The 65,943-nt window shown below is 40.3% G+C and overlaps 1 protein-coding gene across 1 annotated transcript; it reads left to right on the forward strand.

Moving 5' to 3' along the window:
- Positions 1 to 13,437: 13,437 nt before the first annotated feature.
- On the forward strand, positions 13,438 to 58,459 carry LOC106091339 (uncharacterized). Its single transcript, XM_059364946.1, has 6 exons — positions 13,438 to 14,468; positions 21,794 to 22,213; positions 28,046 to 28,306; positions 32,347 to 33,033; positions 35,611 to 35,912; positions 58,191 to 58,459. The coding sequence occupies exons 1-6, from the start codon at positions 13,467 to 13,469 to the stop codon at positions 58,417 to 58,419; spliced, it is 2,901 nt and encodes a 966-aa protein (XP_059220929.1). The 5' UTR covers positions 13,438 to 13,466; the 3' UTR covers positions 58,420 to 58,459.
- The last annotated feature ends 7,484 nt before the right edge of the window (positions 58,460 to 65,943 follow it).

Consider the following 65,943-nt stretch of genomic DNA (forward strand, 5'->3'; position numbering starts at 1 on the left):
ACAACTCTGGGGAAAATATGTAATTAAAATTTTTATGACGAATAACGCAGGTCCTCGGCCGAGTACCAGAGTTAGCATAGAATAACTGGTAGTTCATATGGTGCAGTTCAGAAACTTTGTTCCGGATCGTCCATGGCTCCTGAATTAAGGCAATATGAATCTTGCCCTTGTTGATATTCTCCATCAGAACGTGTGTAGCAGTCTCGCTCCGGTGGAGGTTTATCTGGATTACCTCAATCATTGGTTCTCCAGTAAATGGGCATCCTGGGAGTCGGCGATGATCTAATCATCTGCTCTCTGTTCCTTAGACTGCATTGACTTTCCTGTCACTGCACTGCCACTGATGTCATCGTTTTTGGTTCTTTGCCTAGTCTAGTCTTCCGAATTTTTATAAAGTCGGTAATGGTTCCATCGTCGGGTCCCTGTTCGTTAAGCTTTATTGGGTTTCCATTCCCTGTGGATTTTAAAGATTAAGATTATTAACCTAATCATAATCCTAATTGGATCGTTATCAGGGTTTAAGGAGGGTTGCACTAAAACTATCACAAAATATTGGGTTGCCCATAAAGTAATTGCGGATTTTTCATATAGTCGGCGTTGACAAATTTTTTCACAGCTTGTGGCTCTGTAATTGCATTCTTTCTTCTGTCAGTTATTAGCTGTTACTTTTAGCTTGATTTGATTAAAGTTCATTATAAGTTTAATTAAAAATGCATTTACTTTCTTTTAAAAAATCCGCAATTACTTTTTGGGCAATCCAATCCTTTTTGTCATAAAAATAATTTTTGCTTAATGTCATCTTACTTGATTTAAAAATTATTCAATTTCAATTACCTCAGTTCTACCCACCTCTGTTGAGGTTTAAAAGTTAAATTTCTCAGAACATATTTCTCTTCATACCTATACACAAAATATTTTTTATTTTTTTTTTAACATTAAAAACATTCGCTTAATAAATATACGATGACATACAAACACATAAATATGACACATTTAAAGATTTATGTTAATGTCGTTAATATTCGTTGGGGTGTTACTACTGCTGTCGTTTGGCATAAAAAGATATACCGCTATTATATATCACGCTACCAAAAAGATCGCAAATAATTTATGATTTAAAATATTTTTATTTACTTAAAGGTGGCATGTTTTATGCGTTTTAAAAAGAAGAAAAAAACAAATAAAAAGGCATTAAGTTCGACCGGGCCGAACTTTGGATACCCACCACCATCCCCTTTTATTATTACTCAACTATATCCATATCAATGCCCAAATATGCGCCATTCTTAATTATAATTGGTTCAAGTGCCCCGAAGCTTGGTACAAGTAACTGCTCAAAATGTCAAAGAAATTAGGTAATAAATGCGGCTTTTATGGGACTAAAACCCTAAATCGGCAGATCGGTCTATATGGCAGCTATATCTAAATACTATCTGATGTTGACCATATTCGGGCCACATGTCGAGGGTCTTGATACAACTCACTGTTCCAATTTTAAGCGAAGTCGGTTTATAAATGCGCCTATTATAGATCCAAAATCGGCAAATCGGTCTATATGGCAGCTATATCAAAATTTATTCCGATCTAGACCATACTTGATTGGGATATCGACAGGCTTAACAAAACTCGGGTAATAAATAAGATCCCTGATAGGCTGTTTGGTCTATATGACAGCTATATGTAAATGCGGTCCGATATAAACCATATTCGGGGTGGATGTCGATGGGGCTAATAAAGCTTACCGTTCATAATTTCTGCGAAATCGGGTAATAAATTCGCCTGTTACGATCTCAAGACCCTTAATCGGCATATCGGTCAATATGGCAGCTATGTGTACGGTCTGACATAGACCATAATAGGGTTAGATGTTGGAGCCCTTAGTACAACTCACTGTTTCAAAGTTCCGGGAAATCGGACAAAAAATGTGATTTTTATGGATCAAAGACACTGAATTGCCTGATCAGTCTATACGGCGGACATTGGCAAATTCAGTCCAGCTTCCTCAGGAGGGAGCTAAAACCCTTTGAATACCAATTAAATTAGTAAATTTAGTCCAAAAATTCTTTTTTAAATTCTGGTGTGGAGACTAAAACTTTTCTGGGGGTGCTTAGAGCATCACCAAGAGGCCATTCAACGCTTATGATGACAGACACACCACTACCGTGGTACAGGGTATTATAACTTAGTGAATTAGTTTGTAACAGCAAAAAGGAATACAGATAGACCCATTGATAAATATACCGATCGACTCAGAATCACTTTCTGATTCGATTTAGCTATGTCCGTCTGTCTGTCTGTCCGTCTGTCTGTCCGTCTGTCTGTCTGTTCATCTGTCTGTCTCTCTATCGGTCTGTTTGACCGTCTGTATGTCCATCTGTCCGTCCATCTGTCTGTCTGCCTGTCCGTCTGTCTCTCCGTCTGTCTGTCTGTCTGTCCGTCTGTCTGTCTGTCCGTCTGTCTGTCTGTCCGTCTGTCTGTCTGTCTGTCTGTCCGTCTGTCTGTCTGTCCGTCTGTCTGTCTGTCCGTCTGTCTGTCTGTCCATGTTAATTTGTGTACAAACTACAGTTCGCAATTTTCGTCAGATCGTCTTCAAAATTTGGTATGGGCATGTTTTTCGACCTAGAGACGAAGCCTATTGAAATTGGAAAGAATCGGTTTAGATTTGGATATATGTCCCATATATATGTTTGTCCGATTTGCAGTAATACTGCAATAAAATGGTTATTTATTAACCGATTCTCTTGAAATTTGGCAGGAAGAATTTTTTTTTATGATTTTCGACATAAGGAATGATTTTCATAGATATCGGTTCAGATTTGGATATAGCTCCCATATATATGTTTGACCGATTTCCAATAATAATGCAATAAAATGGCCTTTTGTTAACCGATTCTCTTGAAATTTGGCAGGAAGGATTTTCTCTTGACTGTCGAGGTTACTGGTGAATTTCATGGAAATCGGTTCAAATTTAGATATAGCTCTCACATATATATATCGCCCGATTTTCACTCCTAGAGCCACTGCAAGCTCATTTATTGAACAATCTTCCCAAAACTTCCATCAACGATTACCTCGACGACTTCCACAATGTCTGCACAATTTGCTCAAAATAGGTTCAGATTTAGATATAGCTCCCATATATATGTTCGTCCGATTTGCAGTAATATTGCAAGAAAATGGTCTTTTGTTAACCAATTCTCTCGAAATTTGGCAGGAAGGATTTTCTCTTGACTCTCGACATTACTGGGGAATTTCATGGAAATCGGTACAGATTAAGATAGAGTTCTCATATATATATATATATCGCCCAATTTTAAATTCTAGAGTCACAGCAATTGCATTTATTGACCCATCTTGGCAACATTTTGCAAAACGCTTTTCTCATTTCTTCTTATTTTCGTTTGCAATTCAAGTGATAGGAAACCAACGACAGTATCGTTACTATCGATATTTATTATCTGAAATATCAAAAATATCAACTGCTGCTATTATCGATAGTTTACCGGCTTCATCTACATATCCATTTAGATAACTATTATCGGGGTGGGCGACCAATTGACTGGCCTGTGAAACATTCCCAAATCGCCTCTCAAAAAGTGCATTGTTACGCTTGCTGTGTGGTCTTGTTGAATCCACATGTCATGCAAGTTAAGCTCTTGCATTTTGGGCAAAAAAGATGGATATCATCTCACGATACCACTCACCATTTACAGTTACGTTACGATTCGCATTGAAGAAGTACGGTCCAATGATGCCACCAGCCCATAAACCGCACAAAACTGTGACTTTTTCTGGATGTATTGGTAGCTCTTGCAATACTTCTGGCTGATCTTCACTCCAAAATCGATAATTCTGCTTACTTACGTACCCATTGATCCAAAAATGACCGTCGTCGGTGAACACAATTTCAGCGCGATGAACTTTCTTTGCAAAAGTTGTTCATTTGTACGACGATTCATGGTTAAATTATAAACCAAACTGAATTTGTTTGGCAGTATACCAAAACACGATATGGACGTGAGCTGTTTAAACCAGTGCTGCCAAAAAGATAATAGTTAAAAATCACCCTTTATAACAAATTCGTATTTTTTGACTACCAATAGATGGCAAACAAAATTTCACTTAAATCGGTGCACATATCCAAAATCCAGTGTTTCTCATGAAACTGATTTTGAATATTTTAATGCCAATCTCTCGATAAGAATGCTAGAGTCCATGAATGCTGCATATATTAATCGATTTTAATGAAATTTGGAACAGCAAGTTGAATTAGACTCCAACACATTGCCAATTTGCCCATGAACTTTCTCTTAAGGAATATGAATCCTTCACATCTTTCGCTAAAATGGTGCAGTTCGGATCATATTGGTATACAGCTGCCATATAGACCAAGAGTGGAGCCCATAAAAGGCGCCCAGTGAGTTGTCTTAGAGCCCTCGACTTGCTCATATGGTGTATGGTGCAGATTGTAATGATCTCTCAATTCGAGGTCTTGGGCCCACAAAAGGCTCATTTATTTGGGACTGTGGATTCCAAAGGACAACAAGACGTCCCAGACAAATTCATTCCGGATCAGATCATATTTCAATGTATCTGCTTATATTCCATAGCTTCATTTTTGATGACTGCAGTGTATTTCCTATATAGCCAACCAGAGGGATATACTCCTCTCCTAAACATTTCTCACTTAGCTTTGCTAACTTACACACTGATGGCACTGAAGCTAAAATTTTTTCCTTCCTTTGGGTATTCCATTCTGTCATTCTTGATTAAATTGTGAAAGGATTTTCTTTTTCATTCTGCTCACAAAGATTGTTCAAACATAAGCCTATTTCAACAAACGAAGTCAACTATGTAAAGTAACACTTCACTCAATTTAGTATTCAAACAGCAGCGCAACATATTTTACAACACCTGTCTCCGTAGTAAAAGTTTATACGCTGTTCTATTAACTAAACTTCTTTAAATACAGCTTTTCGCAGCTCTTTATGTCAATGAACATGAACAAATTGTGGGGGGCAGAAATGATTTCGCCTGCAATAAAGTTAGCGAAAATGAAAACATTTACCATTGAAGACATTCAAGCGTAACAAACATATGGTGACAATTCTGTAAGCTATTATAACAGTTAGCATTTGAATTAAAAGTGCGAGCAGCAGGAGCATATCCAATGAGCATCAAAATAGTGTCAACACTTGTGAAGTTTTTGGCTTTTTGAAGTTTATTGCAAGAATATTTGCAATAATATTCAAAATACATATTTCCCTATGCTAAAACAAATAAAAAAAGCTTTAAGTTCTGCTGGGCCAAACTTTGGATACCCACCACCTCCGATATATTGTGACCCCTTTTCGTCTTGTACGGCGAAAAATTCTTTATATCGGGAGATTGGTATATGTATATGATAGATATATCCAAATATAGACCGACTAAACCAACAAAAAAACACGAATGTCGGGGAGCTTCAAAGAGCCCAATGTGTTAAATTTCAGTGAACTCGAGCAACAAATGTGCTTTTATTGTCCCAAGAACTTAAATCGTGAGATCGGTTGTGCCTAATTTCAGCCTGGCGACCACCCTGCTGGAACATTGAGGTCCGATCTGTGTGTTGTTCATTGCTGTTACGAGAAACTTAGCTGCGAGTTACCGGGTGCGTTCACAGGTTGCCGATAGTAGAATGCTCAGCGGTATCGAGCGGATAGTCTCAATGAGAGGCCGGGCTGCCCCCACTTCTTTCACAAATACTAAGTGCCTATGATTCTTGATATGACAACGCGAGTTATTGGCGCCTTTAAATAACCAATGGTCACCCAGTACCCGCGGCGATCTTGCTTGCTCACCTACAGGAGCTTCACAAGGATTGCCACCTCCACATAAAAATGTGGCTACAACAATCACAACAACCTAATTTCAGCTTTGAATCGGGTTATCGGTATATATGGCAGCTATATCCATATCTGGACCAATCTGAGCCGTATTAAGCAGGGATATCGAGGGGCTTAACACAACTCACTATACCAAAATTCTGTGAAATCGCCTTTTTTGGGCCCAAGACTTTAAATCGATAAATGAGTCTATATGGCAGCTATATCAAGATATTGTCCGATATAACCCATCTTCGAACTTAACCTGCCTAGGAACAAACAAATAATCTGTGCAAAGTTTCGACTCAATATCCCTGTTTTAAAAAACTGTAGGGTGATTTCAACAGACAGACGGACGGATAGGCGGATGGACATGGATAGCAAAATCAGAGAATAAATGCACCTTTTATGGTCTTTAGACCCTAAAGCTAAAGATTGGTCTCTATGGCAGCAATATCTAACTATAGTTGGGAGACTTTAATCAACTCACTGTTCCAAATTTCAGCGAATTCGGGTAATAAATGCGTCTGTTGTAAGCCTAAGGCCCAAAATCAACAGATCGGTCTATAAGACAGCTATATCCAAATATGTTCCGCTTTGGACCATTTTAGGCTCGGATTTCGTCAGCCCTAATAAAACTCCCTGTTCTGAATTTCAGCGTAATTCGGTAAAAAATGCGCCTGTTATAGCCTTAAAACTCCAAATCGCCAGATCGGTCTATATAGCAGCTATATCTAAATATAGTCCATTCAAGAACATTCGAAACGAAAACGTTCAGCCTATACCCAAGAAGGGTGACAAAACAACCCTCCTAATTACCAACAAATTGCGATATGCAGGGCTTTCTCCAAGGTAATGGAGAGCATGGTTATTACTTCACCATCTTGTGAAGTATTTGGAGTCTCGTGGCCTTCTTAGATACCAACAGTATGGATTCTGCAGAAATCGCTCTACGGGCGACCTCATGGCATTGAAGGTCACCGTAGCGCAGAGGTTATCATGTCCGCCTATGACACCGAACGCCTGGGTTCGAATCCTGGCAGGAACATCAGAAATGCTGGCGACATTATTTCGATCTTTCTTAGAGATCGCACCATACGAGTCGTTATAGATCGGTTCTCATCCAATGAGCACAAATTGACCGCAGGTGTACCCCAGGGCTCTGTCCTTTCTGCTTTTCTTTTTCTTATTTTCGTAAACGATCTGTTGAGTCAGACATCGAATACGATCTATTCACTTGCAGATGACGGTTGCCTCTGTCATTTGTACTCATTCGACCAAAGGCCGAGTGTTTGAGAGATTGAGGACAAGAGACAGGTATGGACAATACACTATGCCCGGATTAGCTGGCTAGTGATGCTTGTTGTCACACAAACGATTCGCTGACCCATAACGAACATCTTTGTCTATAAACGGTATAGATGTTGAACAATCAGAAATTCTTAATGTTCCGGGCATGAAAATACAAAGCGATGTCCGTTGGGCTAAACATGCATTTGAAGTGTCGAAAGAAGCATTCAAGTGTTTAGGCTTCCTTAAACGATGTAAGAATTACCTCACTTCTTCTAATCTTCTTAACATCTCACATATATGTGATGAAGCTTCAAAATCATCCCTGGAACTACTGGACCATGTACCAGGAGAGCAATGGCGTTGATTGCCAACCTTGAACATCGTCGCAATGTGGGTTGTTTGGCACTGTTCTATCGGTACTTTCATGGCGTGTGTTCATCTAATATTCGTCGTCATTGGTTGGCCCAGCGGATGAGACAATGCATTATAGGGAGAATTCTTATTTTGCCCGAACTGTTCGCATGTGGAATCGACTTCCGGCTAATGTTTTTCCCACCCACTATGGCATCCAGTGATTTTAGACAGATGTCAGTAACCACTTAATCCTATGACTTTAAAATTTCAGTGAAATCGGATTATAAGCGCGCCTTTTATGAGGCCAAGACTTTAAATTGAGATATCGTTCTATATGGCAGCTATATCCAAATCGGGACCGATTTGGGCCAAGCTACAGGAAAATGTTAAAGAGCCTAATACAACTGTCTGTCCCAAATTTCGGCAACATCGGACTATAAATGCGACTTTATGGGCCCAAAGCCTTAAATCGAGAGATCGATCTATATGGCAGCTATATTCAAAACTGGATCGATCTGAGACAAATTGAAGAAGTATGTCGAACGGCCTAACACAACTCACTGTTTCGGCGACATCGGACAATAAATGGGTCTTTTATGGGCTCTAGACCTTAAATAGAGAGATCGATCTATATGGCAGTTATATCCAAATCTGGACCGATCTAGGTCAAATTAAAGAAGGATGTCGAAGGTCCTAACACAACTCACTGTTCTAAATTTCAGCAAAATCGGATAATACAATAAATGTGGCTTTTATGTGCCTAAGACTATAAATCGGCGGATCCTGTCTATATGGCAGCTGTATCCAAATCTGGACCGATCTATGCCATATTGCAGAAGCATATCGAGATGCTTAACTAAACTCACTGTCACAAATTTCGGCGACATAGGACAATAAATGCGTCTTTTATAGGCCCAAAACCTTAAAACGAAAGATCGGTCTATATGGCAGCTATATCCAAATCTAGACCGATCTGGGCCAAATTGTGGCAAAATCAGAAAATAAATGAAAATAAATCTGGACCGATCTGGGTCAAATCGATGAAGGATTTTGAAAGGGCCTAACACAACTCACAGTATCAAATTTTGGCAAAATCGGACAATAAATGCGACTTTTATGGCCCCAAAACCTTAAATCGAGAGATCGGTCTATATGGCAGCTATATCCAAATCTGGATCGATCTGAATCAAACTAAAGAAGAATGTCGAAGGGCCTAACACAACTCACTGTCCCAAATTTTAGCAAAATTGGATTATAAATGTTGCTTTTATGAGCCTAAGACCCTAAATGGGAGAATCGGTCTATATGACAGTTCTATTCAAATGTGGACCGATCTGAATCAAACTAAGGAAGAATGTCGAAGGACCCAACACAACTCACTGTCCCGAATTTCAGAAAAATCGGATAATAAATGTGGTTTTTATGGGCCTAAGATCCTAAGTCGGCGGATCGATCTAGATGGCAGCTATAACCAAATCTAGACCTATCTGTGCCATATTGCAGAGGTATATCGATATGCTTAACTTAACTCACTGTCCCAACTTTCGGCGACATCGGCCTTTATGGGCCCAAAACCATAAATCGAGAGATCGGTCTATATGGCAGCTATATCCATATTTGGATCGATCTGGGTCAAATTGACGAAGGATTTTGAAAGGGCCTAACACAACGCACAGTATCAAATTTTGGCAAAATCGGACAATAAATGTGCCTTTTATAGCCCCAAAACCTTAAATCGAGAGATCGGTCTATATGGCAGCTATAACCAAATATGGACCGATCTGAATCAAACTAAAGAAGAATGTCGAAGGGCCTAACAAAACTCACGGTTCCAAATTTCAGCAAAATAGGATAATAAATGTGGATTTTATGAGCCTAAGGCCCGAAATCGGCGGATCGGTTTTTGTTCGATTCTATCCCACTGTACATTGGCAATGCGTTATATTTTCAACAAATACATATGCATTTAATCTCTAGTTTTAATAGGGCCAACTATTAGCCATTTACAAAATTATTAAACAATCTTGGAATTCGATTTCAAAGGGTAATTTAATGAAAAAATCAACCAAATTGAATAAAAAGGTCGATTTTAAAATAATCGCTATATCATGTGCATAATCAAGTTAATCAATCAGTTGAATTTTACCGAACAATTAAAAGTATTCCGTATAAGAAACATATTCATACCTATGAATATTTGTTGCCTTTAAATTGGTGCTGTTGAAAAAAAAACCCTTCCCAATAAAAAGCCAATTTGCTATGAAATTAATCAATAAAACAGACGACAAAAAAAACCGATTATTTAAAAATGAATGCATGGCAAATAACCAACCGTTTTGTATTTCATTAAATATGGATTGTATGAATAAAACTGGAAAAACATTTAAAATAAGTGCAGTGCTTTTTAAATATTTAATGCCCGCACTCGACGAACAGCAAATATGCAAAACTGTGTAGGTTAAAGTGTGCGGGTATGTGTGTGTGTGTGTGTGCGAGGCAGTACAATCACAAAAGTGTTATGGCTAAACAAAAACATAGAGAAGAGTGTCAACAACCACTACAACAATGAGAAAATGCAACAGAATTTTAAATGCGGCGCTTTAAAAAAAAGTCTACAAAATTGAGGTACTTCAAAGAGCGTTATTTTTTTTCTTGGAGAAAAAAAAACAAGCATACTTTAATTATACAAAAAATGTATATGTCCCAAACATGTGTTAATGAGAGCATTACAGAAATTTAAAAATTCTACCGAAATCGTGTAAACACCAGCAGCAACAACAGCAACACCAACTGCAAATCTTCAACAACCATCTCGACAGCCATCAGTGACAAAAAATAATTGCAAGTACCAGGCTAGGATTGCCAGCATCAGGCATTACCACCAGCAGCATTGACTTCGACCTCAAATATAACCAGCACAAGGAGGATTCCAGCAGCTACCATCAGAGTTGCCAATGGTGTCGAACCACTATTTGGGAAAAGCTGGCAATATCTTTTCTTTAGATGTGAAATTGTCCTTTGTGTGTACCGAAAAGCACAAAGATATGAATTTTAGAAAACAAGTAAAAGGGCATTAAGTTCGGCCGGGCCGAACTTTGAATACCCACCACCTCGAGTATATATGTAAACTCCATTTCGTCACAATCCGGTGAAAATTGGATAACTTAAGCACCCAAATTCGGCACGGACATTGAGTGGTCTAATATATATGTCACAATTCAATTTTGTAGAACAAAATATTACTCTTTTTGGCAGACATATCCAATTATAAACCGATCTGAACCATATCAAGGTCGGATATAGTGAGACCCAGAAAAACTCACTCTTTCAAATTTCAGCAAAAACGGGTAAAAAATAAAGTTTTTAAGGGCTTCAGACCCCTTATCGGCAGACCGGTCTATATGGCAGCTATATCTAAATATATTCCGATATGAACCATATTTGGGTCGAGCGTCAGGAGGCTACAAATAACTCACTGTTTCAAATTTTAGCGAAATCAGATAAAAACTATAGCTTTTATGGACTGCAGACCCTTTATCGGAAGATCGGTCTATATGACAGCTATATCTAAATGTAGTCCAATCTGAACCATATTTAGGTCAGATGTCGGGAGGCTTAAAATAACCCAATGTTGCGAATTTCAGCGAAATCGGATAATATTTAAATCTTTTATAGGCTTCAGACCCTTTATCGGCAGATCGGTCTATATGGCAGCTATATCTAAATAAAGACCGATCTAATCCATATTTAAGTCAGATGTCAGAAGGCTTAAAATAACCCACTGTTTCAAATTTTAGCGAAATCGGTTAAAAAATAAAGCTTTAATGGCCTTCAAACCCCTTACCGGCAAATCGGTCTATATGGCAGCTATATCTAAATATAGTCCGATCTGTACCATATTTAGACCAGATGTTGAGAGGCTTAAAACTGCGCACTATTCCAAATTTCAGCGAAATCGGATAAAAAATACAGCTTTTGTGGGCTTCAGACCCTTTATCGGCAACGGATTTGATTTCTTTAGCCCCTGAAGCCTCAATTTGCATCCGATTTGTCTGAAATTTAGAAAAAAGATTTGAGTAATGACTTGCAACATCAATGCCAAAAATGATCCGAATCGGCTTATAAACAGATATTGCCGCCATATAAACCTATCCCCATATTGGAATTATTGAGCCCTTAGATGCTTAAATTTTCATCCGATTTGGCTGCAATTTGAAACAAAGACTTCAGCTATAACTTTCAACAGCCATGCCAAGTATGATTAGAGTCAGTCTTTAAACAAATATAGCCCCATATAAACCGATTCCCGGATTTGACTTCTTCAGCCCTTACATGCCTCAATTTTTATCCAATTTGACTGGGTACTTGAACCGAAATTTTAATGCCATATTCGTGTCTTGATCTCCAATACCTTTCATTTCACACCCTTATTGTGCCCATCGGACCACTTTCGGATATGGGTGCCGTTTTTGCTGTAAAGAGGAGTATCCGGTCCGCCTCCACCCGATATCTAAAAATTATATGGCCTATGTTTCCTTCCAGACAAACGTACACAATCTATGAAAATTTGAAGAAAATCGGTCCAGCCAAGTATCAAATAGTCATAATGGGTCTAATGGTGTTCTTGAGGGTTAATGTGACCCCCTATACTTCGATCTGATTTCGTATGCCCGATTCGAAATCTACTCCCGAATACCTTTCATTTGAGCCCCATATTGAAATGAATGTTTGGGACAGTTTTGGGGTTGGAGCGATCAGCCCGATGGGTACTTGGACTCAAATTTCAATACCATATTCGTAGTCTACTCTCCAATACATTTCATTTGATACCTATATTGTCCCGATGGGTCCACTTATGATTTTGGGTGGTGTTTTGGCATAAGGGGGAGGGTCCGTCCCCCTTCCGATACCGAAAAATTATATAGCCTATGATTCCTTTCAGACCAACCTACACATTATGCGAAAATTTCGAGAAAATCGGTTCTGTCGTTTTTCAGTCTATACAAAACAAACAAACCGAGTCCCATATAACCGCGATTGGCTAATGTGCCCATTTTGGGGCGTTTTTGTGGGGGTGGGGTGACTCCCTATACTTCGACATGAATTTGTATGCCAGATTCGTTTTATTATATTCGCCTACTTTTCATTTGGTACCCATATTGTCCTTATCGGTCCGCATTTGATTTTGGGTGGTGTTTTTGGGGTAACGGTGGAGGGTCCGCCCCCTTCCGTTATCAATAAATTCTAAAGCCAAGCCTATTCCTCCAACCTGACCATATTCGTAATCTACTTCCGAATACTTTTCATTTGAGTCCCATATTGTCATGATCGTCAAATAAACCTATTTTAAGGGGTTTTGGGGCCGGGGCGGCCCCCAGGTACTTGGACGCAACTTTTTTTATGAAGTTTGAACTCTACTCTTGAATACCTTTCATTTGAATCCCATATTGTTCCGATTGGTCCACTTTTATTTTTGGGTAGTACTTTTGGTCTAAGGGGGAGGGTCCGCCCCCTCCCGATATCAAAAAATTATATAGCCTATGTTTCCTTTCAGACCAAGACCAAGAAAGTGATTCTGAGTCGATCGGAATACTTATCAATGGGTCCATCCCTCTTCCTTCTGGGTGTTACAAACAAATGCACTAAGTTATAATACCCTGTAGTGGTGTAGGGTATAAGTAAGGCGTTTAGTTTATAACAAATTACATTTTTTTTAATAAATTACAGGATAACTTTGATCCTGAAAACAGCAAACTAAAACAAATCATTTTCATTTTAGTAATTTATATAACAAAAATAAAGTGTGATAAATTAAAATGCCATCACCAAATAACTACAACACACCAATTAGACAAAATGTAAGGCAACCTTAAAGTGTAACACAACTCTCAACAATCTGCCAATCTAAAATAAACCCAAAACAGTTCCGAAAAAAACGGCAACACTGGCCACGTCATGTCAAAGACAAAACAGAAACGATGGCGTTGGCAACATACCCGCCATTTGCAGCACTACCTCTACATGGTAATTATGGCAACGGCAATTATTGTCCCAATTAACATGACAAGGTGTAATAACATCCAAGCCAAGACAGTGACAGCAACAGCGACAGTAATAGCAGCAACGACAACTACAACAACAACAACAACAACACCAACAGCATTTCCGCCATCCACAAGGACGTCTGTGGCATTTAAAATGACACCCAGCGCCGCCAAAAACATTTTAACATCCTCCTTGTCCTCGTCATCCACGTCTTCGACGCCCAAAATGCAGCACCAGTTAATGTCAATTATTTTCAATGAGGAAGCTCAACCACCCACCAGCAACAGCACAGACATCAAGAAAAAAACCAACCGTCCTGTAAATATTGCAAATTTACAAAATGATAACGCCACTGCAACGTACACAGAGGAGGCACAAAGTGAGAGTAAATCCCTAACACTGCTCACACACTCGAATATGAAAATCAATGAAAAGCCCTTAACACCCGCTTCCTCTGCAACACCAAGCACAAAGACAAGGCCAAAGGCAATCACAGCAAAGCTTCCATCTTTATTGGCAAACAGACATCGACGCTTTTCCAAACTGAAAACCCATAGAAATGTTTCCGTTTCCAATAACTCAAACCCCACCAAACTCCAAACTCCACCTCCTGTGCATTTCGCCAACACTCAGTCAACCCTGCCTGTCTCCATGAGTTTGTGGCAACAACATCAACAACAATATCTCAAAGTAAATCAAGTCTTCGAACAGGAACGTGCCCTAACTCGCTCCAATCTGCAACATAATCGCGGCAAAATTGTTTTGCTCGGCCTCTTTGAACTGTCGACCAAATCCGGACCACGACCGGAAGGATTAAGCGAATTGATTGCCGCCCAAATGGCTGTGGAGCACATAAATCGCAAACAGTTATTGCCCGGCTACACCATTGAGCTGCTGACAAATGATACGCAGGTAAGTGTATGCCAGCTACAAAAAGAGATTAGAAACAAAAATAAAAACCTTAAATGTCTTGAAATTTATTGAGAAAAAAAAAATTAAAATTGAAAATTTATGTTTGCCACGTAAGCAGAAGATTTCCTTTTTCCCAAAGGTTGCAAGTAGGTGTGTGTGTGTGTGTGTGTGTTTTGTAATAATGACTATTATAACTCTTTCGTAAGGAAGTGTATACCCAAAGGACCAAAGAAAGCCATTGAATAAAAATCAATATGAAATTAATGAACTGCTCGAGAAAATAAATTTATTTTTTGATTTCACAAAACAATTACCAATTGAAATGTGATTGAGTAAGGAAAGGGATAAGCAAAGGCTATTTTAAGTCAATTCATGGTATGTTACGCTAACGGCTTTAGAAAGAGAAGAGAGAATTTAAATGAGTAGTTGAAAGAAATGCCAAGTAGAAAGGCATTAATTTCGGCCAGGCTATCCATAACCTCGGATATATAACCCACCTTACGGCGAAAAATGCATCATGTATGAACCCATAGTAGCTAAATCAATATATGGTCCGATCTCCATATTCGGGAAGGCTACGTATGGCTCCAACACAACTCATTGTACCAAATTCATCGGTTAAAAAATGCAGATTTTTTGAGTCTAAGAACGTAAATTGGAAGATCGGGACATGAATATGCCAGCTATATCCAAATATAGACTGATCTGAACTATATTGAACAAGAATGTCGAAGAGCTTAATACAGTCCACTGTGTAAAATTTCAGCAAAACTCGAGTAATAAGCGTGCTTATATTGGCCCAAAAACTAAAATCGGGAGATCGGCATATATGGCAGCCACAACGAAACAAAGCCCCATCTTGACAATACCCAGGACGAATCTCGAAGGGCCAGACACAATCCATTGAACTTAATTTCGGATCGGTCTATATGACAGCTATATCCAAATCTGAACCGATCTGAGCCAAATTGAAGAAGGATGTCGAAGGGCCTAACAAAACTCACTGTCACAAATTTTGGCAAAATCGGACAATAAATGCGCCTTTTATGGGCGCAAGACCTTAAATCGAGAGATCGGTATATATGGCAGCTATATCTAAATCCGGACCGAACTGGGCCACATTGAAGAAGGACGGCGACTGGCCTAATATAACTCACTGTCCCAAATTTAAGCAAAATCGAATAATAAATGTGGCTTTTATGGGCCTAAGACCCTAAATCGGCGCATCGGTCTATATGACAGGTATATCCAAATTTGAACCGATCCGAACCAAATTGAAGAGAGATGTCGAGTAGCCCAACACAACTCTCTGTCTCAAATTTCAGCAAAATCGCAAAATAAATGTGGCTTTTATGGGCCTAAGACTCTAAATCGGCGGATCGGTCTATATGACAGCTATATCTAAATGTGAACCGATCTGCGCCAACTTGAAAAAATATGTCGAAGAGCCTAACATAACTAACTGTCCCAAATTATGGCAAAATCGGACAATAAATGCTCCTTTTATGGGCGCAAGACCTTAAATCGAGAGATCGGTATATATGACAGCTATATCTAAAACTGGCCCGATCTAGGCCGAATTGAAGAAGGATGTCGAAGGGCCTAGCACAACTCACTGTCCCAAATTTCAGCAAAATCGGATAATAAATGCGTCTTCAGTGAGCCCAAAGTCTTAAATCGAAAGATCGGTCTATATGGCAGCTACATCCAAATCTGAACCGATCTGGGCCAAAGTGAAGAAAGATGTCGAGTAGCCCAACAGAAGTCATCGTCTCAAATTTCAGCAAAATCGGATAATAAATGTGGCTTTTATGGGCCTAAGACCCTAAATCGGAGGATCGGTCTATATGACAGGTATATCCAAATCTGGACCGATTTGAGCCAAATTGAAGAAGGATGTCGAAGGACCTAACACAACTCACTGTACCAAATTTTTACATAATCGGACAATAAATGCGCCTTTTATGGACGCAAGATCTTAAATCGAGAGACCGGTATATATGGCAGCTATATCCAAATCTAGACCAAACTGGGCCAAATTGAAAAAATATGTCGACTGGCCCAACACGACTCACTGTCACAAATTTAAGCAAAATCGGATAATAAATGTGGATTTTATTTGCCTAAGACCCTCAATCGGTGGATCGGTCTATATGGGAGCTATATCAACATATAGTCCGATATATCCCATCTTCGAACTTAACCTGCTTATTAGGTTTCCGATCGGATACCTGAGATAAACCTTGAAGTCAAGTGCGTCGCACTGCTGCCATCGGCTCAGTCTTGGATGGATCAAAGCCAGAGGACAGAGTGGCCTTGGGGGTTTACATTGAGAACCCATGGGCTGAGATTTGTTTTAGACTGCCTGACCATAAAAGGGTCCTGCAGGCGGAGATCCGGGCGATCACGGAATGCGTGAAGTGGTGTGGTGCTAATGCGAGGACGTCGAGTGTGAACATCTTTTGCAAATTGCAATTTTTGCCCATGAACACTACGGAACAGGGGCAAACTTCTCACATACAAATGAGTGCAGTCCGATTGAAGTGTAAGCTCAATGATAAGGGGTCTCCTTTTTATAGCCGAGTCCGAACGGCGTGCCGCAGTGCGACCCCTCTTTGGAGAAAAGTTTTGCATGGCATAGTACCTCACAAATGTTGCCAGCATTGGGAGCGGAAAACCACTGCTGAAAACTTTTTTCTAATGGTCTCGCTAGGATTCGAACCCAGGCGTTCAGCGTCATAGGAGCACATGCTAACCTCTGCGCTACGGTGGCCTCTGAACATCTTTACCGGCAGTAAAATTGCCATAAGGGCAATAACAATCAGGACGGTAAGGTCATGAACAGTCTTGAAGTGTAAGAAGGAGATTAACGCCTTCTCTGAGGATGGCAAAATCCGCATTGTTTGGGTGCCGGGCCATAACGGAGTAAGGGGAAATGAAAGGGCAGACGATTTGGCATTGAAGGCCAGAGGACTGCCGTCAATAAACCCGAATGGTTAACCCGAAGCCTTTTGAGTCGACGCAGTCCGTGTTAAGGGAGTGGGCGACGAATGCGCATGCAACATTGTGGAACAGCGAAACGGTCGATAGGACGGCGAAAATCCTATGGGGGGATCCAGATCGTGAAAAGACGAGGCTATTACAGAAAGGAAGCAAGAAGGAGGTCAGTATAACTATTGGAATCATCACATAGGACTACGAGCTCTCATATGTTAAATCGGTGAGGCAAGTGATCCGTCTGTCCGCCCGTCTGTCCGCCCGTATGTCCTTCCTTCTGTCCGTTCGTCTGTCCATCTTCCCGCCCGTCCATCCATCGGTCCGTCTGTCCGCCCGTCTGTCCGTCCGTTTATCCGTCCGTCCGTCTGTCTGTCCGTCCGTCCACCTGTCCGTCTGTTGAAATCACGCTTAGGCTTTAAAAATAAAGATATTGAGCTGAAGCTTTGCACAGATTCTTTTTTTGTCCATAAGCAGGTTAAGTTCGAAGATGGGCTATATCGGACTATATCTTCCTATAGCTCCCATATAGACGGATCCGCCGATTTGGGTATAAGGCCTATAAAAACCACATTTTTTATCCGATTTTGCTGAAATTTGGGACCGTGGGTTGTGTTAGGTCTTCCGACATCCTTCTTCAATTTGGCTCAGATCGGACCAAATTTGGATATCGGTCCAGATTTGGATATTGCCGCTATATAGACCGATCCTCCGATTTAGGGTCTTTGGCCCATAAAAGGCTCATTTATTATCCGATTTTGCTTACATTTGGGACGGTGAGTTGTGTATGCCCTTCGATATTTTTCTTTAAAATGACCCGGATCGGTAAAGATTTGATATAGCTGTTATATAGACCCAACCGCCGATTTAGGGTCTTAGGCCCATAAAAGCCATATATATTATTCAATTTTGCTGAAATTTGAGAAAGTGAGTTGTATTAGGCCCTTCCACATTCTTCTTTAATTTGGCTCTGATCGGGCCAAATTTGGATATAGCTGCCATATAGACCGATCTCTCGACGTAAGCATTTTGGATCATATAAGGCGCATTTATTACCCGATTTTGCTGAAATTTGAGTCAGTGAGTTGTGTTAGGCCGTCCGACATCCTTCTTTAAGTTGGCCAAGATCGGTTCAGATTTGGATATAGCTGCCATATAGACCAAACCGCCGATTTAGGGTCTTAGGCCCATAAAAGCCACATTTTTTATACAATTTCGCTGAAATTTGGGATAGTGATAGACTTTCCCATTCAATATGACCCATATCGATCCAAATTTGGATATAGCTGCCATATAGACCGATCCGCAGATTTAGGGTCTTGGGGCCATAAAAGTCACATATATTATCCAATTTTGATAAAATTTGCGACAGTGAGTTGTGTTAGGTAATTCAACTTCCTTCTTCAGTTTGGCTCAGATCGGTCCATATTTGGATATAGCTGCCATATAGACCGATTTCTCGATTTAGGGTCTTAGGGCCATAAAAGCCACATTTATTTTCCGATTTTGCTGAAATTTGGGACAGTGAGCTGTGTTAGGCCCTCCGGCATCCATCTTCAATATGACCTAGATCGGTCCAAATTTGGATATAGCTGCCATATAGACCGATACGCCGATTAAAGGTCTTGGTGCCATAAAATTCATATATATTATCCAATTTTGCTGAAAATTGGGACAGTGAGTAGTGTTGGGCTCCTCAACATTCTTCTTTAATATGGCCCAGATCGGACCAAATTTGGATATAGCTACCATATAGAACGATCCGCCGATTAAGGGTCTTAAGCCCACAAAAGCCACATTTACTAACCGATTTTGCTGAAATTTGGGACAGTGAGTTGTGTTAGATAATTCAACTTCCTTCTTTAGTTTGGCCCAGATCGGTTCAGCTTTGGATATAGCTGTCATATAGACCGATCCACAAATTTAGGGTCTTAGGCCTATAAAAGTCACATATATTATCCAATTTTGCTGAAATTTGGGACAGTGAGTTGTGTTAGGCCCTTCGACATTCTTCTTCAATTTGGCTCAGATCGGGCCAAATTTGGATATAGCTGCCATGTAGACCGATCTCTCAATTTGAGGTTTTTGGGCCATTAAAAGCGCATTTATTGTCCTAACACAACAGTGAGTTGTGTTAGGCTCTCCGGCAATTTTCTGAAACTTGACCCAAATCGGTTTAGATTTGGATATAGCTGCCATATAGCCCCATATCTCGATTTAAAGTCTTCGCCCCGTAAAAGGCGCATTTATAATCCGATTTCACTAAAATTTAACACAGTGACTTATGTAAGGCTTTACGACATGTGTCGTTTATGGTTTAGATCGGTTTGTTTTTAGATATAGCTACTAAATAGACTAATATTTTGTTATACGCAATTGAACATAGACTTGAACTTATTAGTATTTGGTCCAAATCGGAACATATTTTGATATAACTGCTATGGGTTACAAGGTATGCATTTTTCACCGGATTTTGATGAAAGGTGGTTTACACATATACCCGAGGTGGTGGGTATCCAAAGTTCGGCCCGGCCGAACTTAACGCCTTTTTACTTGGTATTAGCAACTTCTTTCAATTGATGAGAAAGTTCGTTTTGATGATTCATCCGCCCTCAAACCCGGCTATTTAGCGTCAATTCTCAGATATGGTGCACATTGATCCCTTAATTTCACTTTTTGAAACCGCTTGTATACTGCGATAGCTTGTTTTAGTTCGTTCGTTAAATCCTTGGACCATATATGCTATTCCATTCTATTATTTTAAATGGTTGTTCATATTATTTTTAGATATATACTACTGCGACTACAACAAACTGACACGTTTTTTTTTTATTGACCACTCGTGCTTTGAATAATTTTGTTATTAAATAAAAAAAAAGTATTATGATCAAAGTTTTATAGTTTATGAATTCCAAATGAAAGGGCAATGCCACTTTATAACCACGCACCACAGCCAAATTCTAACCCACACATAACAGCACACCATAACGTATGAGTCATATTCTGGAATTTCCCATAACGTATACGCAGTGCTGTACACAGCTATGGCCATACAAACCAAAAAAATTTTATATCAACCATCGTTAAATTTAAAGTTTAATAAATTCCAAACGACCTTAACTTTGCGTCACTGAAAGTTACCCCGAAAAATCTAATCCCCCAAACGCCATAAAGAGTGAAACAACGGAAAAACTAAACTCATGCTGCATGCATATTCAAATAATTACCCTAATTTCTAACCAAAATAAAAAAAGAATCTCTAGTTTATATAGAAATAAGCTCAGAACTGGAACACTTCCTTTGTTGACTTCCTTCGCGCAGCTGAGGGTTGACAATCTTTTTTTTTCTGTTTCAGTTTCTGGTTCTTCATTTGGCATTCACACACCATCAAACCCCTTTGGCTATGCTAATTTAGTTAAATCTAAGCTATGAGCCTTGTAAAAAGAATGGCCCTTACATTTTTATGCTTAAAATATGGCAAAGTATTTTTCATAAATTTATAATTAAGTGCAGTGTGGAAAACAATATTGAGAGTACCTGGCAGCGTCTGCTTATGATGATAGCACACAACCTCGCATGTCTCAACTCTGACCCTTAACCATACAATCGTTAAAATCACTCAAAGACATGAGCACATGGAGATGCACAAGGAATTACGCTTGTATTCATTATGACTGTGCGTATATGAGATTGAGTGAGCACAAGGGTAGAATGTGTTTACATGTCCTTTGAACTAAACTTGGATACACGGATGTATCCTTATAATATACACATATAACAACACAAACGCACACACACACGCACACTCACATCAATTTTACGTTTGATAAACTTAAGTGCCATAAAAGCAAAGGCAAGTACCTTAGTTCCCAGAGCAGCAGCAGCGGCAACAGCAGTATGCTTCACTAAATTACATCAAATGACTTATGCAGACAGTGTGCAACAAACGAGTACAACAAAAGTGAGGGCATTTCAAATAAAATCGATTTTGTAAACGGGGTCCATAGAAGGGTCAGATGAAATACGCACCAGGCAACATGCCTAGCTGAAGAGAATTTTGATAGATATTGTCTTAAGCAAAGTTGTTAGGAACAATGAAATATCCATGCAAACAGCCTTTCTGTAACACACCTCTAACTACTTTGATGTCTTAGCAGTAGGACATACACTTACTTTTGAAAAGGGATAATACATAGACATAACTGCAGCAAGGGTTGTATACAATTCCTTATAACTGCAAATAAATGAATTTTATTAATTTGTTTAAACATTTTTATTAACAATTATTTAACGATTAATTATTATATATTTTTTTTTTTCATAAATTTCAGTGTGATCCTGGTGTGGGAGTTGATCGTTTCTTTCATGCCATCTATACACAGCCCTCTACACGCATGGTAATGCTGCTTGGCTCCGCCTGTTCCGAGGTAACCGAAAGTCTAGCCAAAGTTGTACCCTATTGGAATATAGTGCAGGTCTCGTTTGGCTCCACTTCGCCCGCCTTGAGTGATCGCCAGGAGTTTCCCTACTTTTATCGCACAGTGGCCCCAGACTCTTCACACAATCCTGCCCGAATCGCCTTTATAAGACGTTTTGCTTGGGACACTGTAACCACCTTCTCACAAAATGAAGAAATCCATTCGTTGGCTGTCAATGATTTGGTTACTGAATTGGAGGCAGCCAATATATCATGTGCGGCAACCATAACATTTGGGGCGACCGATTATAAGGAGCAATTGCTGTTATTGCGTGTAAGTAATAGAGACCCGTAAGCAACACAAAGTCATGCACACACTTTAACACTCAGGAAAATCATTAAACTGACTTAAGTCAAGATAAAGCCGAAATTATAAAAGAAGGGACTTTTTGTTTCTTGTATTAAAATAAATAAAAAAAATTTTGTCAACATTTTATATCTGTAGGACATTTCTGGTGAATCGTTACTATTATCAAAATTTTTGCGTGTAGGAAATTATGAGGCTTTTGTACACCCACCACGATAGGATAACGGTTATATTCATTTAGTCATTGCATTTGAAACACATCGAAACATCAATTTCCCATCCTACAAAGTATATCTATTTCGGATCGACCAAAATTCTAAGGCGATTTGACGAAGTTGTCTCTCCGTCTATCCGTTCGTGTGTCCTTCAGTTGTAATCACGCTACAATCTTTTAAAGTGAGATATTGTGCTGAAATTTTGAACAGACTCGTATTACGTCTATACGCAGGTTAAGTTATGGATATAGCAGCAATATAGACCGTTCTGGCGATTTAGGATCTTCATCCCTTAAAAGCCGCATTTTTTGTCCAAATTTGCTCAAATTTGAAGTTGTACTGGGGACCCCGATATTCAACACTAATATGACTATATTTACATACCGCTGCCATATAGACCTGTATGCCATATAAACCGATATGCCAAAGAAGGTATTGCCGTGCTACACTGGGCAATCTTACGCCTGCCGATAGGTATGGTTCTGTACAGTTTATGAGTTCGACAAATGGCGAATTAAATGCGGACGCAACATACGTTGTGTTATCCTCCATCCGCGTCAATGTTGACGCCTACCCCAACTACTTATACACTGATATGCCGGTTTACGGTCTTAAGCCCGTAACAGGAGAATTTATTATCAGATTTAGATGAAATTAGAAATGGTGAGTTGTTTTAAGCCTCCCGATATCCCACTCAAATATGGACAAGATCGGACTATTTTTAGATATAGCTGTCATATAGACCGACCTGTTGATTTAGCTTTAAGCTAAAAAAGTTGCAATTATTATCCGGTTTCACTGAAATTTGAAAAAGTGAGTTGATTAAAGCCTCCCGATATGCGATCAGAACTCTATTCAGATATATTGGGTTGCCCAAAAAGTAATTGCGGATTTTTTAAAAGAAAGTAAATGCATTTTTAATAAAACTTAGAATGAACTTTAATCAAATATACTTTTTTTACACTTTTTTTCTAAAGCAAGCTAAAAGTAACAGCTGATAACTGACAGAAGAAAGAATGCAATTACAGAGTCACAAGCTGTGAAAAAATTTGTCAACGCCGACTATATGAAAAATCCGCAATTACTTTTTGGGCAACCCAATAGCTTGCATATAGAGCGATCCGCCGATTAACAATCTTGAGCCAATAGAAGCTGCATTTATAACCTGATTTCGTTGAAACTTGAATTGGTGAGTTGCTTTCAGCCTTCCGACATCACAACTTGATATGGCCCAGATCGGACAATATTTAGATATAGATATCATATAGACCGATCTGCAGATCTTAAGGCCATAAAAGTCTGAATTTTTAACCGATTTTGTTGAAATTTAAAATAGTCAGTTGATTAAAGCCTACCGATATCCGACTCAAATATGGTTCAGATCGGTCTCTATGCAGATACAACTGCCATATAGATCGATATGCCGATAAATGGTCTTAAGCCCATAAACGCTGCATTTATTACCAGAATTCGCTGGAATTTGACACAGCGACGTGTATTATGATGACTTCCGTTATCCGACCAGCATATAATCCAGATCAGACTATATTTAGATATAACTGCCATATAGACCGATCTTCCAATTTGGGGTTTTAATCCCGTAAAAAGCGGAACCTGAATCAAATGTGATCAAGACCAGCCCCACTTTGCATATTACTATGGATGTATTGTAGTATTGAAGCTGTTATGAAAGAGGATGGTTAATTTATTCAAGGTGGTAGGTATCCAAAGTTCGTCACGGCCATGTTTTTATATGTTTATTTTTTATTTTATGGGAAACTAGCCGGACCGGGCCCGCTCCGCTGCGCCTTCTTTCACTCTCTTTTTTATCTTTGGGGGTACTGGTACGGTCTTTCAGATATTTCGCCCCAATGTGGATATCATAGTGGTGCTCTACTCCCAAATTTCTTTCATTTGAGCCTTATATTGATATGGTCGGTAAATATGTCCTGTATGGGGATGTTTTTGATGGTGAGGTAGAGCCTCAAGCATCAGATTCGTGCTCTAGTCTCAAATACCTTTCATTTGAGACTAATATTGTCATTATTGGTTTAAATTTACATTTGGCAGGCTTTGGAGGTGGGGCGAACGTCCTAGACATCCCACCTTAAATAAGTAAACAAAATTTCTGTTTTTGAGTTATTATCAACAAACTAAATTTCGCGTAAATCGCCACACCTATCTCCCAGATCTGGCGTTTTTGAAAATTGGGTAAGGAGAGGGTCCGCCAAATAAAGTTTGGATATTAGACCTACTTCATTCTCTTGGTTTTGGTGGTGGATTGTAGTAGCCAAACCCTTTGCCCCGAAAGTGGATAACAGATTCATATTTTACTCCCAAAAACCATATTTAAGCCACATATTGCTATAGTCGGTATATATGATATTAACAGATATCAGAGTTGAGCCCCTTTATGGCATATTCCACAAATACGTCCAGTTTAAGGGGTATGTGTGGTGGGGCGGTTACGCAAGCACTTAGCCCGAAAAAATACAAACATCGTGCTCTGCTTTTAGTAATTCCTTTTATTTGAGCAACAATTGCAATTGGTTTTGGGGGGAGTTTATGGGGTGAGACTACCCCCAAACACTTTGCCCCAAAATTGGATATCAAATTCTCCTTATTCTCAAATACCTATTATAGTAGGCAAACATGACGGTTTGAAGGGAGTTTAGGGGACGGACCCTTAAATAATATCGGCATCGTGCTAGAGAACGATTTTGTTTGAGCCCCATAATGTGAGGCATTTTGAAGGTGGGGATCAAGATATTCAGCGCTACGGGTCTCGTTCAGATCCAAATTCCTATAACAGATAGCTGAACCGGGTCCGCTCCGCTGCGCCTTCTCCCACTCTCTAGTATCTTTTTAGGGTGGAAGCACTCGCCCTGAATCTAGATATCGAATTCGTGCTTCTGTAGCCAACGTCTCTCTATGATGCTGAAAGCTTACGTTCAAATCCTGGCGAGAACATCGTACAAAATTTAAAGCGGTGGTTATTCACTCTTAATGCTGGCGACATTTGCGAGGTACCATGCCATGCATGGTCATGTAAAAAATTCTGCCCAAAGAGATCTCGCTCTGCGGCACACCCTTCGTACTCGGCTGTAAAAAAGATCCCTTATAAATGAGTTTAAACCTAAATCGGAAAGCACTCTTTGATGTGTGAGATGTTTGCCCTTGCTCGGTTCCGGAGTAGATTTTTACTCTACTACCAAATGCCTTTTTTATATCCACCACCGGAGGATGAGGGTATATTAATTTTGTCATTCCGTTGGCAAAACATCGAAATATCCATATCCGACCCTAGAAACTATATATATTCTTGATCAGCGTAAAAATCTAAGACGATCTAGACATGTCTGTCCGTCTGTCTGTTGAAATCACGCTACAGTCTTTAAAAATAGAGATATTGAGCTGAAATTTTGCACAGGATCCTTTTTTGTTCATAAGCAGGTAAAGTTCGACGATGGGCTATTTTGGACTATATCTTTATATAGCCCCCATATATACCGATCGGCCGATTTAGGATCTTAGGCCCATAAAAACCACATTTATTATCCGATTTTGCTGAAATTTGGGACAGTGAGTTGTGTTAGGCCCTTCGACATCATTCATCAATTTGGCCCAGATCGATGCAGATTCGGATATAGCTGCCATATAGACCGATCCTCCGATTTAGGGTCTTAGGCCCATAAAAGCCACATTTATTATCCGATTTTGCTGAAATTTGGGACAGTGGGTTGTGTTTGGCCCTTCGACATCGTTCGTCAATTTGGTTCAGATCGGTCCAGATTTAGGTAAAACTGCCATATAGACCGATCTCTCGGTTTTAGGCTTTGGGGCCATAAAAAGCGCATTTATTAACTGATGTCCCTGAAATTTGAGACAATGAGTTGTGTTAGGCGCTTCGACGTTCTTCTACAAATTGGCCCAGATCGGCCCAGATTTGGATATAGCTGCCATATAGACCGATCTCTCGATTCAAGGATTTGGGCCCATAAAAGGCGCATTTATCATCCGATTTCGCCGAAATTTGGGACAATGAGTTGTGTTAGGCTCTTCGATATGTTTCAGAAACTTGACCCAAATCGGTTCAGATTTGGATATAGCTGCCATGTAGACCGATATCTCGATTTAAAGTCTTGTCCCCATAAAAGGCTCATTTATAATCCGATTTCACTGAAATTTGACACAGTGACTTATGTTAGGCTTTTCGACATCCGTGTCGCATATGGTTTTGAACGGTTTTTTTTAGTTGTAGCTACTTAAAAGACCAATATTTTGTTATACATATTTCAACAATGACTTGTACTTATAAGTATTTGGTCCAAATCGGAACATATTGCGATATAGCTGCTAAGGGGCATAGGATATGCATTTTTCACTGGATTTTGACGAAAGGTGATTAACATATATACCCAAAGATGCGCTCGGCCGAACTTCATGCTTTTTTACTTGTTATATAAAAGATTTTGTAAAAATTTGATTTCCATTGGAACATTTACTTTAAAATATAAATTACCCAATTTTTGCTCCTCTGACTGAATGTCTTAAATTTTAGAAAAACTCCTTTTTCTTAATTCTTTAAGAAACCAAAAACCGGCAATTAGGGATTTTGTGTCGTTGATGATGTTCTTTCCAAAATTCTATACAATTTACACATATTTCCTGTCATTCATTTTAGTTTCCGAAATTAATGCATCATTAGCCCACATTCCAACCAAGCCAAGACTCCAAGAGTCTTTCATTCCTGATCTTAATAACTTAACGTTGGAACTACCACAGACATTAAGATGCCCATACCTTCAGATAACCACAAACACAAAAACACATGCAAAAGTTGAAAACCATAATGAGCTCATTTGTTATTCTCCACATTAACTCAATGCAAGTAGACCTGGTAACCATGGACTAAGGATAAATGCTGTAATGCTGCTTCCGTTTTTCAGCAGAAATTCTTCACTTCATTAACTTACATTTCTTTATGGTGTTGAGTATACCCTATATTACCACTAGGGCAATGGTAGACATCAAACGAAAGGAGAAAAGAGAAGTGCCTGCCTTATATACCGTCTATTTGAATGTCCGTCTGTCTTTTAAGAAAATACAGATAGTATTTTCATGGGTTAGAGTTCAAACCATAGATTGGTGTTGGGTAAGACAAATGAGCTTTCAGCAGTGATACTCTGACTAATGCTGACATTTCTGAATATTGCAACTGTATTAAACTTCTCCATTAGAGGTGTCTTTATAGGCAAGACCCCTAGGCCAAAGCTATTTCTTGGAAAATGTTTCATAGCGTATGAGGTAGGAAACCAACAAATCGGCTTTGCTCGACTTTTTTGCTTAATGCACGTAAAATCTTATTTTCTACCTTTTTTGTCTGGAAAAGATTTTCCGGCAAGGGATAGTAAACGTATAAGTCACTTAATTCACCCCCACACACACACACACACACACCATACCTCCACCGTCATCTTTACACCACATACACCAACTCCCAGTCCCACTTCCACTCCACACACACACAAACTGAAATATGCAAATTTATTCATTGAAAAAAATCTCTTTTGTTTTTCTTAAGGAAAGTGATACTCGTATTATAATCGGTAGTTTCTCGCCCATTCTGGCCCCCCACATACTGTGTGAGGCCTATCGCCTGCGTATGTTTGGTGCCGATTATGCCTGGATATTGCACGAGAGCATGGGGGCTCCATGGTGGCATGATTTGTCGACAACCGCATCCTATTGTACGGCCAAGGAATTACAGACAGCTGTTGAAAATTTGATAATTGTATCGTCCCATAATAGCATCGTTGGCAACAACATCAGTTTAAGTGGTTTGGTAAGTACAAAAGCAGGGAGATATACTGAAGGATGGGTGGATGAATGTGGCACAGCCAGCCAGCCATTCATTTATCCTTCCATCAACACGTCCGCTTGCCTTCTGCAAAAACTCAATTTCATCTAACAACGCACTTTACATGAAATTTAATTAATTTGCTTAAATTATCGATTTGTTGGCAGGTGATATTGGTCGTCACCACTTGCCTTTTTGCTGAAAAGTCAGAACAGCTTTGCGTATGTGTGTTAGATTTATTATGGGTAAAATGTAATTTTCCCAGGAATACAGACTGATCTCCATTAGGACACACGGAGAATGGCTAATGGCTTTTACCTTTTTGGTTACAATTTAAAATGATTTTCGAATTTTCAGTAAAGCGTTTTGTGTTGTCAATCACATGGAGAACGAAATTCAATTTGGAAGCTCCATTGATTGCATTAACCAAATAATCAGACCAAGGTAGTAGCTATAAGAAACTTGTTGGCAATGAACAAAAAGTTAAATAAAGTTTTGACAAAATTTTATTTCTAGGCAAAATTTGTCGAAATTTCAATTCTTTGAGAAGTTTAGTAAAAATTTTTTTTACAGGAAATTTGACCAAAACTTCATTTCTTCAGTAAACACTTTTAAAATATAATTTCCAGAATACGGAATAAACATACAAACCGAGTCCCATATAGTCATGATAGGTCATATGCTTATTTGAGGGTTTTTGGGATTTGTGGTGATCCCCTATACTTCGATCTGATTTTGTAAGCCAATTTCTTAATCTACTCCCGAATATCTTTCATTTAAGCCCCATATTAATACGGACGTCTCATATGCCTGTTTGGGGGAGTTTTTGGGTTGGGCGGCCCAATGGAAACTTAGACCCAATGATATTTAAAACCACATTCGTATTCTACTCTTCAATACCTTTCATTTGATACCTCTATTGTCCCGATCGCTCCGCTTATGATTTTAAGTGGTGTTTTTAGAGGAGTTTTGGGGTTGGGGCAGCCCTTTGGGTACTTGGAGCCAAATTTTAATTAGATATTCATTTTCTAGTCTCCAATATCTTTCATTTCACACCCATGTGGGCCTATCGGTCCACTTCTGATTTTGGGTGCGGCTTTAAGGGTAACGGGGGAGAGTCCGCCACCTTCCAATATCAACAAATTATAAAGCCTTTTCCTCCTTCCTGACCATATCCGCAATTTACTCCCGAATACCTTTCATTTGAGTCCCACATTGTCATGGTCGTCCAATCAACCTATTTTGGGGGGTTTGGGGATGGGTCGTCCCCCCGGTTACTTCGACCCAATTTTTAATACGAAATTCGTAGTCTGCTCCTGAATACCTTTTATTTGACTCACCTATTGTCCCGATCGGTCAACTTTTATTTTTGGGTAGTACTTTGGGGCAAGGGGGAGGGTACACCCCCTTCTGATATCAAAAAATTATACAGCCTTTGTTTCCTTTCAGACTAAACTATCTATGGGGGGAGTGTCCGCCCCATTCCGATATCAACAAATTATAAAGCCTTTTCCTTCTTCCTGACCATATTCGTAATCTACTCCCGAATACCTTTCATTTGAGTCCCATATTGTCATGGTCGTCCAATAAACCTATTTTGGGGGTTTGGGGATGGGGCGTCCCCCCGTTACTTAGACCCAATTTTTAATACAAAATTCGTAGTCTGCTATCGAATACCTTTCATTTGACTCACATATTGTCCCGATCGCTCAACTTTTATTTTTGGGTAGTACTTTGGGGCAAGGGGGAGGGTACACCCCCTTTCCGATATTATATAGTTAAACCGTCTGAGTTTCCTTTCGGACCAACCTACAAAATCTGTAAAAATTTCGAGGTAATCTCTTCCGCCTTTTTTGAGTCTATACGGAACAAACAAACAAACAAAAATTGATTTTTACACCCTCTACCATAGGATGGGGGTATACTAATTTCGTCATTCTGTTTGTAACTCCTTGAAATATTCGTCTAAGACCCCATAAAGAATATAATTTCTTGATCGCCATGACATATTAATTCGATCTAGCCATGTCCGTCCGTCTGTCCGTCCGCCTGTCCGTCCGTCTGTCCGTCCGTCTGTCCGTCCGTCCGGCCATCCGTCCGTCTGTCCATCCGTCTGTCTATCCGTCTGTCTATCCGTCTGTCTATCCGTCTGTCCGCCCGCCCGTCCAACCGTCCGTCTGTCCGTCCGTCTGTCCGTCTGTCCGTCCGTCTGTCCGTCCGTCTGTCCGTCCGTCTGTCCGCCCGTCCGTCCGTCCGTCCGTCTGTCCGTCCGTCTGTCTGTCCATCCGTCCGTCTGTCCGTCTATCCGCCCGTCCGTCCATCCGTCCGTCCGTCCATCTGTCCGTCTGTCCATCCGTCCGTCCATCCATCCGTCTGTCCATCCGTCTGTCCATCCATCCGTCTGTTCGTCCGTCTGTCCGCCCTCTGTCCATCCGTCCGTCCATCCGTCCGTCCATCCGTCCGTCCATCCGTGCGTCCATCCGTCCGTCCATCCATCAGTCCATCCGTCCGTCCATCCGTCCGTCCATCCGTCCGTCCATCCGTCCGTCCATCCGTCCGTCCATCCGTCCGTCCATCCGTACGTCCATCCGTCCGTCTGTCCGTCCGTCTGTCCGTCCGTCCATCCATCCGTCCGTCTGTCCATCCGTCTGTCCGTCGAAAGCACGCTAACTTTCGAAGGAGTAAAGTTAGCCGCTTGAAATTTTGCACAAATACTTCTTATTACTGTAGGTCGGTTGGGATTGTAAATGGGCCATATCGGTCCATATTTTGATATAGCTGCCATATAAACCGATCTTGGGTCCAGACTTCTTGAGCCTCTAGAGGGCCCAATTCTTATCCGATTTAGCCGAAATTTTGTATAAAGTGTTTTACTATGATTTTAAACAACTGTGCTAAGTAGGGTTGAAATCGATCTACAGGGTGGCTGATGAAAGCCGCTACCAAAAAAAAATGTAATAACTTTTTTTCTATTTAATAATAATAATTTAATAATTAATTTAATTAATTAATTAATTAATTTAATTAATAATAATTTAATAATTAATTTAATAATTTAATTTAACATGAATAAAAGAAAAATGTATTCCATACACCGAAAAAAAAATGTAGCAATATTCATCATTGTAGCAATATTCATCAGCCACCCTGTATAACCCGATATAGCTGTCATATAAACCGATCTGGGGTCTTGACATCTTGAACCTCTAGAGGGCGGAATTCTTATCGGATTTAGCTGAAATTTTGCATGAGGCATTTTGTTATGACTTCCAACAACCTGATATAGCTGACATACAAACCGATCTGGGATTTTGACTTCATAAGGCACTATAGAGCGCAATTCTTTTCCGATTAGGATGCAAGTTTGCATGACGTATTTTGTTATGACTCCCAACAACTGTTCCAAATATGATTTAAACCAGTCCATAACCATATATAGCTGCCATACAAACCGTTCTGGGATCTTGACGTCTTGAGCCTCTAGAGGGCGTAATTATTATTTGTTTGAAATTTTGTGCAACGACTTCTCCCATGACCTTCAACATACGTGTCAAATATGGTCTGAAGCGATCACCCGATCCCCTAAAGGGCGGAATTGTTATTAGAATTGGCTGAAATTTTACACAATGGCTTCTACTATGGTCTCCAACATTCACCTCAATTATGATCCGAATCGGACCTTAACTTGATAAATCTTCGAAACCATAGGAATTCTTTTCTCTTATCCTTTGTTTGTCTAAAAAGAGATATCGGGAAAAGAACTCGACAAATGCGATCCATGGTAGAGGGTATATAGGATTCGGCCTCCCCGAACTTAGCACGCTTTTACTTGTTGAGAAATTTCGTTGAAATTCCTTTTGTAGGCAAATTTTTGTCAGTATTTCATTTCTATGGGAAATTTGATTTCATTGACTTAAACCAAAGCAAAGCTGTTCTGCACACAAACTTCTCCACTAGATTTTAATGATTAATTTTTCCCGCTATTTCTTTCTCTATTTTTTTTCGCCCACAAATTCCTATTCTAGAATAATGACATGTTTAACATGCAATTGCGACAGCAATCGGAAAAATTTCAGGACATTTTCAAAAGTGTTGCCACACCAAGGCGCCACCAGCAACAACAACAACAACAAAGGAATGAAAGAAAGCATAAAAAACATGTTGCAACTGCCATCAACAATGCCGGCAGTCGTGGCATTGGCAGTCATACCAACACAAACAAAGCAACCACAAAAAGCCTTTCAAAGCAAACACACATCAACACTGACAACAGCAATAATCGCCATAGTGGTGCCGGTGCTGGTGCTGATGCTGGTGATGATGTTGGCCACCGAGACCAACATCTGACAGCGGCAGCTGCAACCGCAGCAATGGCAAGTGTTACAAAGGACAACTCAGCATCGTCATCGCCATCGACATCATCAACATCCGCTCTATTGTCCCGTTTGGATAGCAGCACCATCACCACCACAATGAGGAGTACAACGACAACAATGACGACAACAACAACAACAACTACCACCGTTTCACGTTATGCCCCCCAAACGTATGATGCTGTATGGGCCATTGCATTGTCGTTGCGTGGAGCCGAGGAGCATTGGCGTAAGGCTGCAGTGCAACAATCAAAATTAGATCGTTTCGATTACACTCGCAGCGACATGGCCACTGAGTTTTTACAACAAATGGGCAAATTGGATTTTCTCGGCGTTTCGGTAAGTGCTGGCAGGCGTACAGGGGGGAGAAAAATAAATGAATTTTCGTAAATTGCAATCAAAGCCAAATTAGCTCATGTAATTAATTGTTTTGATGTATTGACAGCAAAGGAAAGCAAAGTTTGGAAAATGTTTAACTCCGTGGGAAATTGGAGCAAAAATTCATGTTTAAGGGAAATTTGGTAAAAAATTTAATTTTGAGTTAAACTCAAAAAAGTTTTTATAAGAATTGAGCCCCCTATTGCGATGGTCAGTAAAAAATTGCTGTTTGTGGGTTATTTTGGGAAAGGGGAAGACACCCAGAAAATTGGTGTCCGAAAATGGGTATTAATATCGTGCTCTACTCCCCAATACCTTTCACTTGAGCCCCACATTGACATGGTCGGTAAATATGCCTGATTTAGGGGTGTTTTGGGGAGTGAATTGGTCACCCAAACACTTAGCCCTGAAAATATATCAGCATCTTGCTCTACTCTCAAATATCATTTATTTGAACCCCAAATTGCCATTGGCCTCAAAATTGGATATCAAATACGTTTGCTAATCTCAAACTCCTTTTATTTAAACCCCTTATTGCAAAAGTCAGCAAATGTATCCGGCTTGGGGTATGGGCCCTAAAAACTATCAATATCGAGCTCCACCCTCTTTAAGACCCAAAATGTCATGGTGAGCAAATACGTCCTATTTGTGGGTGGTACGTCGGTTAGACAGTTGGTCCCGAATCACATTCCTAGTCTACTCCCAATTTTCTTTAATTTGAGACCCATATATCCATAGTCGGGAAACTTTACCGTTTTGGGGGCTGTTTTGAGGGATGGGGCGACCACACAGTGACTTGGCCTTGAAAATATATATCAGATTCTTGTTCTATTCTAAAATACATCTTATTTGAGCCCCATATTGCAATGGTCAGCAAATACTTCCTATTTGGATGGTTTTATGGGGTTGGTGTGGCCTATAAACACTTTTCCTGAATATTGATATCACATTCGTGCTTTACTCCCAAAGACTTTTCATTTGAGCCCCATATTGCTATGATCGCAAATTTGTCCTCTTTGGGTTTTTTTTTTGGGAGCGTTCGTTGACCCCCAGATCATCAGATTCGTGCTTTACTTCCAAAGACTTTTCATTTGAGCCCCATATTGCCATGGTCGCAAATTTGTCTTCTTTGGGGTTTTTTTGGGGAGCGTTGACCCCCAGAAACTTGGTCCCACATTTGGATATCAGATTCGTATTCTACTCGCAAATACCTTTCATTTGAGTCCCATATTACCAGGGTCGGCATAAATGTCCGATTTAGGGGTGGTCCCCGAAACACTTGGCCCACCCATTTAATATCAGATAATTGTTCAAGTCTTAAATACCTTTCATTTGAGTCCCATATTATAGTGATTGGTGTATATATATATTTGGTAGGTTTTTGGGGTGGGGCGTCCACCCTAAGTACCCTATCCGAAATTTGGGTACCAAATTTTTCTTTGTTGGTTGCTATAAGAGGGCACACAAAATTTTGATTCTCTGAGATCTGGGGTTTCTGAAAATGAGGGTAAGGGGGAGGGTCCGCCCCCCCCTTCAGATATGAAAAAATTTTGATATCTGAAGAGGGGGGATATCTGTGACTTCCCAATGCACACATATGGGGACGTCACAAAAATCACTTTGTGCCAAATTTTGTAAAGATTGGACCAAAATTGTGTCTTCTACGGCCTTAAAAGTATATGTCGGATGAAAGCTATATATGGGAGCTATATCTAAATCTGAACCGATTTAGTTAAAATTTTACACATGTATTAGGACGTCACAAAAAACACTTCGTGCCAAATTTGGTAAAAATCTGACTAAAATTGTGGCTCCTACAGCTATAAAAGGGCATATCGGATGAAAGATATATATGGGAGCTATATCTAAATCTGGACTGATTTCAATGAAATTTCGCACACATATTGGGACGCCACAAGAAACACTTTGTGCCAAATTTTGTGAGGATCGGATCAAAATTGTGGCTTCTACAGCTACAGCAAAAGGGCACATCGGATGAAAGATATATATGGGAGCCATATCTAAATCTGGACCGATTTTTTTCAAAATCAATAGCGTTCGTCCTTGGACCAAAAAAGAGACTTTTGCAAAATTTTGTGAAAATCGGACAACAAATGCGACCTGTACCTTGATTGCAAGAATACATGGACAGACAGACAGACGGACGGACACAGCCAAATCGAATCAGGAAGTGATTCTAAGGCGATCCGTATACTTATCGATGGGACTAGCTCTTCTTCTTCTTAGCGTTGCAAACAAATGCAGGGTTGGGTGGTGTAGGGTATAAAAAGTTCTTCGTTAAAGTTGGTGTATTACCCCGTTGTACCCCTTGCCAATTAAGACAACAAAAATTCACCATTAATTTCACATAAATAAACGCTGCCATAGAAGAAAGGCAAATAATTAGCCCATACAATTAAATTAATTGCATGATGCTTGTGTTTCATTAAATTAGCAAATAAGTGCTTGTTTTTCATCATTCTACAGTTTTTTTTTCTTCATCGCCTCTACTTTACTTTCTTTCGTCTTCTTTTGCAGGGTCCTGTTTCATTTAGTGGTCCTGACCGCATTGGCACCACCGCCTTCTATCAAATACAAAATGGTCAACTGGAACCAATTGCCTTATACTATCCGGCCGAGAATGCATTGGACTTTCGATGTCCACACTGTAAGCGGGTCAAGTGGCATGGTGGCCAGGTGCCAATAGCGAAACGTGTGTTCAAAGTTCGTGTGGCGACAATAGCTCCGATGGCCTTTTACACCATAGCCACATTGTCGTCGGTGGGCATTGCCATGGCTTTGGCATTTCTGGCATTTAATCTGCATTTTAGGAAATTAAAGTAAGTATGAAGGAAAGAGGGCTGAAGGGGGGCTGACAAAAAGAAAAGCAAACCAAAAGTTCTGTCTTGTAAAGAAGGAAGGAAAGATGACAAAGGTGGCTGAAAATGCACAGAAATTGAAGTGTTTGACAAGTTTGAAGGCTAATATGGAAGGTTTACCCTTTTAATGCAAAATGGCAAATTTTAATAGAAAGGACAAGACAAGGGCAACGGATGGGTTGCAAAGGATCGTTTCAGGAGATAAACTTTAATTATATCCTTCACCAGCTTCTGTAGGGTATAGGGTGTTGTTAAATGGAGTTACCTCAAATAACTATGAAACCTAAAGATCTCAAAGGAGGGGGCACCGATTTCAAAGAAATTCTGTTTGCAAACCTATGGTTAGCCAAAAACATACATATTTTCCCATTAACATTCCAAAGAGCGCAGTTTTTGACCAATGATATGGGCCCCTTTTTTATGCTGACTCCGAACGGCGCTCCGTTTAGCAACACCACTTGTTGGAGGAGTTTAAAGCAAAAAACACGAAATGGAAAATTATGGGTACTTTGGTTTGCCAAACTTTAAAAAAACTCTCCACAGACCACAAAGGCCAAGTGGAATAAATCAGGATTAAATCTGACTTAACTCCGAAGACTCTAGACTAAGCTATGTAGTTTTTAACAAATAAAAAGGCGTTAAGTTCGGCCGGGCCGATCTTTGGATACCCACCACCTCGGATATATATGTAAACCACTTTTCTTCATAATCCGGTGAAAAATGCATAATTTATGCCCCCATAGAAGCTATATCGATATATGGTCCAATTCGGACCAAATTCGATGCCGATATTGAGTGATCTGATAAGTACAAGTCATTATTCATATATGTACAAATCATATTCTTGGTAGCCATATCAAAATATAGACCGATATGAACAATATACGACACGGATATCGAAATCCCTAACAAAGGTCACTGTGTCAAATTTCAGCGAAATCTGATTATAAATGTGCCTTTTATGGGGCCAAGACTTTAAATCGACGGATCGGTCTATATGGCAGCTATATTGAAATCTGAACTGATCTGACCCAAACTGTAGCAAAATGTCGACGGGCTTCACACAACTCACTGTAACAAATTTCGACGAAATCGGACAATAAATAAGCCTTTTATGGGTCCAAAACCTTAAAACGAGAAATCGGTCTATGTGGCAGCTATATCCAAATCTGGACCGATCTGAGCCAAATTAAAGAAGGATTTCGAAGGGCCTAACACAAATCACTATCCAAAATTTTGGCTCAATTGGACAATCTATTTATTGTCCAATTGAGCCACTGTGGATAGTCCTTCAAGACCTTCAATCGAAAGATCGGTCTATAGGGCTGCTATATCCAAATCTGAACCGATCTTCGCCATATTGCAGAAAAATATCGAAGCGCCTAACACAACTCACTGTTTCACATTTCAGCGAAATGGGATTATAAATGTGCCTTTTATGGGGCCAAGACTTTAAATCGAGAGATCGGTCTATATGGCAGCTATATTGAAATCTGAACCGATCTGAACCAAATTGTAGCAAAATGTTGACAGGCCTTACACAACTCACTGTAACAAATTTCGGCGAAATCGGACAATAAATGCGCCTTGTATGGGCCTAAAAACTTAAATCGAGATATCGGTCTATATGGCAGCTATATCCAAATCTGAAGCAATCTGAGCCAAACATCAGAAGGATGTCGACTGGCCTAAGACAACCCACTGTCCCAAATTTCGGCGGACTCGGACAATAAATGCGCCTTTTATGGGCCCAAAACCTTAAATCGAGGGATAGGTCTATATGGCAGCTATATCCAAATCTGAACCGATCCTGGCCATATTGCAGAAGAATATCGAAGGGCCTAACTCATCTCACTGTCCCAAATTTCGGCGACATCGGACGATAAATGCACCTTGTATGGCCCCAAAACCGTAAATCGAGAGATCGGTATAAATGACAGCCATATCCAAATCTGAACCGATCTTGGCCATTTTACAGAAAAATATCGAAGGGCCTAACACAGCTCACTGTCCCAAATTTCGACGACATCGGACGATAAATGCGCCTTTTATGGCCCCAAGACCTTAAATCGAAAAATCGGTCTATATGGCAGCTATATCCAAATCTGAACCGATCCTGGCCATATTGCAGAAAAATATCGAAGGGCCCAACACAACTCATTGTTTTAAATTTCGGCGACATTGGATAATAAATGCGCCTTTTATGGGCCCAAAACCTTAAATCGAGGGATAGGTCTATATGAAAGCTATATCCAAATCTCGACCGATCTGGGCAAAATTGCAGAAAGTTATCAAGGAGCCTAACACAACTCACTGACCCAAATTTCAGGAAATTCGGATAATAAATGTGGCTTTTATGGGCCTTAGACACTAAATCGGCCGATCGGTCTATATGGCAGCTATATCCAAATCTGGACACATCTTTGCCATATTGCAGAAAAATATCGAAGGTCCTCACACAACTCACTGTCCTAAATTTCGGCGACACCGCATGGTAATTGGGTCTTTTATGACCCCAAAACCCTTAATCGTGAGATAGGTCTAAATGGCAGCTATATCCAAATCTGGACCGATCTGAACCACATTGAAGAGAGATATCGAAGGGCCTTACACAACCCACTGTCCCAAATTTTGGCAAAATCAGACAATAAATGTGCCTTTTATGGGCCCAAAACCTTAAATCAAGGGATCGGTCTATATGGCAGCTATATCCAATTCTGAGCCGATCTTGGCCATATTGCAGAAAAATGTCAAAGGGCCCAACTCATGGCAGCTATATCCAAATCTGAACCGATCTGAACCACATTGAAGAGGTATGTCGAAGGGCCTTACACAACTCACTGTCCCAAATTTTGGCAAAATAGGACAATAAATGCGTTTTTTATGGGCAAATCTATATGGCAAATCTATATGGCAAATCTGTATGGCAAATCTATATGGCAAATCTATATGGCAAATCTATATGGCAAATCTATATGGCAAATCTATATGGCAAATCTATATGGCAAATCTATATGGCAAGTCTACATGCCAAATCTGTACCAATATGAGGCAAATTGAAGAAGGATGTCGACTGACCTAGCAGAACTCACTATCCCAAATTTCAGCAAAATCGGATAATAAATGTGGATTTTATGGGCCTAAGACCCTAAATCGGCGGATCGGTCTATATGGGGGCTATATAAGGATATAGTCCGGTACAGCCCATCTTTGAACTTAACCTGTCTATGGACAAAAAAGAATCTATGCAAAATTTCAGCTCAGTATCTCTATTTTGTAAGACTGTAGGGTGATTTCAACATATAGACGGACGGACAGACAGACGGGCGGACATGGCTAGATCGTCTTAGGCTTTTACGCTGATCAAGAATATATATACTTTATAGGGTCGGAAATGGATATTTCCATGTGTTGCAAACGGAAAGTCAAAATTAAAATACCCCTATCCTCCGGTGGTGGGTATAAAAATTCAAATTTTGCCCATGAACATTCAACTAAGGAACAGGGGTAAACTTCTCACATATCAATGAATGCAGTCCGATTCAAGTTTAAGAACAATGTAAAGGGGCCTCCTTTTTATAGCCGAGTCCGAACGGCGTGCCGCAGGCGACACCTCTTTGAAGTTTTACATGCCATAGTACCTCACAAATGGTGCCTGTTTTAGGAGGGGAAAACCACCGTCGAACATTTTTTCAGATGATCTCGCCAGTATTCGAACTCAGGCGTTCAGCGTCATAGGCGGACATGCTAACCTCTGCGCTACGGTGGGCTCCCAAATAGAATGACAATATGAATGTACCCCCATCCTTCGGTCATGGGTATAAAGAAAGGTTAAGATATTGTATTACCTAGTCGCCTCTGTCTGATTTGAACGTTTTCTTCTGTAAAGGATTTTTTTTCTTCTACAGCCAAAGGAAACCGCCTGCATCCGTCTGAGTTTTTTGTCTGAAGATTTATTTAATTGGTTTCCTTCTCTTTTGTTGGCCTCTTTCACTACCGTCGTCACACTTTTAGCTTCCGTTTCCCTTTAGTCTCTCTCTTTTCTGCCGCTTCCTCATTGCAAATGCCCATATTTACCCTTTACTCTTTATGTTTTCCTTCTTTTCTTTCGTTCGTTTTAATAGAGCCATTAAATTGTCAAGTCCTAAGTTGAGCAACATCACCGCTGTGGGTTGTATCTTCGTTTATACCGCCGTCATTTTATTGGGTTTGGATTACTCAACGTTGCCATCGCCTGAAGACACTTTTGCCACGGTTTGTACGGTAAGTTAAAATTCTGTTTTGTTTTTTTTTTGTTTGTGCCTTTGGCCCTTATATCCCTTTTGAATCCTGCAGGTTGTTATAATTCGCCAGCAAGTCTTTTCTTTAACATTTTCCCCTTCGTTTTTTACAAAGAGGGCTTTATTTTTATGTGCTTCTTGTTGTTGTTATTGACATTTAAAATCGATGTTTTTTTTCGTTTGGTTAATGCTTTTGTTTTTTGTAGCTATTCTGTGTTTTTGTTGTTGTTATTCATTCGAAAGTAAACGGTATCATCATTTGAATTTTTAAAGGTCACTTTAAATGCACTTGGAGACCTATTGCAGTTATTGCAAATTGCTTTAAAGACTTGAAAATGTTGTCATTTGGAAATTAATTTTGCATTTTTAAAAGCGAACGCAGTAAACACTTTCTACAATTGAGGAAATCGCTCGAGACCATTTGGGGGAAATTGGGTAATAAAAGGCAAATAAAAAAAAAAAACAAGTAAAAAAGGGCGAATACCTCGATGAGGCTGAAACGTAAAAGTCCCCCTTCATGTACCGCAAGTAACAAATTTTACAAGGCTGACAACATTTTAAGCAGAGGATGCTGACTGAGGAGGGTTTAGAACCCGTCTGCTACTCAGACGATGTTATAATGCTTCTAAGGGGTAAGGATCCGAACGAGCTATGCAGAAGGGCCGAAAGGGTCTTGCATATGGCATATGACTGGGCTTGACCCACTGGTCTCAATATTAACCCAGAGAAGTCTGAAATATGCCTGTTCACGAAGAAGACGAAGGTGGGCCAATTTAACGCCCCACGTTTCCTCAATAAGACGATTTCGATATCTGACAAGGTCAAATACTTAGGTGTGATCTTGGACAGGAAACTGAATTGGAAGCGACACATGCAGTAGCATACTCAGAAGGCTCTCAGATGTTGGGCACTATGTAGACGGGCCGTAGGCTCGATATGGGGCCTGAATACGAGAAAAGACCACTGGCTCTACAGGAGTGTGATTAGACCAATACTTACTTACGCCTTAGTAGTTTGGTAGAATGCTATGGAGAAAAAGTGCAACATAAGGACCATACAACAGGTTCAGAGAACATGTTGTCTTGGCATAGGCGGAGCGATGAGGCCCCCGCTCACTAGGACACTGGAGACTATTCTAGATATCCCACCCATTGACATACAGATTAAGTGTGAGACAGCCACTGCGGCTATGAGACATAAGGCGTTGGGAGAATGGATTGAGGATGGGAGCTGCTCATATCATAGCGGTATAAACGAGGCGACGATAGGCAACCTGGGAGGAAGTGAAGAGGTTTCCGATCGTATACCTAAAACGAACCCTGAAGTCGAGTGCGAAGCATTGCTGCCATCGGCGTAGTCTTGGATTGACGGAACCCTAGAATTGCCATCTGGAAGATAATGCTACACGGATGGATCAAAGCTAGAGGGCAGAGTGGGCCTGGGGGTTCAGGGTGAGAGCCCAGGGACAGAGATCTGTTTTAGGCTGACTGGCCATAATACGGTCCTGCAGGCGGAGATACGGGCGATCACGGAATGCTTGAAGTGATGTGGTCCTAAGGCGACGACGTCGAGTTTGAACAATTTTACCGACAGTAAACGGTAAGGTCACGAACAGTCTTGCAGTGTAAGAAGGAGATTAACGCCTTCTCTGAAGAAGGGAAAATCCACATCGTTTGGGTGCCGGGCCATAACCGAGTAAGGCGAAATGAAAGAGCAGACGATTTGGCAGTGAAGGCCCGAGGACTGCCGTCAATAAACTTGGTTAACCTGAAGCCTTTCGGGTCGACGCAGACCGAGATAAGGGAGTGGGCGACGAATGCGCATGCAACATTGTGGAACAGCGAAATGGTCGGTAGGACGGCGAAAACCTTGCCTAGCTCAAATTATGCCGGATAATGCAGAGGCCGTCTTCGATACATGTATACAAAACTGGATGGCACCAATGAGAAGGTCGATGTTTACATTCATAGTGAAAAAATCTTCTATGGTAGATATTATGTTGAATTCCCACAAGTGTATTCATTGGGTCTATGGCGCAGTACGAGATCATCGAACCCATAAGAGTAACCAGTGACTCCTTGCTGCATAAAAAACAGGTTATCCGTCAGGAAGACAAGTAGAGCAGCAAATAAATATGGACTCCCGCCTCATCATCGCCTCTGAAATGGCCATATCTTCTACCAGGTTGAATACTTCGGCAAATCACTTTCTGATTCGATTTAGGTCTGTCTGTCCGTCCGTCTGTCCGTCTGTCTGTCCGTCTGTCTGTCCGTCTGTCTGTCCGTCTGTCTGTCCGTCTGTCTGTCCGTCTGTCCGTCTGTCCGTCTGTCCGTCTGTCTGTCTGTCCGTCTGTCTGTCCGTCTGTCTGTCTGTCCGTCTGTCTGTCCGTCTGTCCGTCTGTCTGTCCGTCTGTCTGTCCGTCTGTCTGTCCGTCTGTCTGTCCGTCTGTCTGTCCGTCTGTCTGTCCGTCTGTCTGTCCGTCTGTCTGTCCGTCTGTCTGTCCGTCTGTCTGTCCGTCTGTCTGTCCGTCTGTCTGTCCGTCTGTCTGTCCGTCTGTCTGTCCGTCTGTCTGTCCGTCTGTCTGTCCGTCTGTCTGTCCGTCTGTCTGTCCGTCTGTCTGTCCGTCTGTCCGTCTGTCCGTCTGTCTGTCCGTCTGTCCGTCTGTCTGTCCGTCTGTCCGTCTGTCCGTCTGTCTGTCTGTCCATATGTTTGTCCGTCTGTCTGTCCATCTATCTGTCCGTCTGTCTCTCCGTCTGTCTGTCCATCTGTCCATGTTAATTTGGGGTCGCAATTTTCATCCGATCGTCTTCAAAATTGGTAAGGGCATACTTTTTGGCCAAGAGACGAATCCTATTGAAATTGGAAAAAATCTGTTCAGTTTTGGATATAGCTCCTATATATATGTTCGTCCGATTTGCAGTTCATAGAAATTGGTTAAGATTTAGATATAGCTGCCATTTATGTATATAGCCCGATTTTCACTTCCAAAATCCACTGCAATCGCTTTTCTTGACTAATCTTGCTAAAATTGTCCACAACGCTTTCCTCGATGACTACCACAATATCTAAAAAGTTTGGTCAAAATCGATTTAGATTTTTACATAGCTCCCATATATAAGTTAATGAGATTTTGGGTAATGTGTCATTTCTCAAGCGTAGTTCTTACATTTTGAACATATTTGCTTTGCGCGAAATTTTATACAGAAATTTTAATAACCCATCTGAAAACATCCGCCGAGGTCCATCAAAATTGGTTCAGAACTAGATATAGGGGGGCTATATTTGTATTGTAGGGTATTATAAAGTCGGCGCCGCCCGACTTTTGCCTTTGAGGTTGAATCAACCCGTAAAGATTCGGGTTGTTTACTGACGTCAGTCCTTTGGCCTTCACTACCAAAACGTCTGCTTTTTCACTACCCATTACTACGCCATGACCTGACACCCAAACGATGAGGATTGTGCCATCCTCCGAGATGGCGTTATCTGCTTCTTATACTCCAAGACTCTTCGTAAACTTACCGTCCTGTTAGTTATTGCCCTAATGGCCAGTTTACTTTTCGTACGGATGTTCACACTCGACGTCCTTGCGTTAACACCACATCGAGGAATATCTGCCCGCAGGACCTGGCCTCTATCCATTCTCCCATCGCCATTGGCCATTCTCAATGCAGACCTCCAGGCCCACTCTGTCCTCTAGCTTTGACCCATCTGTGTGGCATCATCTCCCAGATAGCCGCTGGCAGGAGTGCCTTGCACTCGACCTAAAATGTCGTCTCAGGTTTCCGATCAGAAAGCTCTTCTATTCCTCCCAGGTTTCCTATCGTCAGCTCGATTATACCGCTATGGTATGACCTGCTCCTATCCTCCATACATTCTCCCATTGTATTAAGCCTCATATGTTGTCTATGGGTCGGATATCTAGAATAGTCTCCAGTGCCCTAGTAGGCGTGGTCCTTATCGCTCCGTCTATGCCAAGACAAAAAGTTCTCTTAATCTGTTGTATAATCCTTATGTTGCCTTTTTACTACATAGCAGTCCACCAAACTTCTAAACCGTAAGTGTTTTAATGACTCCCCAGTGGACTATCCTCAGTCACATTTCGAGCCTACAGCCCGTCTACGTAGTGGCCAACATCTGTGGGCCTTTTCAGTACGCTCCTGAATGTGACACTTCCAATTAAGTTTCCTGTCCAAGATCACTCCTAAGTATTTGACCTTGTCAGATATGGAAATCATCTTATTGAGGAATCGTGGAACGTCAAATTGGCCCACCTTTATCTTCCTCGTGAACAGGCATATTACAGTCGTCTCTGGGTTAACATTGAGGTGTCTGGAACTAGCCCAGCCATATGCCATATGCAAGACCCTTTCGGCCCTTCTGCATAGGTGGTTCGGATCCTTACCCTTTGGAAGTATTATAACACCGTCTGAATAGCAGACGGGTTTAAATTCCTCCTTAGTCAGCATTGGTAATAGGTCATTTATCCGTCCGTTAGTCTGTCCGTCCGTCTGTCTGCTGAAATCACGCTACAGTCTTTAAAAATAGAAATATTGAGCTGAAACTTTGCACAGACTCTTTTTTTTCCATAAACAAGTTAAATTCGAAGATGGGCAATATCGGACTATATCTTGATGTAGCCCCCATATAGACCGATCCGCCGATTTAGGGTCTTAGGCCCATATAAACTATGTTTATTATACGATTTTGCTGAAATTTGGGACAGTGGGTTGTGTTAGGCCCATCGACATCCTTCGTTAATTTGGCCCAGATCGATACCGATTTGCATATAGCTGCCATATAGACCGATCTTCTTATTTAGGGTCTTAGGCCCATAAAAGCCACATTTATAATCCGATTTTGATGAAATTCGGGACAGTGAGTTGTCTTAAGTCCTTCGATATCCTTCTTCAATTTGGCCCTGATCGGTTCAGATTTGGATATAGCAGCCATATAGACCGATTTGCCGACTAAGGGTCTTAGTCCCTTAAAAGCCACATTTATTATCCGATTTTGTTGAAATTTGGGACAGTGAGTTATGTTAGGCCCCTCGACATCATTCATCAATTTAGCCCAGATCGGTTCAGATTTGGATAGAGCTGCCATATAGACCGATCCTCCGATTTATGGTCTTAGGTCCATAAAAGCCACATTTATAATCCGATTTTAATGAAATTTGGGTCAGCGAGTTGTCTAAATTCCTTCGACATCCTTCTTCAATTTGGCCCAAATCGTTCCAGATTTGGATATGGCTGCCATATAGACCGATCTCTCGATTGATGGTTTTGGGGCCATAAATGGCGCATTTATTGTCCGATGTCGCTGAAATTTGAGACAATGAGTTCTGTTAGGCTCTTCGACGTCCTTCTTCAAATTGGCCCAGATCGGTCCTGATTTGAATATAGCTGCCATATAGACCGATCTCTCGATTTAAGGTTTTGGGCCAATAAAAGGCGCATGTGTTGTCCGATTTCGGCCAATTTTGGTACGGTGAGTTATGTTAGGCATTTCGACATTTTTCTGCAACGTGACCCAAGTCGGTCCAGATTTCTATAGCTGTCATGTAGACCGATATCTCGATTTAAAGGCACATTTATAATCCGATTTCACTGAAATTTGACACAGTGACTTATGTTAGGCTTTTCGACATCCCTGTCGTATATGGTTCAGATCAGTTTATTTTTAGATATAGCTACTGTACTTATTAGTATTTGGTGCAAATCGGAACATATTTCGATATAACTGCTATGGGACATAAGGTATGCAATTTTCACCGGATTTTGATGAAAGGTGGTTTACATATATACCCGAGGCGGTGGGTATCCAAAGTTTGGCCACGACAAACTAAACGTTTTTTTACTAGTTAAAATTCAAGGTTGGTAGGTCCACTTATGAATTTTTCTCTATTTGGCCATGTGAAAATCATCCTCATTGGCAAGACAAGTGGCAAGTTCATAAAATGATTGTCCTCCAGCAAATATTCCATTAAGTTAAACAAAAAGTCTCCATGAAGTCTATTGCATTTTACGCTTATGGCAACTGCAATGACTTGTTATAAAATCAGAATGTGAAAGCGATAACAAATAACTTGGGTTATAATATAACTTTTATGGCATTTTTAAATTTGAAAAATAATAATGGTGCTACAACGACATCATTCTGAGGATTATCTTAAACATTTTTTACACCCTCCTGCAAATTTAATGAAACAGAATCATCATAAGAATAAACCAGATAACTTTTAATTATTATTGCCTCTCTGGAGATTTTTATCTGTAGCCAAGCACACCAAAGCTCTGCTATGCTATTTTAGTAGGATTTAATTAGGCGGATTGTAGGGAAAAAAAACTTATTTTATTCTGGCATTTGAATAATCCGAAATGGTCATTAGGATCTTAACAAAGAATTTATAGCACTTAATGGGCTAATGAACAAATAAACCAACCTGTTGGCCAAAAAACAAAGCAAGAGGCATAGACATACACACACACATACACACATAGCAAAGGACGAGCGGATAGACAGACAAATATGGCAAATCAGCAACACAATACAAGTCGTAAGTAAATATATTTTCTGGCCAACTACACAATAGGTAGTCGTAACCTTTTCTTTATTGTTTGGCCCAACAAAGGCTGCACGCTCAACAACACTTACCAGCCAACCACAAACGCCCAAAGGCGGCGTAAGGAACGCAGGCAACAAAAATTTCTCATGGCAATGAAAAAGAAATAAAAATCACATCATCAATTTTCGGTTAAGGAATCACAACACCTTCACCCGGAAAAATAACTAAAAAAAAAAGCACGAAAGCGAAACAGAAACTAAAACTGAAACAGGAAATCAAAGGATCTTGAGTTGGGGCCCAGGAACACCCATTTTTGCACGCACAGCCACTTAGAAATACATTCGCATGTAAGCGCCAAACCTTGTACACAGATACAATGGCTAAACTCAATATCTTTTGACAAGGAAAGCTCTTGAAACGTTGTTAAAGAACTAGCAAAGGATACAAAAAAAAACAATGCCAGCTATGAGGGAGGACGAAACGAAATGAGGGGAGGGGAGGGTAGATAAGACTTCAACAACAGCCATGAAATCTGAATGAAAAATTTATGTGTCACAAGGGAATCATCGAAAATGAATCTAAACTCACGAAACCCATACAACTGTTATTGTTGCATGACTGTCTGTCGGGTTGTCTGTCCGTTATCCGTCTGTCTGTCTGTCTTTCTGTTTCAACAGGAAGTTTATTAGACCTTTGAGGAAGGAAGGTGCAAGGCAACAATGGATAGAGATAACAATGCGTTAAGATGTATGAGGTCAAATGTCAAAGTATCTTCGATAAGTATATGCGAGTTAATGCAATGATTGAATGATTGGACTTGGGTCACTAGATGGAGTCTAAAGAGGGCAAAATGAAAACTCTAACAGAATAGGAAGAAGAGGATTTGGTAAATTGTTAAATTTATCGAAGATATCTTGAGTGAGTTGTGTTAAGCTGCTCGACGTTCCTAACGAGTATGGTCAAGATCGGGCCATATATGGATATAGCTGCCATATGGAGTACCTATATCTAGATTTAAGGTTTTGGGACCATAGATTACTAGGCCAACTGATATTCGCAGTGAATATGGTCCACATCAGATGATATTTCGATATGGCTGTCATATAGACTGATGTTGTTGTTGTTGTAGCCACATTTGCATGTGAAGGTAGCGATCCTCATCCAACTCGTTCCAGTCCATGGGACCGATTGCCGCGCGAAAGTTATGGCCATTGACTATTTAGAGGCACCAAAAACTCGTCTTGTCATATCGAGTATCATAGTTACGTGAGGTTGAAAAGAGAGTGCAGATATTAATCTACCCCATGTCACTATGGACATACACCTAAGCTAGTTATCGGCTTGTTGTGTGCTCTAAAAACTATAAAATATTGGGTTGCCCAAAAAGTAATTGCGGGTTTTTTAAAAGAAAGTAAATGCACTTTTAATTAAAATTAGAATGAACTTTAATCAAATATACTTTTTTTACACTTTTTTTCTAAAGCAAGCTAAAAGTAACAGCTGATCACTGACAGAAGAAATAATGCAATTACAGAGTCACAAGCTGTGAATAAATTTGTCAACGCCGACTATATGAAAAATCCGCAATTACTTTTTGGGCAACCCAATTAACCTCTTAAAAGAAAATTTAAAGTTACAAAATCCGTGCTACTTACAAAATCCTTCATTGTTTTCCATGCCACTCCCCAAAGTTGGTTCATGTCTGGTATTGTGTCTCCACCTAAATGCCGGTATCTGTTAGACGTGAAAGCCAGGCAATGACAAAGGACATGCTCCGAAGTCTCATCATCTTCTCCCCATGCCCTACACATGCTATCACTTGCCTCTCCGATTTTACATAAGTGAGCTCGAAGTCCTATGTGTCTCACCTCCTTCTTACTTCCTTTCAGTACTAACTTTGTCTTCTCACGACCTGGATCCCCCATAGGATTTCTGTTGTTCTACCAACTGTTTCGCTGTTTCACAGGGTTTCATGCGCATTTATCGCCCAAGCTCCTAACTCGGACTGCCTCGACCCGAAAGGGTTGGGGTTAAACCAGTTTATTGACGGCAGTCCTCTGGGGCCTTCATCGCCAAATCGTCTGCTTTCTTGTTCCCAGTTACTCCGTTATGGCCCGGCACCCAAACGATATGGATTTTGTCATCCTCAGAAAAGGCGTTAATCTCCTTCTTACACTGCAAGACTGTTTGTGTCCTTACCATCCTGGTTGTTATTGCCCTTATGACAATTTTACTGTCCGCAAAGATGTTCACCACACTACCTCACGCATTCCGTGATTGCCGGATCTCTGACCGTATTATGGCCAGACAGTCTATAACAGATCCCAGACCCTAGGTTCTCAATGTAGACTCCCATGCCCACTCTGTCCTCTAGCTTTGACATTCGTCAGTCTAAGACTCTGCCGCTGGCAGCTGTGCCTCGCGCTCGACCTTAAGTGTCGTCACAGATATCCAATCGGAAACCGCTTCCCTTTCTTCCAGGTTTCCTATCGACGCCTCGATTATACCGCGCTGGTATGAACTGATCCCATCCTCAATCCATTCTCCCAGCGCCTTTAGTCACATAGCCGCAGTGGCTGCCTCACACTAAATCTGTATGTCAATGGGTCGGATATCTAGAATAGTCGGAAGTGCCGCAGTGGGGGTGATCCTGATCTCTCCGCCTATGCCAAGATAACATGTTCTCTGAAACCGTTGCATGGTGCTTCTGTTGCACTTCTTTTCCATAGCAGTCCCTGAAACTACTGAGGGGTAAGTAATTATTGGTCTTATCACGCTTCTGTAGAGCCAGTGAACTATTCTCGGATTCAGGCCCCATTTCGAGCCTACGGCCCATCTACATAATGTCCAACATCTGTAAGCCTTCTCAGTACGCTACTGCATGTGCAGCTTCCAATTCAGTTTCCTGTCCAAGATCACACCTAAGTATTTGACCTTATCAGATATCGAAATCGTGTCATTGAGGAAACGTGGTGCGTCAAATTGGCCCACCTTCGTCTTCCTCGTGAACAGGCATATTTCGATCTTCTCTGGGTTAACATTGAGACCTCTGGGTCTAGCCCGGTCATATGCCATATGCAAGATCCTTTCGGCCCTTCTGCATAGCCGGTTCGGATCCTTACCTCTTAGATGTATAACATCGTCTGAATAGCAGACGGGTTTAAATCCCTCCTTAGTTAGCATCCGTAATAGGTCATTTATGGTGGTCACCCATGTTTTTTGCCGCGGCGAAATCTATCAGCCTCAATCCATTACTGGACGTTATCTCGTGGAGGCTAAACTTTCCGACTGTTGGACCAAAAATGTCTTCCTTTCCTATCTTCGCATTAAAATCTCCCAGAACGATTTTAATATCATGAGCGCTAAACACTGGTAGAAAATATCCTTGGTCTGCTCGTCCTTGTCTTCCGTCGGGGCAAGGACACAAATAAGGCTGATGTTGAAGAATTTGGCTTTTATGCGGATTGTGGCTAGCCTCTTATCCACCGGAGTAAAGCTGGAGACAAGGTGTTTCAGACTCCGACTAACCACAAATCTACATCCAAATTCATGCCTCCCGTTATGACAGCTATAGCATAGTTCGTCACTGTTTGGTGTTGTAGTGTCGCCATTCCCAGTCCATATTACCGCCTTACAGGAAGGCGGTAATATCTGCCTTGTACTTCTCTAATACATCCGCCAGCGTGTATACTGCACCCTCCAGGTGCAGATCCGTAAATCAAAGTCCTTTTTTCGTTTGCGTCGACCGTCAACGTTGGTGGGGTCCATTTTTTCTATTCCTTTGTTTCTCACAGTAGTTTTCATAGTTTTCTGGGGGTGGGTTACTGGCCCAGCGCCCCAACCGCATGGGTTTTGTGGGATTGCACATGTATCCCTCGTTGCGGCGAACATCTTGCTCCAAGATCCGACGCTCGCCCACCAGCCGCCCCTAACCTGGGAACAGACGCTGATGTTGGCCATTGGTTATTTGAAGGCGCCATTAACTCGCCTGACCACCACCTGACTCCTCACTAAGACTCTCCTCTCGAAAATCGCTGACTGCCTGCGGCCGCATTTGCAGCTACGACGCATAAAAGTGGAGCTTTCCACCATCCGCAACCTGTGTAGCTTTAAGCTAAGCTTCCCGTGGTAACGATGGACACCACACAAGTCGGAGCTCAAAGTTCCAGCCTGTGTGGTATATGTGTGGTATATAACTATATGTATAGTTACCCCGTGTCCTAGCACTCTTAGGGATATGCTTCAGGAACCTCTACGTACGATACCGAAATGGGCTACCGAAAGTGGCATTGGCGTAAAAATATTCTTTATCGTCATAACATTTTAAGTCAATTTAGCCGTGTCCGTCCGTCTGTCCGGTAACTTTCGAAGGAGTAAAGCTAAGCGTTTAAAATTTTGCGTAAATACTTCCTATTCATGTAAGTCAGTTAGGATTGTAAATGGGCCAAATCGGTTCATGTTTTGATATAGCTGCCTTATAGACCAATCTTGGGTCGTGACATCTTGAGCTTCCAGGGGGCGCAGTTCTTATCCAATATAATATCTCATGTATAAAAATCAATTTGTGTTTGTTTGTTTGTTTGTGTGTTCCTTATAGACTCGTAAACGATTGAACCGATTTTCTTGAAATTTTCACAGATGGTGCATAATGATCCTGTGGTGAAAATAGGGTACTATTTTTTCTATATCTGAAGGGGGAGTGGACCCTCCCCCTTACCCTAATTTTCAGAAACCCCAGATCTCGGGGTTGATTGCTGCGATTTAAGCGAAATTTTGAGTGCTCTGTTATAGCAACCTACAAACAAAAATTTGGTATCCAAATTTTGGATGGGGTACCTAGGGGGGCGCCCCACCCCAAAACCTACAAAATATATATAAACACCAATCACGATAATATGGGACTCAAATGAAAGGTATTTAAGATTAGAAAACTTATCTGAAATCCAGTTGTCGGACCAAGTGTTTGGGGCGGTCACCCCAACCCCCAAAACACCCCTAAATCGGACATATTTACCGACCATGGCAATATGGGAATCAAATGAAAGGTATTTGCGAGTTAAATACGATAAATTTGATATCCAATAAATTTGATATCCAAATGTGGAATCATGTTTTGGGGGTCCACCTCTTCCCAGAAACACCGCCCAAACATGACTTATTTTCTGATCATGGCAATATGGGGCTTAAATAAAAGTTATTTGAGTGTAGAATACGAATCTGATATCCAAATGTGGGACCAAGAATTTGAGAGGCCGTCCCTCCCCGAAAACATCGCCCCACCATAGCACCACCCATATAGGAAGTATTTGGGTGGTGCACTCCGCAATTACTTTTTGGGCAACCCAATATTTGGGAGTAAACCGCGAATCTGATAACAACATTCAGGACCAAATGTTTAGGAGACGTCCCACCAACATAAAAACCCCCAAAAAAGACGTATTTGTTCACCAAGGCAATTTGGGTCTGAGGGACAGTGGAGCTCGATATTGATAGTTTTTAGGGCCTATACCCGAAACTGGACATATTTACTTTGAGATCAGAAAACGAATTTGATATCTTATTTCGAGGTCAATGCCAATATGGGCTATTGGTATTTGGGAGTAGCATACGAATCTGATATCCAAATGTGAGACCATGTGTTTGGGGCACCACCCTTTACCCAAAACACCCCCTAAAAGGGCAAACATTTACCGACCATGCCAATATGTGGATCTAATGAAAGGTATGTGGGATTAGAAAAAAAAAAGGCGCAGCGGAGCGGGCCCGGTTCAGCTATAGCTTCCATATAAACCTTTCTCCCGATTAGACTTCTTGAGCTTCTAGAGGGCGCAATTCTCATCAGATTTGGCTGAAACTTTCTTCAACGACTTCTTCTCTGACCTTCAATATGGGTGCCAAAAATGTTCTGAGTGGGTCTATAACCAGATATAGCTCCCAAATGAACCGATCTCCCGATTTTACTTCTTGAGCCTGTAGAGGGTGCAATTAGTGTCTGATTTGGCTGAAATTGTGTGCAACGACTTTTCCTATGACCTTTAACATGCATGCAAAATATGATCCGAGTTGGTCTATAACCTGATATAGCTCCATATAAAACGATCTGCCGATATTACTTCTTAAGCCTTTATTGGGCACAATTCTTATCAGATTTTGCTGAAATTTTGCACAATGACTTCTACTGTGGACCTCAACATCAAAATTAAGTGTAGTCTGAATCGATCCATAACATGATATGGCGATTTTTATTGATTATCTTTTGGTTGCCCTTAAATTGATACCAGCAAAAAATAAAATACGACCTGCCGAACTTGGCACGCTTTTACTTGCTAAAATTTTCAATACTCCCCTCGTATTTTAACAGGATTTACTTTTTCCTTTGCTCCTTGATGGGTTTTCCTTGATACACAGCAAATGCAAAACCCTTAGCTTAGAGAACAGTCTCATTTCCTTTTTTGTTCCTAATTTCTTTCTTAAAATAAAATCAATCGTTGTAAGAAAAAATCAGCAAAATGGCTATTTACATAAAGGAAGCAGAGAAATTTTCAATGTTTTTCCATCATTTCTTGCGTTAGTGCGTATTCCCTACCCTATATTTCGCCAAGCCATTGTCAATTAAAAAGCCTGCGTTTTGGTGTTTGCTTTACGAAACCCCAGGGTCCCTGTTGTATGAAAATTTTGTTTATTGTGTGGTTTTGCTAACACTTTTAATGACCTCTGGGACTAAATGACACATTTATTTCATTAAACTTTATAGGCTTTAAAATTTAGCTGGGACTCCTAAATCAATGATGGTTGTTTGGCAAGAGGTGTACTGGGAGACAAAAGCTGTTTGCAGTTTGAATGGGCAAAAAGAAAATGAACAAGTAAGAGCGTGCCGAATCTTTTATACCCTCCACCATGGATCGCATTTGTCAAGTTCTATGCGCGGTATGTCGTTTTAGACAAACAAAGAATATTGAATAAGAACTGTTATGCTATTGGAGCTACATCAAGTTATAGTCCCATTCGGACCACAAATGAATGTAAAACATTGTAAAAGTCATTGTGTAATATTTCAGTTCATTCGGATACGGAATTACGCTTTCTAGGGGCTCAAGAAGCAAAATCGAGAGATCGGTTTATATGGGAGCTGTATCAAGCTATTGATCGATTCAGACCATATTGAACACGTATGTTGAAGGTCATGAGAGAAGCCGTTGTACAAAATTTCTGCCAAATCGGATAAGAATTGCGCCCTCTAGAGGCTCAAGAAGTCAAGATCCCACATCGGCTTATATGGCAGCTATATCAGGTTATGTACCGATTTGCCTACATACATAACACAGTTATTGGAAGTCATAAAAAAACACCTCATGCAAATTTCAGCCAAATCGGATGAGAATTGCGCCCTCTAGAGGCTCAAGAAGACAAGACCCAAGATCGGTTTATATGGCAGCTATATCGGATTATGGACCGATTTGAACCATATTTGGCACAATTGTTGGATATCATAACAAAACACGTCGTGCAAAATTTCATTCTCATCGGATAAGAATTGCGCCCTCTAGAGGCTCAAGAAGTCAAGACCCAAGATCGGTTAATATAGCAGCTATATCAGGTTACGGACCGATTTGAACCATACTCGGCACAGTTGTTGGATATCATAACAAAACACGTCATGCGAAATTTCATTCCAATCGGATAAGAATTGCGCCCCCTAGATGTCAAGACCCAAGATCTGTTAATATAGCAGCTATATCAGGTTATGGACCGATTTGAACCATACTCGGCATAGTTGTTGGATATCATAATAAAACACGTTGTACAAAATTTCATTCCAATCGGGTAAGGATTGCGCCCTCTAGAGGCTGAAGAAGTCAAGGCCCCAGATCGGTTTACATGGCAGCTATATCAGGTTATGGACCGATTTGAACCATACTTGGCACAGTTGTTGGGTATCACAACAAAACACGTAGTGCAAAATTTCATTCTAATCGGATAAGAATTGCGCCCTCTAGAGGCTCAAGAAGTCAAGACCCAAGATCGGTTTTTATGGCAGCTATATCAAAACATGGACCGATTTGGCCCATTTACAATCCCAACCGACCTACACTAACCTTCGAAAGTTAGCGTACTTTCGACAGACGGACGGACGGACAGATGGACGGACGGACGAACATGGCTAGATCGACTTAAAATGACATGACGATCAAGAATATATATACTTTATGAGGTCTCAGATGCATATTTCGAGGTGTTACAAACACAATGACGACATCAGTATAGCCCCATACTATGGTGGAGGTTATAAAATGCACTACCTAAAAATAAAAGTCGATCGATCGGGACAATATGGGATTCAAATGAAAGATATTCAAGAGTAGAGTACGAATTTCATAATAAAAGTTGGGTCCAAGTACCTGGGGGACCGCCCTAGTCCAAAAACCCCTTAAAATAGGTTTATTTGATGATCATGACAATATGGGATTCAAATGAAAGGTATTCGGGAGTATATTACGAATATGCTCAGGAATTAGGAATAGTCTTATAATTTATTGAAGGGGGAAGTGGCGGACTCTCCACCGTTACCCCGAAAACACCACCCAAAATCTAAATTGAACCGATAAGGACAATATGTGTATCAAATGAAAGGTATGCTGGAGTAGATATCGAATCTGGTATACAAACTCATGTTGAAGTATAGAGGGTCACCCCACCCCCACAAAAACGCCCAAATTGGCACTTTTGCCAATTACGGATATATGGGACTCCGTTTGTTTGTTGCGTATAGACTGAAAAACAGCAGAACCGATTTTCTCGAAATTTCCACTTATTGTGTATGTTGGTCTGCAAGGGAACAAAGGCTATATAATTTTTCTGTACCGGAAGGGAGACGGACCCAAACTCAAAGTTGGACCGATCGGGACAATATATGTATCACATGAAAGGTATTGGAGAGTATAATACGAATATGGTATAAAAATTTGAGTCTAAGTACCCATCAGGCCGCCCCAACCCCAAAACTCCCCCAGACGGACATATTGGATGTTCATTTAAAATGGGGTTCAAATGAAAGGTATTCGGCAGTAGATTTCGAATCTGGCATACAAAATCAAAAAAATCCAAATATAAGAGTTACGCCAACCCTCAATAACGCCATTAAACCCATTATGACTATACGATACTTGGCTGAACCAATTTTCTTAAAATTCTAATAGATAGCGAATGCTTGTCTGGAAGGAAAGACCGACAAGTACCTGCGATTAAGACCGATCTGCCGATTAAAGGTCTGAAGCCCATAAAAACTTTATTTATTACACAATTTCGCTCAAATTTCAAATAGTGAGTTGTTTTAAGCCTACCGTTCTCTCCAAAGAGGTGTCATACTGCGTCACTTCGATCGGACTCGGCTATTGAAAGAAGGCCTCTTATCATTGGGCTGTCCGTCCGTCTGTCTGTTGAAATCATGCTACAGTCTTTAAAAATAGAGATATTGAGCTGTACCTTTGCAAATTTTTTTTTTTTTTGTCCATAAGCAGGTTAAGTTCGAAGATGGGCTATATCGGACTATATGTTGATATAGCTGATATATAGACCGATCTCTCGATTTTAGGTCTTAGGCCCATAAAAGCCACATTTATTATCCGATTTTGCTGAAATTTGGAACAGCGAGTAGTGTTAGGCCCGTGGACATCTTTCTGTGATATGGTCTAGATCGATCCAGATTTGGATTTAGCTGCCATATAGACCGATCTCTCGATTTAAGGGTTTGGGCCCATAAAAGGCGCATTTATAATCCGATATCGCCGAAATTTGGGACAGTGAGTTGTGTTGGGCAATTCTTCAGCCCTCTTCAATTTGGCTCAGATCGGTTCAGATTTTGATATAGCTGCCATATAGACCGATCTCTCGATTTAAGGACTTGCACCCGTAATAGGCGAATTTACTGTCCGATATCGCCGAAATTTGGGACAGTGAGTTGTGTAAAGCCCTTCGTCAGCCCTATTCAATTTGGCTCAGATCAGTTCAGATTTTGATATAGCTGCCATATAAATCGATCTCTAGATTTAAGGTCTTGGCCCCATAAAAGGCGCATTTATAATCCGATGTTGCCGAAATTTGGAACAGCGAGTAATGTTAGGCCCATCGACTTCGTTCTGCAATATGGTCTAGATCGATCCAGATTTGGATATAGCTGCCATATAGACCGATCTCTCGATTTAAGATCTTGAGCCCATTAAAGGCACATTTATTGTCCGATTTCGCCGACATTTGGGACAGTGCGTTCTGTTAAGCCCTTCGTCAGCCCTCTTCAATTTGCCTCAAATCGGTTCTGATTTTGATATAGCTGCCATATAAATCGATCTCTCGATTTAAAGTCTTGGCCCCGTAAAAGGCACATTTATAGTCCGATTTCGCTCAAATTTGACATAGTGACTTATGCTGGCCTTTTCGACATCCGTGTCGTATATGGTTTAGATCGGTCTATATTTGGATATGGCTACGAATAAGACCAATATTTGGTTCTAAGAAATCGTACAATGGCTTGTACTCAATAGACCACTCAACATCCGTGTCGAATTTGATCCAAACCAGAACATATTTCGATAAATCTACTATGGGGGCATAAATTACGCATTTTTCACCGGATTATGACGAAAGGTGGTTTAAATATATACCCAAGGTGGTGGGTATCGGAAGTTCGGCCCAGCCGAACTTAACGCCTATTTACTTGTTTCATAATAATTTTGATAAATTTGCCGATACTAGCGATAGTATCGATGGTTAAAGAGACAACTATCGCATGGAGCAAATAACACTAGTTTGCCAGCTCTATTTCATACACATAGTATGCCCTTAGTAATAGTACCCAAAAAGATCGTTATACTTTTCAGAAATAAACCAAACAAGTCATAAGTTAAAGAACCGATGTTTACCCCTCCAACATTGATATCTTAATCTTACATTTGTAACTTTAACTTTTCCCTTTCATTGAATTATTCCTTCTTGAAATTTAAAAATTTTTACAATTTTCCCAATTAAATCTGTCGAACAATAAATTTTACTGCAACCACAAAACTTTGTGTTCAACATTTGAATTTTCATGAGAATAATCCCCCCCTACCCATCCAAGGTGTAGAACATAAGTTCTGTGGTACATTTAAATAAATAATTGTGACGACAATGCGAAATTAAGTTGTAACTAAAATTGATTTCTTTTCCACGGCTTTTGATTTCCTTTTCAAAAACTTGTTGCCTTGTTGTTACGTTCTACACTCATTTGTACTTTTCATGCTAGTCCTTTTTTTGTTTGTATTTGTGTGTTTGTGTGTATGTCCTTGTACCTTGGTGTGGTGTCGTTGGTGCTGTTGATGTTGCTGTCGTGATTCGTTGACATTATTTCTTTTGTTTCAGGCCCGTGTTTATTTGTTGTCGGCTGGCTTCTCATTGGCTTTTGGTTCGATGTTTGCCAAGACATATCGTGTCCATCGCATCTTCACTCGCACCGGCAGTGTATTCAAGGATAAAATGCTGCAGGATATTCAACTTATTTTGTTGGTGTGTGGCCTGTTGCTGGTCGATGGGCTCGTTGTCACCCTCTGGGTCGTCACCGATCCCATGGAAAGGCATTTGCATAATTTAACATTGGAAATCAGTAACATTGATCGCAGCGTGGTCTATCAGCCTCAGGTAAATATAATGGGAAACCCAAAAGGCCCCCCCCCCCCCCACCCCCCCAAAACACGGCCAACAAAGTCCAAACGTAGCGAATTGAATCATACTCAGAGTTGAACATGACATTCTGCTGTTCTATTTATTTTACACCAGACTGTGTCAATGTTTGCCAAGGCGTTGCCATAAATAAGGTTGCCGTTTAGGGGAATGCCAACGAAAATAACTTAATCCAGAAATTGAGTATTATATTATATAAAATAAAATAAACCATTTTATAATTTTGGCTTAAGAAATAAAATCGGGAGATTTGTTTATATGAAAGCTATACCAAGTTAAGGACAGATTCCAGCCATATATAACACCTAACCTAAAGGTCATACAAGAAGCCTTTGTGTAACCATACTTAGCACAGTAGTCGTAGTAAAACGATTCATCGGATAAGAATTGCGCCCTCTAGAAGCTCAAGAAGTCAAGATCCAAGATCGGTTTATATGGCAGCTACAACAAAACATGGACGATTTGGTCAATTTACAATCTCAACCGACCTACACTAATTAGAAGTATTTTTGCAAAAATTTCAAGCGCCTTGCTTTACTCCTTCGAAAGTTAGCTTGCTTCCGACAGACAGACATGGTTATATTGACTTACAATGGTCAATATAACCAGATCATAGCAAAAGTCTTTGTGCACAATTTCAGTTAAATCGGATAAGAATTATTCGCTCTCTCTCTCTAGGGGTTTAAGAAACATACTACGGAGATCGGTTTATATGGGAGCTATATCAGGTTATAAACCGATGAATGCGCCCTCTAGAGGCCCAAGAAATCAACATCTAAGATCGGTTTATATGTATAGCGCCTTTATCAGGTTGGGAACCGATTTGGACTTCGTTAATTTGTTAGAAATCAAAACGAAATTTTGATATAATTACACCCAAATTGGATGAGAATTGTTGCCTCTAGAGGCTCAAGAAGTCAAGATTCAAGATTGGTTTATATGGCAGCTATACCAAAACATTCAACGATATTGCCCATTTTCAATCCCAGCTGAACTACAATAACAGGAAGTATTTGTGCCAAAAATTTCACGCGCCTAGCTTTATTTCTTTGAAAGTTTGACTGCTTTTGACAGTTAGACAGACGGACGGACAGACAGTCGCACAGACGGACGGACATGGCTGTGTTAGATTAGGTTAGGTTGAAAAGAGGGTGGAGATAATAATCTGCCCCATGCCATGCGGAGGCTACCGTAGAGCAGAAGTTAGCATGTCCGCCTATGACGCTGAACGCCTGGGTTCGAATCCTGGCGAGACCATCAGAAAAATTGTCAGTGTTGATTTTCCCCAACATTTCTGAGGTACTATACCATGTTTAACTTCTCTCCAAAGAGGAGCTTACTGCGCCGTTCGGATTCGGCTATAAAAAGGAGGCCCCTTATCATTATACCCACCACCGAAGGATGGGGGTATATTCATTTTGTCATTCCGTTTGCAACACATCGAAATATCCATTTCCGACCCTATATTCTTGATCAGCGTCAAATCTGAAACCATCTAGACATGTCCGTCCGTCTGTTGAAATCACGCTACACACAATCTTTAAAAATAGAGATATTGAGCTGAAACTATGCACAGATTCTTTTTTTGTCCATAAGCAGGTTAAGTTCGAAGATGGGCTAAATCGGACTATATCTTGATATAGCCCCCATATAGACCGATCCGCCGATTTAGGGTCTTAGGCCCATAAAAGCCACATTTATTGCACGATTTTGCTGAAATTTGGGACAGTGAGTTGTACTAGGCCCTTTCACATCTTTCTTCAAATTGGCCCTGATCGATTCAGATTTGGATATAGCTGCCATATAGACCGATTACTCGATTTAAGGTTTTGGGCCCATAAAAGTCGCAGTTATTGTTCGATGTCGCTGAAATTTGAGATAGTGAGTTAAGTTAAGCCCCTTGACATACTTCTGCAATATGGCACAGATCAGTCTAGATTTGTATATAGCTGCCATATAGACCTCGGTTTTAGGTTTTGGGGCCATAAAAGGCGCATTTACTTTCCGATGTCGCTGAAATTTGAGACAGTGAGTTTAGTTAGGCTCTGAAAGGAAATAAGAAGGGGGTCAGTATAGCTTTTGGTACTACGAGCTCACTTATGAAAAATCGGTGCGGCAAGTGATATCATGCGTAGGGCATGCGGGGCATTTCCTATGTCATTGCCCGGCTTTCGCATCTAACAGCCACTGGCACTTAGGTGGGGACACGATACCTGATATAAGCCAACTTAGGGGCGTGTTATGGAAAACATTTAAGGATTTTGTAAGTAGCACGGAATTCCTAATTGAAAATTTTCTTTTCCTAGGTTACTTTTTAATTTTTAGAGCGCACAACAAGCCGTCTACTGGCTTAGGTATAACATTCCACTAAGGAACAAAGGCAAACTTCCCACATATCAATGAGTGGAGCCCGATTCCAGATTAAACTCAACAAGTAAAAAGGCGTTAAGTTCGGCCGGGCCGAACTTTGAATACCCACCACCTCGGGTATATATGTAAACCCCCTTTCGTCACAATCCGGTGAATATTGGATAATTTATGCATCGAAATTCGATACGGACAGTGAGTGGTCTAATAAATATAAGTCACTGTTCAATTTTGTTGAACAAAATATTTGTCTTTTTGGAAGCTATATGCAAACATAAACCGATCTGAACCATAAAGAAGAGGGATGTCGAAAATCCTAACATTTGTCACTGCGTCAAATTTCAACGAAATCGGATAATAAACGCGTTTTTGATGGAGCCAATCTTAAAATCGGGAGTTCTTTCCATATGGCGCCCCTGACCATATCTGGACCGATTCATATACAAGTAACATTTTCAGACTATATATCTGAATTTTATGGGATTAAGACCCTAAATTAGAAGATCGGTCTTATGACAGCTATATCTATATAGTCTGCTCTGACTCGGGTAATAAATAAAGCTTTTGTGGGTTTCAGACCCTTTATCGGGAAATCGGTCTATATGGCAGCTATATCTAAATATAGTCCGATCTGAACCACATTTGGATCAGATGCTGGGAGGCCTAAAATTACTCACTCCTTCAAATTTCTGCGAAATCGGATATAAAATAAAAATTTAATGGCCTTCAGGCCCTTAATCGGGAGATCGGTCCGTATGGCAGCTATATCTAACTAAAGCCCGATTTGAATCATATTTAGGTCAGATGTCGGGCGGCTTAAAATAACCGACAGTTTTAAATTTTAGCGAAATCGGGTAATAAATAAAGCTTTTATGGGCAACAGGCCCTTTATAGGCAGATCGGTCTATAAGGCAGCTATACCTAAATATGGACCGATCTAATCCATATTGAGATCAAATGTTGGGAGGCTTAAAATAACCCACTTTTGCAAATTTCAGCGAAATAGGGTAATTAACAAAGCTTTTATAGTCTTCAGACCTTTTGTCGGGAGATCGGTCTATATGACAGATAAAGGGTGATTTTTTTGAGGTTAGGATTTTCATGCATTAGTATTTGACAGATTACGTGGGATTTCAGACATGGTGTCAAAGAGAAAGATGCTCAGTGTGCTTTGACATTTCATCATGAATAGACTTACTAACGAGCAACGCTTGCAAATCATTGAATTTTATTACCAAAATCAGTGTTCGGTTCGAAATGCGTTTCGCGCTTTACGTCCGATTTATGGTCTACATAATCGACCAAGTGAGCAAACAATTAATGCGATTGTGACCAAGTTTCGCACTCAGTTTACTTTATTGGACATTAAACCAACCACACGAATGCGTACAGTGCGTACAGAAGAGAATATTGCGTCTGTTTCTGAGAGAGTTGCTGAAGACCGTGAAATGTCGATTCGTCGCCGTTCGCAGCAATTGGGTTTGTGTTATTCGACCACATGGAAGATTTTACGCAAAGATCTTGGTGTAAAACCGTATAAAATACAGCTCGTGCAAGAACTGAAGCCGAACGATCTGCCACAACGTCGAATTTTCAGTGAATGGGCCCTAGAAAAGTTGGCAGAAAATCCGCTTTTTTATCGACAAATTTTGTTCAGCGATGAGGCTCATTTCTGGTTGAATTGCTACGTAAATAAGCAAAATTGCCGCATTTGGAGTGAAGAGCAACCAGAAGCCGTTCAAGAACTGCCCATGCATCCCGAAAAATGCACTGTTTGGTGTGGTTTGTACGCTGGTGGAATCATTGGACCGTATTTTTTCAAAGATGCTGTTGGACGCAACGTTACGGTGAATGGCGATCGCTATCGTTCGATGCTAACAAACTTTTTGTTGCCAAAAATGGAAGAACTGAACTTGGTTGACATGTGGTTTCAACAAGATGGCGCTACATGCCACACAGCTCGCGATTCTATGGCCATTTTGAAGGAAAACTTCGGAGAACAATTCATCTCAAGAAATGGACCGGTAAGTTGTCCACCAAGATCATGCGATTTGACGCCTTTAGACTATTTTTTGTGGGGCTACGTCAAGTCTAAAGTCTACAGAAATAAGCCAGCAACTATTCCAGCTTTGGAAGACAGCATTTCCGAAGAAATTCGGGCTATTCCGGCCGAAATGCTCGAAAAAGTTGCCCAAAATTGGACTTTCCGAATGGACCACCTAAGACGCAGCCGCGGTCAACATTTAAATGAAATTATCTTCAAAAAGTAAATGTCATGGACCAATCTAACGTTTCAAATAAAGAACCGATGAGATTTTGCAAATTTTATGCGTTTTTTTAAAAAAAAAGTTATCAAGCTCTTAACAAATCACTCTTTATATCTAAATATAGTCCGATCTGAACCATATTTGGGTCAATTGTCGGAAGCCTTAAATGCTGTTTCAAAATTCAGCAAATTTGGGGGAAAAATAAAGTTTTTATGGGCATTAGACCCTTTATCGGAAAATCGGTCTATATAACAGCTTTTTCCAAATATGATCTGATTTGGCCCGTTCAAGAACTTAACCAGCTTTCATCAAAATGACGTATCAGTGCCAAATTTTAGCTCAATATCTCAACTTTTGAAGGCCATAGAGTGATTACAACAGACGGACGGACGGACGAACAGACACACGGACATCGTTAAATCGTCTTTGAATTTTACCACGATCCGAAATATATATACTTTTTAGGGTCGGAAATTGATATTTCGATGTGTTGCAAACAGAATGCTTAAATAAATATACCCCCTATTCTACGGTTGTGGTTATAGAAATAACATACTAAAATCAATACACAAATAAATCCTATCAAAATTTATTTTTAATGGCAACCCTGACCATTGCGTAAATTAGACTGTAAAATATTGACTACTGCTGCCACCACTTCTCTAAACATTCCTATCTGAGAGTGTGTATGCGTCAAAGTGTTGGTGTATTTGTAGAAAATGTGTAAATAGCGCATTAAATTAAATAGTCAAACTGCTTGGCAAAGGTATGAGTTGAGTGAAGACATGTTTACAATCCACCTGTCTTTGGAGAGAAGGACATTCGGATACATTGTCTTAATTTGCTCGTTATTTGTATTAATTTCGATGGTGTTGACTAACTTATTGACTTTACAACAAATGCTGGAAAATGTTCAAGGAGAAATTCTTGTGATAGCTGATATGGTGGAAGAAGAATGATATGCAGTTAGAAATAAAGAGATTTTAATTAAATTTGGTAAGCAAGAAGATAATACAAAGTAGATCAAGTAGTTAAATATGGAATAGAAGCTTTGCCTTAAAAATCAAAAGCGTGCAAAATGGCCAGCAACATCGTTTTGAGGGACGGCAACCTACTGAACGACTTTTCTTATATCAATGAATAGTGCCCAATTTAGGTTTCTAGTTCAGTGGTAAGGGACGTTCATCTCATAAGTTCGAATAAGAAAGGCGTGCCGCTGTAAATATCTAGCCAATCCTATAACTAAACTATTCGAAACTTTCGTTTGAAACTTTTCAAATGTTTCTCGAATAGAAGTAAGACATTGTGCATTGCTAATAGGTCATATAGGTTCGTTGTAGGTCAAGCTTTCATATAAAGTGATAGTGTGTTAATCCCTTGAAGATAATGTCAGTTGTCCTTAGAGCCACACTTTGGTTACATGGTTGGGCTACTAAGCCAACATCTAAACCTATTGATGTTATGAATCGTAATCTATTGGACTGAAGCTACCGATATTTAAATTTGAATTTTTAAATAATCATCAAATAGTTGCCAGTTCAGGATCTTTGTCGTAAACTCTGAAGCATAAAGTTGTTTGTGAATTTTAGCAACTGAATTCCTTCTGGTCGTTCCCCAAAACGATGATGAACAGCAAGTATTCCATGCAGTCAACAACTGCTCAAAGTTTTTCTGTATTCTTCTTTAAATTTCTTCATCTACCCTAAAGCCTTAGGTTTACTTAATGCGGTTGCTTCTCGCCCACTTCATTTCCACATTAAATTCCCCATCAAAGTTACATCAAAGCAGATCTTCTTGTCTAGCTCTTTCGACCCCTAAAAATAACATCCTTTTGGCCTTTGTTTGAGGGATAATACTTCAATGAAAACACATTCGAATGAACTGTGGCGAAGTTCCAAGAATTACCATATGAATACCGTATTTATGGTTATGACTTTAAAATTGTATTCGATTGGTTTTGATGTACGAGTGTGAGCGTTAATTGTTAGTGGTAGTTGGAACCTTAAAAGAAACTTCAAACGTGACATTTATTCAATGGAAATCTTTAATACATCAGACAAAATGTCTTTGTGCAGAATTTGCAATTTGATAACTTTAAAGACTTTGAAGGTTCTTCTTCTAAGATGTAACCAAACTTTTCAAAGATAAGATGATGGTAAGCTGGGCAATGAAAACATATCGGGCAGAAAAGGAATAGGATAAAGACTTACACTCACCTCGTGCATAGGGGCTAATGAAGTGTTGTAAGGAAAAGTGACTTATATCAAAAGTAGTATTCTATATGCGTAAATCGTACAACTATGTCTCAAAACGGTAGATATACAGGGTGGCTGATGAAAGCCGCTACCAAAAAAAAATGTAATAACTTTTTTTCTATTTAATAATAATAATTTAATAATTAATTTAATTAATTAATTAATTAATTTAATTAATAATAATTTAATAATTAATTTAATAATTTAATTTAACATGAATAAAAGAAAAATGTATTCCATACACCGAAAAAAAAATGTAGCAATATTCATCATTGTAGCAATATTCATCAGCCACCCTGTATGTAAATACAGTATAGTATGAATCTATGTATAACATCCAAAACTTCATACACGCTATCCATTGTGAAGGGTGTATAGGATTCGGCCTGGGCTGACTTTAAGCATTCCTTACTTTTAATACTATAAATGGTTTAAATGTCCAATTACATTAAGTTCTGTGGTATAAGACTAAACTTTCTAGCAACTTCAGGGTATGGTTTCACCCACTCAAGGCCACATGATAATGAAGAGCAAACTTGTAGTCGA

This window comes from Stomoxys calcitrans, chromosome 3, assembly GCF_963082655.1.
Source record: "Stomoxys calcitrans chromosome 3, idStoCalc2.1, whole genome shotgun sequence".
In the NCBI taxonomy this organism is placed as follows: Eukaryota; Metazoa; Arthropoda; class Insecta; order Diptera; family Muscidae; genus Stomoxys; species Stomoxys calcitrans.

Coding starts and splice junctions, on each gene's coding strand:
- LOC106091339 (XM_059364946.1), top strand. CDS start 13,467: ATGTCAAAGACAAAACAGAAACGATGGCGTTGGCAACATACCCGCCAT. Junction 33,034..35,610: donor TGGATTTTCTCGGCGTTTCG/GTAAGTGCTGGC, acceptor CTTCTTTTGCAG/GGTCCTGTTTCATTTAGTGG. Junction 35,913..58,190: donor CTGCATTTTAGGAAATTAAA/GTAAGTATGAAG, acceptor CTTTTGTTTCAG/GCCCGTGTTTATTTGTTGTC.